Here is a 72089-nt window from a genome sequence, read left to right on the forward strand (position 1 = left end):
TCCTTCACTAGGATTTTTTCCCAATGGGTTTTCTCTAGTAAGGTTTTAACGAGGCATATCCTCGATATATGGACATCCAAGGGGGAGTGTTATGAATAATTTGGTGGATGTCCATTAGGCATTGACCCATTCCACTGGCCCATTATATTGTCCTATAAATAGGACTTGTATTGTCATGTAAAGAAACACCTTGATGAGAATAATACAATCTCTATTCTTTCTCTCTTCTCTTCTTCTCTCCTCTATACTTATATATTATTACTCTTGCTTATATTTCAAAACAAAAACAACAAGGTAGAAAAATTATGCCCAAAAGTAGTAGAGAATAAGTAAAAGTAGTACAGATTCAAAAAAGGAAGGTAAGGAGGAAAAAAAAACTTTAATTAATTAATGATATCAAGTGAGTCCATAATAGCGGCAATATCAAAATAAAATCAACGAATATTAATGAGTGTAACTATTTTAAAGTTATATTGGTATAATTTGATCCCTCCATATCTATGTTGCATGGGTACTCCATTTTAGACAGAGTACCGGTACCGGGTACCGGTACGCGTATGGTACTCCCCCGGTACGCACCGGCGCCGTACCTAGTTTTTTGTTTTTATTTTTTGCAATGGGTACGAGCATGGTACATCTGTGGTACACTCCAAAAAAACACAGTTTTTTTTTCTCCTTTTTCTTTTATTAGTTTTTTTTATACGAAGATTTAGGTTTTTTATATCTCATTTTAGCTTCTTCAAAAAAAAAAAATAGAAACTACTGCTAAAAACAATAACAAAGTAGCCGTTGAAATTATTCACTCATTCATTGAAAAGGAATAGACTCAATTAAAAGAGATATGAAGATCTAGTTTTTATTCATACCAATTTTCGTCTTCTCTCAAAAAAGAGAAATAGTAATACTTATAATGAAAGTGCAACAAAAATGTGGGATATTCGTAGAGATGAATGAGATTTATTTAATATATAGTTGATATTCTTGAAATTGCTAGTCTTTCTCGCAGCGAACCTAAATAGATGTCACTCTTTTTAACGATGATGAAGAGGGAAACAATTGACTAATTGCTTTTTAATTTCATATTTTGATGTTTCGAACAATTTAAATTACTTTTAAAGTGTGACGGGATATTGTTTATGTTTAATTATTTGTTTTAATAATATAATTCTATTATTTGATATATATAATTATATTTAAAAAAATTATAGGGACGTACCCGTACCTTAATTTTTCTAAAAATGACGTACCCCGTATCGGCACCGGTACCCGTATCGGATACCGGTACCGTACCCGCACCCGGGCAACATAGCTCCATATATATATATATATATATATATATATATATATATATATATATATATATATATATATATATATATATATATATATATATATATATATACTACCTCCGTTCCAAAATAATGGTCTTTTATGCATACCAATCTATAATTTGAATCATTAATATTTTTTGTTTTCTTTCATGAAAAATTATAAAAATTTAATATTGTTAAAATATTCATTGAGCCAAATCAAACAAGATCTTATTTGCTAATATTTGTCTTTATACATTAGTAAAAAAATACGGTCAAAAATAAATTTCAGCAGTCAACAAGGATAATTGTTTTGGGACGAATGGAGTATATATATAATTTACAACCAACTAAAAATATTAAGATGTAAATTAACAATGCACATCTTTTCACTTTGGACAAAAAACCCTTGACAATTACTTCCTCCGTTTTCTTAAAAGTGTCCAGTTCTATTATCATATTTAACGTTTCTAATGAACTGTCCGGTTTGTGTTTTAAGGATACAATTTGTCAATTATACCATTTGTCGATTATTGTTATCTTTTTCAATATATTTTTTTTATATATATATTTGAAAAACTAAGTTTTTTTTTTAAAAAAAATAAAGTTTGTTCTTTTCTTTTTTACGATAGGAAAGTTTGTTGCTTCCTTGTTATATTCAGATTTAAACATAATTTGTTACCTATAATAATGGTTCATTGAAGATTTAAATAAGATGAGTACTAGGTGCAAAAAAATAGGAATTTATTGGCGAATTAAGATGAGGGTATAATAGAAAGATAGGGTGCAAAAATCCACTTTCTTAATTTGATGTTATCATTCTAACTGGACACTTTTAAGAAAACAGAGGGAGTAGTGATTTTACACTAGAAAATTGAGGGTTAGTTAGGTAACTTTTATTAAATGTTGTACACTCATTTGCTAATTTACACCCACATAATTATAAATATGTGCAACCTAAATAAACAACATGTTTAAACAATTTTTTCCAATTTGCATAGTTTCTCTGTCAAGAAACTTGTTTCATCATTTTTTTTTATTTTTTAAATAAACTGGAGCATGAAAAATTCATCGTTTTTTGTTGTAAGGTGAGTAGAGGCAAGAAGCATGTATAAAAAAAATAAATTGGAGCATGAAAAATAAAATAAAGTGTAGTTCACGTGAATCCAAATAGGATAAGCTTACATAATTATTTTTTTACGCATGCAAGACTTACATAAAATTAGAAAATAGTTTTTTTGTTAAAAAAAATAAAATTGGATTGTATATATTTTCTCAAGTCGTCTTTTTTAGATTTCATAGGTTGTCTTATGTTTATTATGGTTGTATGTATTTATAATTGTTTGGGTGCAAATTAGCAAATGGATGCATATCATTTAATAAATTTTACCTAACTAACCCAAATTTCCTAGTGTTAAATAAGTAAATATCAAGATTTTTTTTGTCCTATTAGAAAATGTGCGCATTTCTAATTTACACCTTAATGTTTTTAGTTGGTTCATGCATACTACTCAAATCCCTCACTACTAGACCAAACACAATTTTTTTTTTTGTCTTAGATGAAGTGATAATCCTCTAAAATTAAACTCACATATAATTGTGAGATCCCGGGTTCGAACCTGGGCCACGACGTCCAGCCTAACAATTTCAGCATTTTTGCCAGTTGAGCTAGGACTTATGGGACAATATTAAACACAATTAGTTAGTCCTTTTTTGTTTTCATCATTAAAGAATAGACATTTTTAGTTTTATTAATTAAGAACTAAAAGAAGAAATAAATATCATTATGGTATAACAATTAATTAACATATAACAAATTCCTTAAATAAGTAATTAGAATTTAATTTAGAATCGTATATAATATCCGACCAATGATAACACAAGTGCACGCATCAAAATATTATAATCCATTTGGTCTATTTTGATTCCCACATTAACCAAAATATTTTTTTTTTTTTTGATAAGCAAATATTGAATTATAAGGAGTACAAGGGGTACCCAACCCTTACAATTCTTAAATCAACCATTACATGCTAATAATGCAATTTAAAGGATCCTTACACCAATCTGAAAAAACACAAGAAGACTTACTAGCTATTTTACCTATAAACCAAAACCATGAAATATAAATAATCTTGTCTTCTAAGGCTTTCCAATTAATAGCTTCTCCTCTAAAAACCACATTGTTACGCGCACGCCATATACACCAAGTGGTGGCCAACCAAATAACGTGACGAGCTTTTTCATATTTCTTATTTTTCAATAAAGCTCCAAAAGAGGAAAAATGATTCCACCCGTCATCAAAAGAGATGAAATCCACATTCATCCATTTAAAAATCCGCTTCCACAACTTTTGAGAAAAAGAGCAATTAAAAAGCACATGAGATAATTCCTCTTGTTCTTCAAAACAAAAAATGCAACATAGCTCATGCGGATTAACAAGGATAGATTTTCTTGCCAAGGCCATTCGAGTTGGAAGTCTTGATAATAATAACCTCCATCCAAAAATGCTTACTTTGGATGGAACATCATTTAACCATAATTGTTGTAAAGCTTTCACTACATTTTCATCAATAGCCACAACAACTTCGCGAGAGTGAAGGAACTCATAAGTCGAATTCACCGAAAAAATACCTGATTGAGTAAGCTCCCATCGTCTGTTATCTGCGTCATTGCTCACATTAGTCCTGAACCATGCATCATTCTCAATACCCCCAATCTTCATAATATCACGCCACCACAAAGATTGACCTTTGACATTGCTAAGATTAGAGTGCAAAAAATTATCAGCCAAGCTCCCATATCTATGCTCTAAAAGTTTGGTCCATAAGGTATTATGATCACACAAACCTCTCCACTTCCATTTACAAAGTAAAGCTTGGTTGAAATAATTTAGATTCTTTATACCCAAACCACCTTTATCTTTTGGAAGGCAAATTGTGTCCCAACTAACCCAACAAATCTTCTTAATATCAGAACATCCTCCCCAAAGAAATCTCCTTTGGATAGTAATCAATTCTTGTAACACACACACCGGTACCTTGAAAAAAGAGAAAAAATATAATGGGAGACTAGAGAGTACCGAATTAATGAGTGTAACTCTTCCGCCAAAAGATAAATTTCGACCACTCCAAGTATTAAGTCTTTTCTTCATAGCTTCCACTATAGGATTCCAAGTGACCTTTCTCCTTGGGTTAGCTCCAACTGGAATTCCTAGAAAACGAAAAGGGATCGATTCTACTTCACAGTGTAAAAAGGAGGACGCCGCGGACAAAAAATTATCATCAAGATTAATGCCATAGAGTTTACTTTTGTAAAAATTAACCTTCAGTCCCGATACTAATTCGAAACTTCTCAACACAGTTTTAAGCGACCACAAATTCTCCCACTTCCCTTCACCTACTAGAACGGTGTCATCTGCAAATTGAAGAGTGTGAAACTGTAAGTCATCATGAACTTGAAAACCATGATAATTGCCATTGTCAACAGCCTTCTGCATTAAGCGAGTGAGACCTTCTGCAACTATCAAGAAAAGAAAGGGAGATAACGGATCCCCTTGTCTCAGCCCTTTACCAACAACAAAATCCACCGTAGGACTACCATTTACAAGCACAGACATTGAACTAGTAAAAATACAGGCTCTCATCCACTTCAGCCACCTCTGCGCAAATCCCATTCTCCGCATCATATACTCCAAAAAATTCCAATTAACCGTATCGTACGCCCTCTCAAAATCTACCTTCAATAATAAACAGTTGTCTTTTCTTCTCTTGGCAAGATCAATCAGTTCATTCACTACCAAAACTCCATCCAGAATTTGACGAAAATATATATTTTAATAAGTGTGTGTTTGATCAGCTAAAAAATAAGGGACAAGACAGAATAACTTTAGTTGTACCATGTTTAATTTTAAAAAGGGTAAATAGGGTTTTACCCCCCTGCAAAATAGGAGAATTTTGCATTACCCCCTGTAAAATAAAAAGTTGTGATTCCCCCCTCGTAATATTAAGATTCTTTGTTTTACCCCCCTGAATTGACAACTTGGATTTGGAATCTTAATTTTGCTGACATGGCAACCATGCGTGGCTTTTTTTTTTTACACATGACTTTTTTTACTGTTTTTATTTATTTAATTTTTATTTTGTCACATATTGAGCTATGTCATTTAAAAAAATAAAAAATAAAAAACAAAAAAGGGGAAAAACAAACAGCAAGAAACAACAACAATCTTCACCAGCAAGAAACATCAACAATCTTCACCACTCTCATGGGAAGAACAAACAACAACAACCCATTCTTTCATTCAATAAAAAAAAAAAATCAAAACAACAACAACAAACTTCATCTTCAATCTTAAATTTCATCTCATCAATTCAATCTCAAACCCATAAATCCAAAACCATAAGGATGTGTTTGTTTCATGGATGCAAAAATGTTTCTCATGATTAGTTTTCCTAGGAACATAGGGTCCGTTTGGTAAAAATAAGCTATAAGCTAGCTGATAGCTGATAAGCTAGCTGATAGCTGAAAAGCTAGCTTATAGCTGATAGCTGAAAAGCTAGCTTATTGAAATTAAAGTGTTTGGTAAAATTAGCTTTTAAAGTGGTTATTAAATATAAAATTACATAATTGATAGTGGGTAGTTTATTTTTTAGAGTGGGTAGTTATTAAATTAAAGGGTAAAAATGGAATAAAGTGTAAAAAGCTATAAGCTATAAGCTCAAATGCTACTTGAAATAGCATCTGAAAAAAAGCTATAAGCTAGTACAAAAAGCTTGTTACCAAACACCTCTAATTTTTTGAAACAAGCTTATAAGCTCATATAATAAGCTATAAGCTAGCTTATTTGTGTTACCAAACAGATAACCGGAACTTTATTCCAAGGAATTTTAATAAAAAAGGTTTGGTTAACGATTAAAACTCCTGGAAATATTTTTTATTTAATTTTTAAATTTATAAAACCCACCCACAACGTGGGTTATGATTATGCTCAATTGCATTACATTATAACCCCTGGAAACAAAACATTCCAATCCTTTTTCCTTAGGAATAGCATGCATGTGAATGTGGGTATTTTAATTTCCCAGGAAAAATTCATTGCTGGGAATATTTTGTGAATTTCATCTACCAAACACAGGAATTAATGTTTCCAATATTATATTCCTGGGAATTCATTTTGTAACCGAAAAAATTCATAAATTTCTCAAAACATAAAATCTCACAGTTCGTACTCCACCACCAGCCACCACCACCGTCGTCGTCCATCTTTTTTTCCCACCAATTGCATCTCTCTTCCTTGCAGCATCACTCTCACTAATTTTCGCCGATTTTCAGATCTGAATTTTGTTGTTTGTTGATTTTCCAAAAAATTAAAATTAAATCAGAATTAATGATGTTTGGAGAACATGTGTTGTTGTTATTTTTCTTGAACTTGTAATTGTTAATCCAACTCATATCCTTCACCAAGATCAAAGGAATGAACACGTGAGAGGTAGAGACCAGAAAGGAGAGGGATGAAGGAGTTGATTATGTTAGGGTTGTTGTTGGTGGTGGTGGTTATGGAGGAAGAGTTTAAATTGGAGGAATTGTGGATTTGATGATTTTTTATTTTTTTTTCTGATTTAGGGATTTGAGATGAAAGTTGCTTCCTGAGATTTGATATGAAGGTTGTTTTTTGGAAAAAAAAATTTGTGGGATTTGAGATGAAGAGTTTTTTATTATTTTTTTATTTTAAATAACAATGATTTGGAATAATTATAATAATAAAAATAAATAAAATTCTAAGAAAATCCACATATGCATGCCACATCATAAAAAAAAAGATTCCATGTCTAGTTGGCGAATTAGGGGGGTAATTGAATGAATCTTTATATTACAGGGGGTAATCACAAAAAAAAAATTTGCAGGGGGGTAATGCAAAATTCGCCCATTTTGCAGGGGGGTAAAACCCTATTTACCCTTTTAAAAATGTTTATGGTACAAGACAAACCAAGGGTCAAGGAAGAAGACAAAAACTGAAATTATTGTCCTCCAATGAATCACATGACAACTTTTTGTCCTCTAGATAGATTATTTAAAATACAAAAATAACATTTTGTCCTTCACACATTGTACAACACAAAATTTGTGTAATATCTTAAACGTTTGTCAAGTACTGTTTTGTACTTAAATTTTGCGGACCCCATGTTTTCAAATACAAACAAGTTATAATTCTTTTTTGTTTCAATGAATACAATGGTGCATATTTAAAATGTGCGAGTTGTTCCCGTGAGTTTTGCTCGAATGGTAGGAACATAGCATTTTTTATGTATGGGTTGGGGTTCGAACCCTGAAGACTTCACTTATTCACTTTAGAGATGAAATTGCATCTTAGTATCATATATGTTCTCACAAGTTTTTACCATTTGAATTGTATTTATCAAACATTTTATTCAAACTCTATCTCCAAATTAATCATATTTTATGCGTCATTCTCATATTCATTATACTCTTTTTCCTTTTTTAGTCAAGTAACATAGTTGTTAGAAATTTCACTCTTAAAGTAGATAAATAAGATATTTGGGGTTCGAACTCTGACCCTACATATAAAATGCAACGTCCCTACCAAATGATATACATTTATGAAAATGGCTGACAACCAATTGTGAGTATGTAAAATAAAACAATAATTAATGAATATAACTTTTTAAAATTGGTACTTTTTAAGAAAATTATTATATTATTCCATTTATTAGCAGAATTTCCTAATTTATGAAATAATTTACAATGACACTAAATTAACCATGGGAATAATACTAAAATTGAGTCAATTCCAAAACAATAATAATATGAATAAAAAAAAATGAAAAATTAAGAAGTAAGAAGTAAGAAAAGACAATGTTCCTACGACTCTCTCTCTCTCTCTCTCTCTCTCTCTCTCTCTCTCTATGAATTTGGCGCTCAATCCCTTCTACTAAAGACTGTCTCTCTCTCTCAGTTTAACTTAGAAAAAGTTAGTTGTTTATTCTTCATAAGACCTTCCTCTCCTACAGATAATCTTAGGAGAGGTCATAGCAATAAGATAAGGGACACACACATATATATAAATACAACAAAGAACTACTTGAAACTATATAGTGTTTTGTTCTTATTTCATAGAGTTCTTTGTTCTCTCTCTCTCTTTTTTATTTTTTTATTTTTTTAATTTCATTTCAGTGAACTTTTGTTTTTGTTTTTTGTGTTATTGAAATGGCACCACCAAGTTTTGATTTTGCAAGTCTGTTTTGTCAAGAAGATAGTAGCATTTTTGATGAAAATGATTTTGGAGGTCCAAATTCATTTGAGATGTTTGATGAATCTTGGAAAGATGAATGTGATCCATACCTCAATCAAATTACACAATTTGATGACTCAACTCAGCAATTCAATGAACCAATTTTTGCGTTGGTTCCACCACCATTGCTGAGTGATGAGAGTTTGAAGGACTTGGTTGCAAATGAATGCCATCATTTGCCTGCTAGTGATTATGTCAATAGGCTGAAATATGGGGATTTGGATTTGCAGGACAGAATGGAGGCCGTTGATTGGATTGAAAAGGTGGGGTCAAGATTTTTTTTCCTACTTGCTAGTTGTTAATTGCTAGTGTCAAATGTTATGTGAATTGATTTTCTTTAATCTTGACATGGGAACTTTTTATAATCATAATGTTTGCTTTTAAACTTGAAAGGTATTTTTGTTTTACAACTGATTTGTCCTATATTTATTAGGTTATTTATTTAATTCTTAAATTTCATGCATATTTGTAGTTTATTGTATGTTGTAATAACATGTTCTAAGCCATTTCATTTTTGTAGGATTGAAACTAATATATCGATCGGTTTTATAGGTTGGAGTGCATTTTGGCTTTGGACCTCTCTGTTTGTACCTAGCTGTAAGCTTCATGGATCGCTTCCTTTCTGTAGTTGAAATTCTGGTAAGTCAATCGATTAAGTGAAGAAAAAAAAAGGTGCTTTTGTTGTTTGCAACTACTTTTTTGATCTGAATCTTTGTTATCTCAGAAGGAAAGAACTTGGTCAATTCAACTCTTGGCTGTGGGTTGCTTGTATCTGGCAGCTAAAATCGACGAAACTGTAGTTCCTCCAACGGTTGATATGCAGGTATATTATTTTTATTTTATGCTTGTGATAGCTTGAAAATGTTTTAAATCGCAATCTATGTAACACTGACATTTCATTTAGAAGGTATTTCTAGTATTTGATTCGGAATACTGACACATGTAGTGTTGATGTGTCAATGTTGTATCTAGTGTCTAACACTGCACAAGTATCGTGTGGAATCGACTTGTGTCTTATTAATGCTTCATAGGTTGTAGTTGTGTTGCTCTAACATACACATAAAAGACTTTGATGTAATCATAGTCACTCTTTAAAAAACATGGTTTGAATATACTAAGTTTTTTTTTTTGTTTACAATGAACTAGGGATCGAACCCATGACCAATATCGTACTACCCAAATTCCTCATCACTAGACCAAAACCTAATGGCTTTGAATATATTAAGCTTTTACACGTATGGTTTAGATGTTCGACGTGTTGGTTTTTGGTGCTCACATAACACCGACATATATGATTAAATTCAATATATTATGGTGTTGTGTGTCGGTATCAATGTCATGTCTAATATCTATTATCTATGTCTGTGATTCATTGATACTAAGTCAATTTTGTTTTCAATTTTACATGTGAGGTGGTGATAACTTATTTCCTTGCAGATGGAAGAAAAGAAGTATTTATTTGATAACAAAACAATGCTGAAGATGGAGCTTATGGTGCTAAGCACGTTGAAGTGGAGAATGCAAGGAATTACACCTTTCTCTTACATTGACTATTTCCTTAACAAGGTTAATGGTGATCAAGGTCCAATAGGAGATTCAGTGTTGCAATCTTTCCAACTCATACAGAGTACTGCAAGAGGTATACTTGTTTGTATTTTTCTTCCTAACTTTTTTTTTTTTTGTCAGATAGTCTAGTGGCTAGAAATTCCACCATTAAGGTGGATATGTAGGGTGTCCGGGGTTTGAACCTCGGCCCCTAAATATAAAATGCGAACTCTAATAATAACTATGATAGGAAAGAATGAGATATGCTAATATGAAGGGTTTTGGAATCCAATGCAGGAATTGACTTCATTCAATTCAGACCATCTGAAATTGCAGCGGCTGTTGCAGTGACATTATCTGTGAAGGGTGAAAACCAAACTGAGAGAGCAGTTTCTCTTCTGATTGAATACGTAGAAAAGGTACTAATGAATCAATGATGTTTTTTTTGTTTACAATGTTGCAATGAAGATCGACTCTAGGACTTCAAATCTTCAATGATGGTTCAATAATAAATAAATGATGGTTTTTCTTATTAGCATGATATTTTTTATAAAGAAAAAATTGGTTAACCCCTCCTAATTATTCTGAGTTCAGTCACAAAGTAAATTTGAACAACGGTTGTTGCAGTCATAATTCAAATTCAGGTTCTTATGGACTGATCGACTTTGGCTATTTTATAATTTACTTACTTGTATTTGTTCAAATGCAATGAATTTAGTGAATCACCTATTTAGTTTTTGAAATTATATGGGTTGGGTACATTATTAGCTTTTAAATTTACAAAATTTCAAAAGGGTCTATGAACTTTAATCACATTATTCAATGTCGGACAATCAAACATAGAGACCAAATTGATCAATAGATAATATGATCTATAATCATTTTATATCAACTATTTTAGAATATTATATTTTCAAACTTTAACTTGACCATACTCTACAATTCACGAAATTGTAAGGAACTCTATCAATTTAAAATTTGAAATGATTAATATTCTAAAATAGTCATTCAAAATCTTAAAATTTAGATAAAATCATATTAGTCTCCAAATTTGTCCTTCAACAACTAATGTCATTAAAAAAAAAATCATTTTTAAATATCATTTTGAAAGCGCCCTACAAATTTAGATCAATTTTGGCGATTTACTTGAGATTAATTTACCACATGGTTTAATGCACATCTATTTACATGTTTGAAATTGAAACTTCTCGATCACATTAGTCTCAATTTCAGAGAATAAATTGGTAATCCTAAAAGATCTAATGTGATAGGGAAATTTTCTTTTCTTTAACTATTTCGAAATCTCAATCATTTCAGATATTAAATCGACAGTGCCCTTTACAAGTTCGGGAGGATTTTCGCAATATGCTTAAAATTAATTTGTGTCATGGTTTAATTGATTTCTATCTACATTTGGCAGGAGAAAGTAATGAAGTGTATTGAAATGATTCAACAGCTATCATCTAGTAGTACTGATTCTGCAAAAGATACAACAAATGTTGCAAATGCTTCTTCTGAATATTTCTCTCATGTGTCTCAAAATCCAATAGATGTGTTGGAAGATATGTGCCTCAACTACAAAAGTGATGATGACAACAACAAAAATGCTACTACTTCAACACAAGCAAATTCTGCACACAATAGTCCTCAAGCTAAACGCCAGAAACCTAACATATAAATTTTTTTTTTGGACTATACCAATCAAGGAAGCGAGAAAATAGACTGGGGGAAAAAAATTAGAATAAAAGATGAGGGATTTTATAGAACAAAATCAACATATTTTGGCTATTAAATTTTTTATAGATCTCTTAGCAAAGAGGGAAAATAAGAAATAGGATTGTTGTAGTAACTTATGTTCTATTATTAAGTGGGGGTTAAAATAGAAATTAAAAGAAATACAAAAATAATAAGGGGCACGGTCAAAGGTACATTCATAAGTTTTGGATTTACTATATGAATGTCATTGTCTTTATTTCATTTCCATTAGTTTTTTAAACATTTTTCACAGTTTTTGATAAAAGTTCACAAATAAATACACTATTATTGTTCTGTCAATATAGTAAGGATCTTGATTTTTCTACACATTATGATTGTCAGCAATTCAATGAACACTTTGACCGAGTAACTGTCTAGATTTTAGACTAAATTAAGAGCATTAATCATGAAAATAGTAAACATCTGGACATCTCTAAACATTCTCATCCTATACTTATAGCTCAATATATATATATATATATATGGCTTTGTCTAACATGCACCACTTGATTAAGTGGTGCATGGTGCACAAGTTTTCGATATTTTTATAACGAATACGAATTTTACAAAATTCATCGTTGGATGGAAAGTTTATATCGTTTAGATCATCCATAAATTTTTAAATTTTTTTTGAAAATCATTTGATATGTTATTGAGACCCATCAAGATTAATGGTATTAAATAAAAATCCATAAACCGTTAATTTTGACGGGTCTCAATAACATATCAAATGATTTTCAATTTTTTTAAAAAAATTTATGGATGATCTATACGATATAAATTTTCTATCCAACGGTGGATTTTGTAAAATTTATATTCGTTATAGTGTGTTTTGGTGACTTGTGCATGGTGCACAACTTAAGACATTTGTGCACCATAGACTTTGCCTATATATATATATATGGGAGAGATCAAACTACACCGGTGTAACATTTGAGTAATGTTACACCGCTCAATAACACTTTAACGAATACAAATTTTGCAAAATCCACCGTTGGATTGAAAGTTTATATCATATAGATCATCTATGTTAAATTTTAGAAAAATCTAAAATCGTTTGATATACTTTTGAGACCAATCAAGATTAACGGTTTATGTGTTTTTATTGAATACCGTTAAGATTGATCTATCTCAATAACATATCAAACGATATTAGATTTTTATAAAACTTAACATAGATGATCTATATGATACAAACTTTCAATCCAACGGTGAATTTTGTAAAATTTGTATTCGTTAAAGCATTATTGAGCGGTGTAACATTACTCAAATGTTACACCGGTGTAATTTGATCTCTCTCCATGTATAAGAAGAAATAAACAATGTACAAGTGGAGGGCTATGTTGTCCGGGTGCGGGTACGGTACCGGTATCTGATACGGGTACCGGTACGGGGTACGTCATTTTTAGAAAAACTATGGTACGGGTACGTCCCTATTTTTTTTAATATAATTATGTATATTAAATAATAGAATTATATTGTTAAAACAAATAATTAAACATAAAAAATATCACACCACATTTAAAAGTAATTTAAATTGTTCGAAACATCAAAATATAAAATTAAAAAACAATTAGCTCAAAAAGAGTCGTTTCCCTCTCCATCATCACTAAAAAGAGCGACCTCTAGTTAGGTTCACCGAGAGAAAGACTAACAATTTCAAGAATATCAACTATATATTAAATAAATCTCATTCATCTATACGAATATCCCACATTTTTGTTGCACTTTCATTATAAGTATTACTATTTTTCTTCCTCGAGAGAAGACGAAGATTAGTATGAATAAAAACTACTTTCATTATAAGTATACTATTTCTCTTCCTCGAGAGAAGACGAAGATTGGTATGAATAAAAACTAGATCTTCATCTCTCTTTGAATTGAGCCTATTCCTTTTAAATGAATGAGTGAATAATTTCAGCGGCTACTTTGTTATTGTTTTTTAGCCGTAGTTGCTACTTTTATATTATAAACAAATAAAAAAACCTAAATCTTCCTATAAAAAAAACTAATAAAAGAAAAAGAAAAAGGAGGAAAAAAAAGTCATGTTTTTTTTGGATTGGTGTACCACGCGCGTACCACATGTGTACCACGCGTGTACCCAATGCAAAAAAGAAAAAAGAAAAATAGGTACGGCGTCGGTGCGTACCGGGAGAGTATCATACGCGTACCGGTACTCGGTACCGGTACTTTGTCTAAAATGGAGTACCCATGCAACATAGGTGGAGGGTTATACAAGAGAGTTTAAGTATCTAATCAAAACGATAACAAAAGAGACATAACATATCAATAATACAAGAAGAAATGCTATCCCGCCACAAAAATCATCAATAGATTGACCATGGTTTGCAAATCTATCTGCACAATAATTGCCTTTCTTCTAGTAAATATTAGAAAAGCGCAAGTTCACCTCTAACAATAAACAATTACTCCATTTGTTCCTATAATAAAAAGAAGCTAAAATTTAAATTTAAGACAATTCTTTCTCTCCAATTACATAGATTTTCAAACGTTGATTCTCATTCTCCAATTCCTATCGATTACATAGATTTTCAAACGTGATTCTCGAACCACCATCACTAACCCTAATATATAAGTAACTAAGCAATGTTTCATTACTATTTAACTAAACAATATATCCATCTATAATGTCAAAAAAAAAAAAAAACTAAATTATTTAACCAAGGTTGTTAAAATATCGTTTTCAAACGCAAACTCTGTCGATTCTACGTTTTTATGTATGACTTGCTTGTTAAATCAAAGCTAAATTAGTTTGGAGTGAAATCACAAATCAAAGCGATTTTACATGATTTTACTCTTTGTAAAATCGGTAAAATCATCTAAACTCGTACGTTTTCACTTACAATAAAATCATTTAAATTCACATGTTTCTATCTACTTGGATGATTCAAAATCTCAAAAGACTCTAGCTATTTGTTTTTAACAATAGTACACGTTAATAATTAGAGGAGTAGCAATTTTTGACACTTACTTTTTATAACAGTATACTTCATTCGTTTCTTTCTTATTAGGTTCAATGAATAACCATTAATGTATATGGTATATATTATATGGAAAATGCTAAACAGTGCCCCCGGGGCACTAGTTAAGCATGTTAAAATAGAAATTTTATCTCGAAATGTGTGCATTCAATGTCTCAAAAGTATAAAAAGTTGTCTTTTCAATATAAATTTTATTTTTTATTTCCTTTTTAGGTATGCTTAACAAGTGCCCCGGGGGCACTGTTTAGCATGACCCATATTATATATCAACACATCGATTATTCTAAAAGTGAATTTTCACTTATAGTAGAAAATGGAGGGAAAATAAGAAATAAGAGAAAATCAATTGAATGAATTATCTAATATTTAAAATAGATTTTTTAGTTGAATATTTTCTTTAATTAATATTCACCACACTAAAATTTCTAGACTAAAAAATAAAATTCTTAATATCACATATATATATGACATAAACTCTATCAATTTACGAGTCGAGTTTACGTTTCGATTCTACCTAGACTAAATGAGTTGACGTAAAAACTCGATTATGACAACCTTGTAATTAACTATTGATCTCTCATGCAATTTCGCAATCTTGATAAGATTCATAGCAGATAAAACTTTTTTAATAGTTGCAGTTGTCACAAATAGTATCAAAGATAACTCTATAAGTAAATATAATAGATACACAACATGTTAAACACATCTTAGTTTTTTAAAAGATCTATAAGCTAGTCCAATAATTTTTTTTTTACGCAAACTAGCTCAATAAACTATAAGCTAGTTTATTTATATTATCAAACGTTGAAACATAGCTTAATTGAATTTTTGAAAGAGTCATATTGACTTATATCTCCAAAACACTAACTAAGGAAGCAAAAAAAAAAGAAAGTAAATTTTACATTAGAAAAATTACTTTTTAGCGAGCTCCTAATATGCACCCTTTTTTTAGGTGCACCGGTGCGGATCTGGATTCCCTGCTGTTGAGAATCACACAGTTTCACGCTGTTTTGCATCTCAACCATCCATTATCAGATCGGACGGATCAGAACAATTCATTTACAAAATTACTCAAAACAATCACAACCACACGATTATGATCGGACAGTCCCTAGCTATTACAGCGTCCTGCTGTAATAGCAGGAAATCCATTTCCCACCGGTCACCCTTCTACTTTACCTGCTATAGCAATACCATGTTGCACCATTTTTTGGACAGTGGGGCCCGCAAGAGAGAAAAATCTAAATTTTTAAATGAAAATTGATTGATTACATTTTTGTCCTAGTTGATTCTCGATATCTCTTTCCTTCGTTCATTCATTTGAAAAGTCATCTTTCTGTTCTTTTCCAAGAACAACGACAAATTCAGACCCAAATTCAAACCCAGATTTTTCATCACCCAATTTATAAAATATCAGACCCAGTTTGAAAAGTTCTACAATTGATTCCTGTAAATTGACTAAAAGATGAAGAATAACCAAATCCACCATGATGATCTTGTGCTTTAAATCTACTATAGTATTGGTTCCTATGTTGAGCTACAACAACAAGTGTCTCCATTTTATACTAATCTTAATTATAGATAAAGTTCTAACACAGATCTAAGACTGATCAAATATATACAGTGGAGGAAGTGACCTCCAGTGAACAGTGAACATATAGTAAAAGAAGGGGTCAATTCCCGATATTAATTTGAGTGAAATTTATGAATAAAAATTGATTTGTTGTTGTTGTTGTTGTTGTTGGATATATGAAGGGGAGGTCTTTGGGTGGATTGAGATGCACTTTTGAGCAAGATGCAGTGGGTAGTGAGTGGGTCGGATATAAGTTTAAAATATTGTAGTAATAAAATATGGTAATCAAATAATTCTGAAATTAAGCCGTCGCTATATTTTAAAATTAATATCGATAGTAATCAAATTAGTAACTGGTGGCTTAATTTGGTTTTATTGACGCCTTAATCGTTATCTCAGAATTTGATTACTAAGAGATACACGTTGTAACTGGTGGCTTAATCGTTTTTAAGTACCAAATAAAAAAAAAGTGAATATTACTACCAAAAAAAAAAAAGTGAATATATTAATCAAATAATTCTATCTTCTTATTCATATGAGCTACAATAAACATGGTGTTTTCAATAAGAAATATATACTTTTAGTATGTTTATCACATCACAAAGCTGTATGTCAATTTCGAAGCTCGTGAGCAATTTCACATGGTGGTCACTTATTTTTTTGTTTATTGGATTTTTTTTTTTTAAGAAGTTAAATTAGTCCACCCAAATTGGCGCCAGAGAAAATCAAACCTCAAACCTCAAGAGGAGCACACTCTCAGGTTTCAAGCCAATATCAATGCACCAACCTAAGAGGGTTTTGTTTATTGAAAATTTTGCCGGGTACTTTTGAAGCGGACAAATAAAGCATGAACATATATGGTGCCCTGCATTTATTATCTGAGTATTATCATGGTGGATTTGGTTCTTCTTCTAGTCAATTTAGAGGAATCAATTGTAAAACTTTTCAAATTGGGTATGATATTTTATAAATTAGATGATGAAAATTTGGGTCTGGATTTGTTGTTGCTCTTCTTGAAAAAAATGAGAAAGATGACTTTTTTGCAAATGAATGAAGGGAGATTGGTAATCAACAAAGGACAAAAACGTAATCAACTAATTTCTATTTAAAAAATTAAAATTTTCTCTCTTGCGGGCCCCACTATCCAAAAACTGGTTATAGCAGGTAAAATACATGGGGTGCATATTAGGGCTCCCTAATTTTTAATATCTTTTAGGCTTAAATGCAGTTTTACCCCCTGTTTTGAAAAATACGGAATTTTACCCCTCCTATTTTAAAATGCGGAATTTTACCCCCCTATTTTATAATTTGTTGGATTTTGCCCCCCCATCAAAATTTTGCACAAAATCTGCTTCTGAGCCTCAAGTTCAAAGCTTCACACAAAACTTAATTTGGATCAATAATTCATCAAACTGGTACCGAAACGACCGAATTTGAGTTAGTTTTCCACATAATCAAACTCCGCTAAATTTGGAGTTACAGAGAGATATTAACTACCGTTTTAGTGAAGGTCTGTTCAAATTAATTATCGTATGAAACTACTACTGGTATTTTCGTCATGCCTCTCACTTTGTAGCTCATTTTTTAATACTATTTACATGAATGAAAAGATAACGAAATTACCCTTGTTGGCATTTCAATTTCGTCGAATTTGGAGTTATGATGCGTTCGGTAGACGATGTTGAATTTGAAGATGTCAAGTAGATTTCTGCAGAATTAGTAATTGGACAGACCTTCACTAAAATGGTAATTAATCTCTCTCTGTAACTCCAAATTTAGTGGGGTTTGATTCTGTGGAAAGCTAACTCGATTACGGTCATTTCGGTATCCGTTTTGTGAATTATTGATTCAAATTGAGTTATGTGCGAAGCTTTGAACTTGAGGCTCAGAAACAGATTTTGTGCAGAATTTTGGTGGGGGGCAAAATCCAACAAATTATAAAATAGGGGGGTAAAATTCCGTATTTTAAAATAGGAGGGGTAAAATTTCGCATTTTTCAAAACATGGGGGGTAAAACTGCATTTAAGCCTAACTTTTAAAAGTAAAATAAACAATTTTCTCTTAACAATTTTACACGGACTAAAATTTTCTCTTAAAAAATGTATAATATGTGTGTTGTGTACTTGTGTGTAATGAATGGATGAAGAGGAGTACAAATTTTAAACTCACATAACAAGTTTATGTTGGAATATACTGTAAATGAATGTGATCAAGAAAGTAAAAGTGCAACACACGCTTATAAAAAAAATCAAATATTTATGCAAGCCAGTGCCCCCAATGTCTTTAGTCCCTTACTCTTCGAAGTATACAGACTTTCTATTTCTCCTTCTCTCAACTTTAACTGCTTTGCTTTATATACTCTATCTCTTTCAATTCTCATTGACCATTCTCAGTTTCACCTATGTTTCTAAACTTGAATGTATCTTTTTTAACCCTGAAACATAAAAAGCTTCTTACGGCTTATCAAAAAAAAAAATTAAAATAAAATAAAATAAAAAGCTTCTTACGATTTTTAGGCAATTAGGTTGTAATTGCATCTAACTTTTTGTTTTTTCAATTTCTTAGCCATTCATACAAGTTTTTGTTATTGGTTTATCTCATCCTTTTCCTTACATTGATTGTTTCTATTGTGCAGGAGAATGAGGATAGATATATTATCCATTAGAGGCCATGAGAGTGGAGCTTCTTTCATTCTCTGTTTCTTACTCTTTTTCTATTTGGTTTCTACTTCTTCTATTGTATATTGCTGGTGAAATGTGTTCTTCTATTTGCTTATAAAATAAAAATAAAAATGTGTTCTTCTATTTGGCTTATTCGGTTTTAATACACATGAAACTAAAGTTGGAAAAAGCTATAGAGTAATTGGGGGGAAATTCATGATTGTAAGGAAAATATCATTCTTAATTCATATATCTAGATGTTCTCATGTCTATTTCTTAATTTAATTCATATATTCTGAAATGTGTTTCTAAATTCACACATTCATGGTTATTTGGCGATCCAATACTTGAAAGCAATTCGAAGGAGGGAGGGAGGGAGAGGGAGAGAGCTATGAATTATGATGTTGATGGATCTTGGTGAAGAATTTTTTTTTTTATCAATTTTGAATTTTTTTAATTTATAAAGAGTAATAATTATTGCTACGAACGGTTGAATAACGAAAAGCACGATCATGTTACCAACCATTCATGATTTCAATCAAACAACAGAATATATAATTTTTTTATTAAAAAAAAAGAAGAAACTCATCCAAATAGGCACATTCTTGGTTCTCGTTAAAAAATCCTTCGTGATGTATAGCAGTCCTCGTTTATAAATAAAACAAATAACAAGATTAATTATGATAAAAATGACATGGAAAATATATTTTCAATTTATTTATGCCACCTAAGTGCCACATCATAAATGAGAATACCACATGATCAAAATGGGAGGGGGACTACAAATTTTTGTTGACTTTTGAACCAAAAAGCTGGTTTTAGAAATAGGGGGACCATTTGTCAAAAAAAAAAAATAGGGGGACAAAAGTTCAAAAATATGAAAATAGATGGACCAAAAATACATTTAAGCCTAAAAACTATTTGGGTTATATTTGAAACCCAACATCTCAAAGATGCAAATGTAGGAGTGTCAACTAAAGCCATACGAACAACATGAGCTAGGTTGCTCACCTTTACGGAAATTTCCCATCCCCAATCTGAGTTCGGACGTACACTCCGGTAAGAGGAAAAAAAAAAAAATACAAATTTTGTGTTGTCTAAACAATTTATACGGTGCAGAAGTACATTTTAAAAAACATGAGGTTTTTTAGAATCATGGGATGAAAAGCAGTGCCCTTTCAAACAAGGAGTACACTGATATTCCACTATCAAATAACCATCAGGTTATAAAATCAATAATAGTTATGATTAAAATATATATCTTTTATTGATTTATTTTAAATAGTAAATCAACAATCCATAAAAGAAATTATTGCATCATGGATTACCAAAGACATGAAAACTAACTACAAAGGAGATACAAACAGTACCTTGTTTTACCCGTCTTCTGAGATCATCTTTCTCATCATCAGCATTTGTTAATTGTCCTCAGGTTGCAAATTGCAATCTCAGCATTTCAGGCAACATAAGAATAGTGAACCAAATTTTCATTAACAGATAAACAGAAAGGCGATAGATATATAAACACATATTATGAAAGCAAGCAGAGAGTGTGACATAACATTTGACGTTTACAAGACCTAGAAATCCCATTTTCTCTATGTTTCTTTTATACATAAATCATGAAGCTGGATCTCTAGGACAATTTAAGCATCAATTTTCATTACTGAGCATGGCATGCAGTGCCAGGTACTTCAAAAAACTGTCCTAGAGACACTGAATGGATTTCCATGATTCTGATTTGCTTTACCATATCGAATGCTTTAAGCCAAGGCCATTGCAAGTTAATATAAGGCCCTTGTAACGGTTAAGATAATCCTGCGACAAACAAAAATGAAAAAGTCAAACAGAATGAATCATTCATGTAAAAATAAAACATTCTATTGGAACACATTTCTTGTTAGATGGAGTCAAATGCTCCTTACAATGATATTGTAATCATATATGTAACGCATCCCGTTTATGTCGTACTCCCTCCTTTTGTCTGGATCACTCAAAACTGCCAAATAAAGCCAAAGACATGTCGGTTAGATTATACTAACCTGACAGGGGCAAATAATAAAGAATAGAAAATCAGCATGACAATCAAATAACACTAAATTAAAATTTCAAACAACACAAATCAGGAGGATTCTAGACTATAACTGCAATATCATATTTATTGAACCACTAATCTAAACCCTTCCAGCTGCCATCTCGACCACAACCCCTCTTCTCAAAGCTTGGAAAGGAAAGTCTTCACTGTCAGTCACATGCTTAATAGACTATAAACATTTACTAGGTAAGAGGGAATATGGCTGGTTGTAAAAACATGGATTTAGAAGGGTAAATCTCCCATCTCCCCTTAACTTTAAAATTGAATAAAAGAAATCCCCCAGCTATGTTATCTAGTCTTAATTCTAATTTCTTATTATTACATCTTACATTCATCCTTGATAACAAACATCATTTTACAAATCAGCACATAGTGCGGTTACTATATCAAAATTAACCAGGTCATATTTGGATATGGCAAAGGCTAGAAATCATATCAAAGACTATCAACCAAACTCTAATAAGGATGGTTGTTAACCAATGCATGCAAAACGAAAGGGCGAAAAAACAAGCTGTAACAATAATGTACTCGTAACTCAATCATGGATTAAGGTATTTGCAAGTCAAGTTGGAGCTTCAGGTGCTCAATTGAAATCCACGTGCTTGAAACCTTGTTTACTTAACCACAATTTTTTCATCTCAATTACCACCCAACAATTAGTACCGCAATACTATTTTTTGGCATCAATAGTTTTATGGCAGTTTGAATTTTCAACACAACATAATACAATTATTATCCATATTCTCTGCATTTTGGAAATCGTAAATTTCCTGGATCTGTGGACCTCGGCCAGTCCAGCCCGTCCCAAATCTCACATGGGCAACTCAGGTACAAAATAGTGAGCATCGAACGACCCAAAAGAACACAACTACAGAGAATGCAAGATTTTTCAAATAGAGATGGTTATATATGAAGCACAAATACTCCTCATATTAGGCATGTCCCGGTTAGGGGTGGGCATGGTTCGGTTTTTAAGAAAAACCGAACCGAACTGAACCAAATTGTTTTCAAAATTCATAATAGCCGAATTGAACTGAACCGTTTGTCTTTTAACCGAACCGAACCAAACTGTTAAAATGGTTTGGTTTTATGGTTCTGAACCAAACTATAACTAACTTTTGACTAAAAAGAACTGAACCATTAAGATAACCGAACCGAACTAATAATCATGAACCGAACCAAACTGTTTCATTTTAGTTTTAAAACTGTTAGTTATGGTTCAGTTTTTTTTTGTTTGGTTCGGTTTAGTTCTACAGTTCGGTTCAGTTTTTGGTTTTTTTTGCCCACCCCTAGTCCCGGTGTCACGTGATGATGTCTGCACATGCACAGCACCACATCTTCTCAAATTATTATTGGTGTCTGTATCCGTGCTTCATAAATAGTTCTACTTCTACTTGTGAGGATTATGGAAAAAATAACCTACAATAGTATTCCATCCAAGCAATACTTCCAAAAAACATAATCTATATCATCATAACATCAAAGGAACTCTAAATATAACTGCAAACAACACAATTTTGAAACTTTTAAAGACATGCAACATGGATATCAAAACTGAAATTTTAATAAGTAATGATAAATAAATATCATGAAATCAATTGAAATAAACAAAATAATAGCATGAAACACAATAAACTATATGGAAAAGTGGAGGCAATTTTGCTGTAGAAATTAAGAGCATAATAAATGATAAATAAACAAATAAATACCCTGATAAGCCTCGTTTATATCTTGAAATCGTGACGTGGCAGAATCGTGGTCTTTCTGTTTATCCGGGTGCCATTTCTGTGTTCAAATTCATTGATTGATTGATTGATACATAGAAAAAAGAGATTATGAAGCATCACAAAAAGACGTTAGAAGAAAAAGAAAGAACACACAAAACGCAACGCAACACACCAAAGCAAGACGAATGTAATTAGAGCGAATAGTATCATCGGTTGCATCATAATCCACTTCCAATATCTTGTAATAATCCTGCAAAACCTAAATTAATTAACAAATTATTCATTCATAAAAAAAGAAAACAATAATTAAGATGATGGAGGGTTTGGGAACCTTGGGTTTGGAGAGAGCGGAGAAGAAATCGAAATTGAGATAGAAATTTGGGTCGGGGATTTGGTCGGGTTTCTGGGAAGTGTTGTTGTCGTGAAATTGTTGTTGTTGTTGTTGTTGTTGTTCATCTCCCCATTCCCACATCATGGTTGTTATGTTATGTTGTGTTGTGTTGTGTTGTGTGCTAAAGGAGAGTGAGAGGGGTCGGTCAATGAAGAAGAGGTTTAGTTTAGGATTTGATTTGATTATTTTGATTCAAGTTGTGGGTGAGTGGTTCTTTCTAGCGTTTCTCGGTGTCACGCGTGTGTTCGACATTTGTGTGTCATATCTCGGATTATTTTGTAAGTCAACATAAACTTACAAAATTCAGAGGTAAAAAATTATTTATCTTTATTTAAATGTTTATTTTAAAATACTATTAGAATTTTTTTAAAAAAAATTTATGATGAAAATTTAAGAATGTTACATACTCCCTCCGTCCCAAAATATAAGAGAAAATTGGTCAAAAAAAGTTGATGTATTTGGTTAAAAATTTGGACTAAATACATTAATTTTGGTTGACCAATTTTCCCTTATATTTTGGGACGGAGGGAGTACAGTAGAACGTGACGGAGACTATTGATTATCTTCTCATTCCATATTACCAGGGGCAAACCCGTTTGCACGGGTTTGATTAAATATATAATTAAAATATATTTATAAATAAAAAATAATAATTGTTATAAATATAATAATATCATATAGTTAAATGATAGATATTAAAATAGCTTATTTAACTTCTCTTCAATGTATTATTGGTCAAAAAAGAATAAGAAAATATGAGACATAAGAACAATTTAAAGTTCGCTTATAGAGATGTCGTAAAATAAATTATAACCTTTAACTTCTAAACTTTTGCATGGGTCATATACATTCAAATTATTTCTAATGTAGTTTAGACATACATTTTTTTTTTTACAAAACATACCAGATCCATGGTTTAAATAGAAGGAAAACTTCCGATCAAATTGACGTGCTCCACAATCATCACACTGCAATGATCACATTTATTCCATAAAGCAATCTTTAAACTTCAGTCCTTAAAAAGGTGAAAAATGGATATTGAAAATAGAATAACATTCATATATATATATATATATATATATATATATATATATATACTTAAAAAGATAAAGATATATAGTGGCTGACTTACTTGTTGAGAATATATATAGACATAATTTGCTAAAATATCTATACATAGAAAACATACAAAATAATTTAAATACAAAAAATGAGAGAGGATGACTAAACAAAAAGTATGTGATACAGATGAATAGATATTAGTTATATAAAGACTATGGTTACATTGAGAAGCATTCCTACAGTCATAAGATTTAATTGTAATGAGTGTTTAGTTATCATTACATTATATTTTTACAAATTAACTATGCAAAGGTTAATTTATAGCATAAGAAATTAGAACTCTTTATGCAAAAACCACAATAACACATGGGGTTTTATTCTTTTAATTTTAGTGTGTTGTTTCTTTTGGAGATAATTAAAAGTCACACTATTAATTGGTGTTTCCAATTATTTGCAATTAAGCATAAAATAAATCTCATAACCGATTTCAATTATTTTTTCTTCTATGGACTAATAATAGACATGTTATTGTTCTCGTATTTATCAATTCTCTTTTCTAAAAAGTCTGGTATCAAATATAAAATTATATTCATAGTTATACAATAACTTTAGTAAAATTACATATTATTAAAAAAAAAATTCTAAGGAAGTTTTTTTTTTGTTTATCAGAGATTTTTTTAGTAAAGTTGGACGCAAAAATGTCAATATGACGCAATTCAGTTTTATCTCAATTACATTATATACTATCATTTATCATTATAAGTTCAAATTTAGTAGAAAGCTGAGACAAATAATATAAGAATACATAATTGTTTGTTGATATATCTTCTTGTGAGAATTTCATGTTAGAATTCCAACGATCATGATAATTTGATGGTTATAGTATCATTTATGTCTCTCTCTAAACCATTACCAAGATATAAATTTGCAGGTCTTATAATATTAGTTGGTCACTTTTAATTAAATTTTTCATTTTTCATTATTGATATATTCCTTTGTAAGAAATTCTCTTAGAGGTGTCACATCATCACAAAGAAGGCCTAAGAGCAATTCAACCTTCCTTTTAATAGTAAAAGATGTTATATCAATTTTCAAGATATAATTTGGCTGATCAATATAATAGATATTCAACCATAAAAATTATGGATTAACATATATGAAGAATATGAAATACAAAATGGATAAATAATAAAAGGGTGAAACTGAATATACAATAGATGATAAGATATTCTTATATGAGTGACCATTTGTTTTACAAATTTCTCGTAAGGATGCATGAAAATCAATAGATACTTTAGTCAATAGTCTGTCATAGAAATCAATAAATTGGTGAAGACATACATGAAAAGTAAGAAAATAACATAAGACATAAAAATAATAAAAGGGTGAAACTGAATATACAATAGATGATAAGATATCTTATATGAGTGACCATTTGTATTACAAATTTCTCGTAAGGATGCATGAAAATCAATAGATACTTTAGTCAATATTCTGTCATAGAAATCAATAAATTAGTGAAGGCATACATGAAAAGTAAGAAAAGAACATAAGACATTATTAAAAGTTGAAGAATACGTACCCAAAAGTTATTTTGGAGAAAGTAAATGATGACTCAAATACATTTTTCTTCCTCTGGTTCTATCACATGGATCTGGAGTAAGTAGAGTAAAATAATATAACGGTTTTATGTTCTCGATAACAAATGAACAACCAATATCAATAAATAAATGAGAAAAATAAGATTGTTTACTTACAATCATTGTTATGATAAAAAAATATTTTAAAGATAACTTTTAAATGAACAATATAATTCGATAAGAGTAATTGAGAATACCAGTGTTTACGTGGAAATTTGGTAAACAATCGCTAGTTTTATGCCCAACAACCGGCCTTTTAATCCATTAACATTCTATTTGTAGAGAAAAATTATTTTTTTCAACCTACAAATGAAGTACAAAAACTAAACCTTAGTATAAATGAATATTGTTGGATATCAATACATAGCACCATGGTACAAATACGCTCAAAGATTGAGTGAAAATGTCAAATATTAAGATTTAGAAATGAGTAGAAAAAGAATGTGGGGTGGTGGTTATAAAGAGTGAGAGTGAACCTATTAGTCACTAAACTTTCTCATTTTATAAGGAATATTATTACTCCTTTTGGTAACCTATTAGTGACCTTCTGGTTTATAACCTTCTAGCTTGAGCATCCGTCGGTTTCGGGTCAAGAATTACTAAATCGATAAAAATCGTAACTATTTAATTTGGACCCAATTTCGATTGTTTATATTTTCGGTTTGTTCGGGTGTTGGGCCGTACAGGTGGCGGTTATTACGCGTTAGATTGAAACTTTGTTTACATCTAAAACTTCATTATCCAAAATATTTCGCAATTGTCCATATGAAATTAATCGTCCATGCCCGATATTTCGCAATTGTTGACCCGAGAGTCGAGATCCAACCCACACCCGACCAAATACTTCAATGTATTGTCAGTTATATCGGTTTTGAGTCGAGTCGCGGTTTCGTGCTCAGTCCTATGTCCAACATAACAGGCAATAGTTAATATGCATAAGCCTTTTCTTATATATGGTGCATAAGTCATTCACAGCCATCAGATGATTTTACACGTGTAATAATCATAACTGAAGAACAGTGACGCGCCTCCACGCCCACTCTCACTGGCGGCGCGTGGGGGTGCGTTCGGTGCCAAGGAGACTCCAATTTTTTTTTATTTTTTTTACAGAAAAATAGTAAATAATTTTCTGGGAATTTTGGGACAAGTTAGGTATTTTTCTGAGACCTTGAACTATTTTTAGTTAATTAAATGAGGTAAATATGTTTTTATAAATATCAGATATTAATTAAATGGGGATACCTCACTCTCTCCGGTTTTATATCGTCTTAAAAATTTAAATTTATTTCACAATTTTTATTAAGGGTTAAATATGTTTTTGGAGAACAACTCTTTGAAACCATTCCACAGCAAAAATGGTTTCATACCGTTATACACTAAAACCATTAGTCTAGTTAAATGGTTTCATGGCGTTATACACCGAAACCATTATTATAGTTAAATGGTTTTATATGAGCATTAGTGTCAAGATGTTATACACTGAAACCATTAGTCTTGTTAATTGGTTTCAAGATGTTATACACTGAAACCATTTGTCTAGTTAAATGGTTTGATATACTGTTATACACTGAAACCATTATTATAGTTAAATGGTTTTATATGAGCATTAGTGCCAAGATGTTATACACTGAAACCATTAGTCCTTTTAATTGGTTTCAAGATGTTATACACTGAAACCATTTGTCTAGTTAAATGGTTTCATACTGTTATACACTGAAACCATTATTCTAGTTAAATGGTTTCATAGCGTTATACATTGAAACCATCAGTCTTGTTATTTGGTTTCAAGATGTTATACACTGAAACCATTAGTCTAATTAAATGGTTTCATAGCGTTATACACTGAAACCATTATTTTAGTTAAATGGTTTCATATGGGCATTAGTGCCAAGATGTTATACACTGAAACCATTGTTATTAAGTAAAACATCACATAACCATTTTACAAAACCATACTACATAAAGCAAAAAATCATATAAAGCAATTAGGGTTAGTTTAGTTGAATTTTTTTTGGATAGTATGCATGAGATATTGGATTAGATTATTTTTTATTGTAAAGAAAAATCGATATATATATATATATGTATATGTAATTAATGTATGAGATTTTATTTATATTGTGATTATGATTGATAAAACTTAAAATTAAATTGTATGTTTGACAAGTATGCTTTATATATACATGAACCATTCGTTATTATGTTGGGCTTCGAGGGGGTGTATGACGAAAATTAATTAAAAATGGATTTTTATAATATATACTTCAAAGGAACAAAAGTTATTATTTAATTGGAAACGGGGACGCGCTAGCGCACCCAACATAACAATATCAACATTGATAGTTAAATTAGGTCTTATGAAAATGCATTTTAATTGTAAAAGAAAAATAAGTCATAGTTATTTATTTTATTATTTATGTTTGGTTCCATTAGAAGAGTCAAAATTGATTTTAAAAATGTGTAGAATTAATTTTGACATGTTTGATTTATCTAGAGTATAATTTATTTTACTTACCAACAATAAATAGTAAGAGTTTTGATCCCCTTAAGCATGTGGTCAGAGATTCACTAATGGCGGTTGAAACTTCGTATCAATAACATGACAAAAAAAATATTTTAATCACCTATGTTTAATTTCTAATTCTAAAATTAAGTTTTACACTAAAATTTATTGTTTAGCTCACATTTATATCAACGTGTTCGAATACTAATTATTTTGATCCCCTTAAACATGTAGTTAGAGATTCACCAATGACGGTTGAAACTTCATACCAATAATATGACAAAACAAATATATTTTAATCACCTTTATTTAATTTCTAATTCTAAAATTAATTTTTACACTAAAATTTTAAGGGAGGAATGTAAAAGGATGCATACAATTATGATGATTTTTTTGGTTACTCATACAATTATGATGATGCTAATTTATTTATTTTTAGATTTAATTTAATAAATTAAAAGAAATAAGTAAAAGATTTTAATAGAGATTAAAAACATTTTCTTAGAGTGACACATCATCAAAATGCTTGCATATGAGCAACTCAATCTTCCTTTTACTAGTAAAAGATAAGGAAATTTTTTCACTCATCTTCAAACTTGAGACTATCTAAGAACACTTTAAATATAAAATAGACAAAATTATACTAGAGATCATTTATCTTATTTGTTTGTAACACTTTAGTTCTTTATTTTTTTCTCATTTAAATCTTTTATCTTATAAAATTTGTAACACTTTAATCATTTTTTTTTTCATTTTGGTCCTTTATCTTTTGTAATATGCATATATAAACCGTTTTTTCTTATCTTTTATTAAAAAATGTTGAACTTTATATTTTAAAATACTTTTATTAAAGTTCAACATATTTAAGCCACTAGATTTTGTATAGTGATGAGCGATTTTGGTAGTATGCATGAGATCCTAAGTTCGATCTTTATTGCCAACATTATAAAACAAAAAAAAAAATCAACAAACCTAGTTTTAATGAACATTATTCATCAATTTCTTCATATCTTCATCTTCTTCCTTAAAAAAATATAATAATAATAATAATAATAATAATAATAATAATAATAATAATAATCTATTTTATACTATTATAAAGAGGATAGATGAATTTTGTGTGACTTTTCATAATAACAATATCCTTTAACAAACTCAGTATAACATAAAACATGTATTTTTTTTCCGGACATAAGTTAAACACATGCATAAAGCATGTATTTTTTTTTCGGACATAAGTTAGACACAGGCAAACGCGAAATGCGTCTGCCTGACCCGCTAGTAATCTATAACATTAATAAAGGGAATATAGAAACTCTTTTGGTGTAGCCTTTTTTTGAAAATCCCAAAATACCCTTATTGAAACTCTAACTTCCAAAACCAACTCCCTTCTAATAAAACTAACTCTCTACTAACTTCCAAAATTAACCAACTACTCTTCATTTCTTCTTCATATTCATTCATGTTTTCTATTAAGTAAAATAGATATTAGAGAGACATCGAAAAGAGAAAAGAGATATTGTCACACTAATAATAACACTATTTCGATCAGTTTGAATATTTACCAAAGTATTATGAATAATCAATAAGCCATCAACATCTCAACTTAAATATAAATGTTAATTTGGTATCTGCAACATTCTACTTCTTTACCAAGCTTGAAATCACAAAGTTGGTATCTGCGATATTTTACTTTGGGTACATGCTTATAGCTTCTTATGCATTTTTTGTGGTAACCGGTACTATTGGATTCTATGCATGCTTTTGGTTCACAAGACTCATCTACTCCTCTGTCAAAATTGATTAGTTATATAGCAAGTAATGGTTTGGGTTAATTTACTATAGTTATTAGAGGATGAAGGAAGTTTGTGTAAGGATTTTGAAATTCAGGTACTGTCATGTTTACGTGTAACTTATTCTATACAATTTTGAATTATGATGACAGTGGTTCTTTTGTTTCAAAAAAAAATATAAATGTTAATTTTCAACTTTTTGTGCCACAAAATCAAGCAAAATTTTTAACTTAAAAGATACATGAGATCAAAATTTTAAAGTAGAATGTATCAATCAATTTGAAAGACAAAGTTAGAGTCAAAATAATAAAATAATAAAGATTCAAATGAAAAACACTATAATTAAATATTATAGTAATTACCTGTAAGAATAAAGTACCACTTTTATTGCAACACAACATACTCATTATCCCAGTCTCTCACTTTGTTTTGAAAATATAATTTAATGTTTATTTTCATTGAAATTAATAAAGTAATTTTTACTTTCATTCTTACAGATATAATATAAAAAATGGAGACCAACCGTAGTCAAGAATCAAGAGATCGTCAAAGACAAAGACGTACACAGAATGCAAGAGACAGAAGACAAAGAATGACTACAGAGCAAAAACAACAACATCTTGAAAAAAGGAGAACAAATTATAGACAAGCAAAAGATAAAGGCAAACAAGTTCAAACAACAACCGCTGCTAATGTAGATCCTGTGATGCCATTTCATGACTTATCAAATACCAATTTTACTTCAACACGTTATTATGGAAATCATGATCATGAAGCTGGACCAAGTACTATACATACCAACCACATGACATTTGGTTAGTGACTCAAAAACATATTTTGTTAACTGATTTTTTTGAAATTAACTCAACAAATAATTATTTGCTCCATACTTAAACTACTTACTATTTATTTCCATTTTCAGATCAAAATTTCCATTTCCCTGGAGATGAACATAATTTGATGTCATTTGACGAGGTTGAGGGTGATACACATAATCTATACCAGCAGGAATACTTAAACACAATTGCTATTGGAAGTTTACCACCGCACATATTAAAAATTAAAAAGGGAGCTCCATTGATGTTGTTGCGAAACATAGACCCCAAATATGGACTTTGCGATGGGACAAGATTGCTATGTCGTGGTTTATATATGAATTTGTTGGATGTCGAAATACTTACAGGGCACAATGCTGGAAAAAGAGCTTTTTTGCCCAGAATTAAGCTTCAAACCACAGAAGGTGCAGGACTTCCTTTTGTGCTAACTAGAAAGCAGTTTCCCGTCAAACTAAGTTTTGCAATCACTATAAATAAATCACAAGGACAAACAATTCCAAATGTTGGAATCTATCTTCCAAGACATGTTTTTAGTCATGGTCAATTGTATGTCGCATTATCAAGAGGTGTCTCTCGAGCTGCGACAAGAGTGTTGATTAAAGAAGGAAAGCTAGAAGGTGAAGATGGGGAATTTACCAAAAATGTGGTTTTTCGGGATATATTGTTGTCACAATCATAGGTATTTGACTTTTGCAATCAATGAGTTACTCCCACATTTATTACCATTACAATTAAAAATTACTGGTGTGATTACAACATATTTAATTATCAAATAACTAAGTTTTTATGGTTTCCTTTTTTCTTATACAGTCAAACTACCATACAATGAGATATTCCAGTTATGTGAAGAGATGAAAAGGAAACGCTTTGACATGTACTTTGACACTCAAGTAAGATATACTTAAACTTTTTTATTTCATTTATTAGTATAGATAGAAGATATAGATATTGTTATCAATAACATGTTTCAAAAAAAATAGGAGGGAGAATTCGAAAAAAAAATGGAACATATGGAAGGATGAGCAATCCATTTCTTCGATAAAAAAAATTGACAACAAGGTAATTATAAAGTCAAAAATATGAACTAAATATCACAATATTATTATCATCATTTTCCTACTAACCCATTTTTTTAATAACAGGTTCATCGTCTAAAATTGTACTCTCTTGGATGGAGATCGACAATAATAACAGATAAAACACAACTTTGGAATATCAGAAGAAAAGTACTAATAGCTCAAAAGACAAGCAGGTATTTCATTCAATCAATGTCATCTACGAATAACATTGTTTTCCAATTAATTAAATTTGATATATGCTCATTTGGCTGTATTACAGAAATCTCCATTCTCCGATAAATCCGGATAGCCGCCATGGTGCTACAACTAAATTAAAAAAAGAAATATCTATTTATCAGGTTTTTTAAATCAGCTTTTAATATTGTTCTTTTCACGCATATACTGCCTCACGTTTAATTATAACATTCTGCAATATAAAATGTAGTTTTTCAAAAGTCAAAAATTCATTGATAAAGGGATATATGAAGAATTGACAAGAATTTTTATAAGGTATTCAATTATATTCACCCCATATTAACATGCCAATATGATGTGCTAATTATAGCTCATTCTTCTTAAATTAACTTTGTCTTATTCATAACGACTAATAAAAATATATATATGCAGGGAAATGAAAAACAAAAATGGTTCAAATTTCATGTTTGACCTTCCTGTTAAGCAGCATCGTTGATGATCACATTGCTTTCTATGGATGTACATCTCTACCAGTTATAATCTTATCATGATTGAAGTGTTGGTAGTTTTGGTGTAGAATTTTCATTTTCTATTTAAGAGTTTTTATTCGTTGACAGTTCATCATCATGTATTCTTTAATTATCTTCCTCTACTACATATCTATTTGAGATTTTTTTAAGTGTATTTTTCTAATCAAATTACACATGTTAACTTATTAAATAATTGGTAACAATATGTTGATTTACCTCCTGTCCAACACATGTAAATTACAATTTTTATTTTGAAGGAAACTAAAAATACACAAATTAGTTTAAATGAAAATCAAATTTATAATTAACCACTGATTACTATTTATATACGTTAGCAAAATAGAAATTGTGGATCACACAAACGGGCACGGAACGTGCCCGTTTGGCCACTAGTAATAATAAACTTAATACAACTTCATTTAGTATAGGCCTATGTGTTACCTTCTTCTAAACTAAAAAATACTCAAATTATTATTAGTGTGCAATGGACAAGCACAGATAGTGCAAAATCCATTTACACAACAATCGATTAAAACTTATTATTTTGCCACATCATATTATGACCCCGTTTATTTCAGATTTTTTAGCAAAAAAAATTACTTTTTTTTTATTTTATTTGTGTTTGTTTCAAAAATTTTAAAAGAGTAATACTTATTGCTACGAACGGTTGAATAACGAAAAGCACGATCATGTTACCAACCATTCATGATTTCAGTCAAACAACAGAATATATAATTTTTTTATTAAAAAAAAAAAAAAGAAGAAACTCATCCAAATAGGCACATTCTTGGTTCTCGTTAAAAAATCCTTAGTGATGTATAGCAGTCATCTTTTTAAAAAATCATTTTAGTAAAAAAAACATTTTTTTTTCTTCAAAATGAAAAGTCATTTTCAATATAGCTTTCTTCAAAATCTATTTTTTAAAAAATCATTTAAAAAAAAATAATAATCGTAAACAAACGGAAAATAATTTTAGATTTTCTTCAAAATCTCTACAAAAAAGTCTCTAAATTTTTTTCAGAAAAAATCATTTTTTTTAAAACTTAAATAAATAGGCCCTATATTAAAAAAATAAATATTTTGCAACTGGTTTTCCCATTTTCTAGTAGTGAATTATAATTATCTCGGGATGCAACTCATTTCTTCTTCCTCAGATGGCAAACTCCATCACATGATTCTGCTATTGTTATTTGATTTTGATGCATTGCCTTTTTTTTCCGCCTTGATGGTGATGGTGGAAGTTTATCGTAACAACAAAAGATACTCCTATTTGAAAATTACTTAAGAAATCAGGGGAAATGGTGGAAGCAGGATGTGAAATGGAAATCACGGTGGGTGTATTTGTTGGCCGAACTCCATAGAAATCAGGTGGAGGGGATTATGAAAGTTGTGAGAGGATAAGAGTTTGGAATTTCGTGATGTTTTGGACTTTATATTTGGGGAGACTGTGGTAACAACTCAATGCCAATGGACACCGGCTTTAGGAGTGCCACTTGAATTTGATGGCAAAAATACTATTGATGATGTGTCACTGGAGAATCTTGAATCTGATGACGACGACGTTGTCCTTGTAGAAAATACTCAATCAAAAAGAAAAGAAAGGTTTCACCGGATATATGTGATAAAGGGACAAGGGGTAAGACCAAGGTTGGGACTGCGACAACTATGAAAAACACATTCGAACGATTAGTTCAAGCAGCAGAAAGTCACAATGAAGTTGAGAAGGCTGAAATTGCGGCAAGTTCTCATGTTCATGGACAATACTCAATTCCTGATTGCGTTAAAATATTGAAAAGTGTAAAGGAGGATGGACTCTTGGATGGTCAACAATTTAGTTATGCTTTGGGGATGCTTAAAGATGAAAGTAATAGAATCCTACTGATGTCCTTAAAAGATTCTACGAATGCTTTGGTAGACCGGCTTCTATACATGTATAAGTGAGACAAGTATGATTGACAAAAACTATCTAGTATTAATTAGGTTAAAGTTCAACTATAACAAACTTTTCTATTTATATTTACTTTTATGTTTTGGGTGATATTTTTCTTAATGTTATTTTATCTGGTATTCTCTCTTGTTTGTCTTTGAATGTTAAGTTCATAATTTTGTATTGATATTTATGTTGATGGTGTGATTCGCGATACTTAAAATAAAATAATGTTTAATTTTTACCGTAAAAAAAATAAATCAATAATGTTTGTACCAAAAAATATAATGTATATACTAAGTCAAACATAAAATATAATTCTTATAGAATTGCCAAACAACTTTAACTTTTTTTTAAAGCTCTTACTTTTAACCTTGTTTAAGAAGTAGCTTTTAGACCATAAAAAAGCCGGGCCAAATGGAGCCTAATACAAGTTTTGGTCCAGATTTTTTTTTTTAGGTATCAAGTTTTGGTCCAGGTTATACAGAGCCCATTTTATATGTGTAGGCTTAACTCTACATTAAATATTATTTGTGGACCAAACAAAATCATTCACTTAAGCCGTGTACCAATACATATCCACATAATATATGTATCGGAGTGTTCACCATATTTTGTCAAACAAAGATTTAATATTTTTAAGCATTTTAATTAAAATAATGCTAATTTTGGATTAAAACTAATCACAAATAAAAAAAGTATATGTGGGGCCAAAATTTATAAAAACTACTCAAATCAACCATTAAATTTTGGTTTATGTTTGTGATATAAACCGCATCAACTGAACTAATTCAAGTCGGTTGAAATAACTTTTTAAAATCAAATGAACCAAACCGAACTATATATATTTTTATCTTACGGTTAAAATAATTTTTATACTTAAAATCGAACCAAATGGCACCACGATCATCCCTAATTGAAACTACATTTTTAAAAAAAGTACATTTTTAAAAAAAGTGCACTTTACCGTTTTTTTTTTTTTTTCATAAGCGAGGTTGAATTGAAACATGAGGAATTTTCGAGGGCAAAGCAGGCAACCCCACTTTAGTAAAACTCAACACAACAGACACAATTGCACCAACCAATCAGAAACCAATATATACTTCTTTAATATCATCGCCCTGAACCAACAATAAAACTAAGTCACACACAGTCACAGCGCAAACCCACTCTTATTCTATTCTCCTCCACCCATCAACCTAACACAACAATAATAAATAAATAAACTATAAACAAAACAATACATTCAACATTTCAACTCAAAACTTCAATATAAAATGGTCAAATCCTAAACCCATTCCTTTCATTCACTTTCACAATCTCAATTTTCCAATCTCATGGCTTCAATTTCAACCATTTATTCATCTTCACCAACACTCAACTATCAAAATATTCAAACAAATCAAAACGCATTCGCTAATTCAATACGACGTCGTTCCCATCTCCCTATATACCAAACCCGACCTAAACTCTCCCCAACCCGCTCCGTCGCGCGCGAGGTTCCAACCGATCTCTCCGCCGTTTCAGCAACAAACAACCGCCGTCTCGAGAAAGAGCCACGTGCTTTATGGCGTCGTTACGTTGACTGGCTATACCAACACAAAGAAATCGGGTTATATCTGGATGTGAGTCGGGTCGGGTTTACCGATGAGTTTGTTAAAGAGATGGAACCGCGATTTGAGGCGGCGTTTAAAGCTATGGAGGAGCTTGAAAAAGGTGCGATTGCGAATCCTGATGAAGGTCGTATGGTTGGACATTATTGGCTTAGGGATTCCAATCGTGCTCCTAATTCGTTTCTTAAGAATCAGATTGATAATACTCTTGATGCGATTTGTGGATTCGCTAATGATATCGTCTCTGGTAAGGTTAGTCAATGGATCGTGTTTTTGTTCAATGAAAAAATAAGCAAAATTGTTAGTCAGAGTCAAATATATCTTCAAATTGTATAATGTAGACTAGTATGTATGATGGGGCACGTTAAATGTCACATTATAATTTAACCCCCCGTGGACGATGGGATTGGTCTCTCAGATTAGTCGGTAGTTGGGCCGGATGTTTTTTTTTTTATAAAAAATAGTAATGTTCCATCACATAATACCAGTAGTCTTTAATTACAAAAGTTAGGTACTCAATCAATCATAATCGTCATACGATCATATATGCAGTTTGGCTTTTACAGTTTACTATATGTCAAACTCACTTTTGAAGTTATACATATGGATGATTGTGATTGGTTGGCAGCTTAATGTTTTTTATGATGACAATGTGTGAAAATTAAACTCTTTTGAAGTTACATGTATGTGTTTGCCGATTCACCAAAATACGAGGGAATATTTTGCAATGTTTACAATTTTGAGGACCAATTTACCTATTAACTTGTTTTGTTTTGTTTATGTGGGTGTGTGGATTTGTTGATGCGGTTGTGGTTTGGTTTTTGGTAGATTAAGCCTCCTTCATCGCCTGAGGGAAGGTTTACTCAGATACTTTCTGTTGGGATTGGAGGTTCTGCACTTGGACCACAGTTTGTTGCAGAGGCACTTGCTCCTGATAATCCTCCACTCAAGGTGATGAGTGCTATTCAATTGTGTTGTTTTTGTGAATGCAAATGTTGAATTGTTTGTTGGTAATGTCTGAAATTCGATCCAATTTACCGATATTAATTTGAAAAAAAATGAAAATACAGTTATTGAATTTAATCACATTTTTGTTTTATTTTTCAAAATTTGGAAAAAAAATTAAAAATAAAATATTTTTCATGAATAGATATTTGGGTTGTCATTTTGCCTTTTTTGGGTAAAGTGCTTGTGATAATATGGGGTAACCTTGTTTCGACTGATGAAAGTTGGTGTCCAAATTGTGTCATATATCTCGCTTGCAATTCTAGTATTTGGTTCTTTACAAAATCAATGAGCAAGAGTAACCGGTGTTGTTGTATATTGAGTCTCTGTTTGGTAAAATCAAGCTATAAGCTAGCTGATAGCTGAAAAGCTAGCCGATGGCTGAAAAGCTAGCTTATAGTTGATAATTGATAGCTGATGACTTATAGCTGAAATGTTACCTAATTGAAGTTAAAGTGTTAGGTAAATTTAAGAAAATATAAAAAGCCATGAGCTATAAGCCGAAACGCTATTTGAAATAACATATGAAAAAAAGCTATAAGCTAGTGAGAAATGCTTGTTACCGAACACTTCTAATTTTATGGAACAAGCTTATAAGCTAATATAATAAGTTATAAGCTAGCTTATTTGTATTACCAAACAAACATTGAGTATGGAAATAAGTTGTTCTTGGGCCTCACAATTCTCTGGACTTTTGGCAGATAAGATTTATTGACAACACAGATCCTGCTGGCATTGATCATCAGATTGCACAACTCGGCCCTGAACTAGCTTCGACACTTGTAATCGTGATTTCTAAGGTCTGGATTTAGATTATACTTTTTTTTCATTACTTTTGTCATTTCCTTTTGTCGATTCATTTGAAAGGGGAAAATAGTTGTTCCTATTTATCTAACCTTTTTAGAAGGTCAATATAACATTAATTACAATTTTTCTATCATACCCTTTTGTTCACATAACAATTCTATAGTAATTCACTATTTGACCATTCAAAAGTCCAAAAATGAAAGGGTGTTATAGGATGTTTAAATATGATTTTAAGAAAAACTAGAACATAAATTGCATTTCTTAATCCACATGCCACTAATCTTAATGGACATATTGAGGTATGATATTAGACATGTTATTGAATTGAAAGTTTTGATTTATCTTCAGAGTGGAGGTACTCCCGAAACTAGAAATGGCTTGTTAGAAGTACAGAAGGCCTTTCGTGAAGCAGGATTGGATTTCCCAAAACAGGTTTAATCTCAGGTTTTAATTTTCTTGAGAATTTCCTTTTAACTATTATTGAATGATAATATGTTCAAATCTTAGGATAGTATTTTGCAAAACTAAAATAAAATAAACTTGGTTCTGAATATTTGTCATGATTTTTCAGTTATTCTTATTAGCCCAACATAATTTTTTGTATGTGGCCCCTATATATCACATCTGTACTCACTGGTCAGTTTATGAACTCATGATAATCTGTTTTTGAACAAGCTCATGATAATCTGTTAATTTGTGGTATAATGCAGGGTGTTGCTATAACACAAGAAAATTCTTTGTTGGATAATACTGCTAGAATTGAGGGATGGTTAGCAAGATTTCCCATGTTTGACTGGGTGGGAGGTAGAACGTCAGAGATGTCTGCAGTCGGCCTGCTTCCAGCAGCTCTGCAGGTAATTGGTCTTAAATGTTAATTAAGTTATTTCCTACTTCGATTTTTTGCGGTCAATTGTAATGTTTCTTGATCCAGACCATTGACATTAGAGAAATGCTTCTTGGTGCATCACTGATGGATGAGGCAAATAGGAGTACTGTGGTATGCATCTTTTTCCTAATATTTTAGCCAATGTTTTAATGTTGAAGATCCATGACTGCTGTTCCTATTTGCTGAATGTTTTTGTATGTTTGGCAAATGTAAGGAGGATGTAAAGAGTTCTACTAAAAGGAACATTTTTTACTTAATAATTTTCTATGTCCATGTTTAAGTGTTGTTTGATAGGAGAGGAATGGTTGGTTGATGGTTTAAGGTGGATAGGTTACTGATAGGAATTTTGAAGCAATAATGTGGCTTTAGGGTTCAATTGGTGGCTATTTGGTGCTGCACATTAACTCTGTGATAGGTGTCTGGCATTTCATGGGATGAATTATTAATGAGTCTGCCAAGGAAATGTAATAAATAAATAGTACTCCTAGGGGTAGAAAATAAGGTAGACAGTAAAAACAAGAAAAGAAACCTATGCATTACACCTAGGTTTTCAATCATCACAATCAAGAAGGTTTGATGAATTTTATACTAAATCTGATTGACCATTAAAAAAAAAGCTCTACAACTGTTTAAATAGGCCTCTTTAATAAAATATCTTAGAATTTGGGCTTAGGGCCTACCACATCCTTATAAAATTGGCTTGTAAGGTGAAGACTGCCCAAACCCTATAAGCACTACCTAGGCCATATATCTAGTCAATGCGGGACTAAACATACCCTCTCACATCCAACACCATAAAGGTGCTGAAGGCTACGCTGAAGAATGTCCAAATTTGCCACAATTAAGGCAGCTAGGGGTGGATCACAATTAAGGCAACTTGCTAACACATTCACGCCCAGGCTATGGGCCTGGAGCTTGGACAGTGTGTGTGGGCCAACAATGGATCTAGCATAGACTCTAATATCATGTTAGACTTCTGGCTTAGGACCTAACACAACTCGTTGAAATCAATTTCTATGAGGACTCTCCAAGCCTTATAACCACCACTGTAGGCTACAACGAAGGCAGCCCAGTGGCTAAGGGTGGACCGCAATGAAGGTGGCTTTCCAACAAAATCTAAATCGAATATTAAAACAAAGCCCAATAACACGATAACAACTTTATTGCATACTGATGTGATCCTAAAATTCTATCCCTTAACAAGAAGAATTATTTCGGTCATGGAATAAAAAGATCCAAAGTTGAAGATTATCATCCAAGCATGCGATAGTGGAAAATGAAGAGATCCTCCACTAAGCATATGAAAGTGGTGCACCAAGCAATAAAAGAGCACCACTATCTCTTCTTTTATTTTGCATTTTCCTTGTAATAATTCAGCCCCACTATCATGATAGTTAGTAGCTGAAATCCTTTTGTTTTCTTAGGAGTTACTTTTTGCTTATTACATCATTATAAGCCATTCCTATATATAGGAGGCATGTAACTCTTGCTAAAAAAGATTTGGATTGAGTAAAAATATGAGATTTATTCTCTTTGGTTCTCTGAACCTCATTTTTAGCTTATCGGCTTGCCGTGACGCTAATCTTTGACTTATCAACCGGAGCCTCCATAGCCGGTTGTGGCGTCCTCACGACTTATCAATCGGTTTTTCCATCCCGATTGTGGCGTCTTTCCACCACCTCTATCATCACAACTCTTGTTTTGTTCCAACCGCTCCGCGATTCTCATCATTTGGTAATCAGAGCTCAGGTTCAAATCAGGTGTTATCTATCCTTTTCAATTTTGTTGTTGGTTTTATTTTCGTTTTTCATAGTTTGAAAAAAAAAAGTGAAAAAAAACCGGAAAAAAAAAGATGGATGAAGAAATGCTGCAAGTCTTCACCAATGATTTAGAGAAGTTATTTCATAGTGAGTTTAAAAAAATTCATGAAAAGTTAGACCGCATAGAGAGGAAATATAGAAGAAATTATGATAAAAGAGATAGAGAAAAGGAAAGAGAAGATAGAAGAAAGAAAAGTGAGGAACAAATAAAAAGTCATATGGCAAGTTTTGAAGTATTGTGGGAGGATCTCCTCAAAAATCTAGAGAAGAAGGATAAAGAAAATGAAGAAAAAAAAAGGTGTAAGGAGATACTTGAAAGTGAGGTGAAAGAAAAAGAGATAATTGTGAAAGAGGTGAACAATAAAGAAATTCATGAAGAAGAAGAAGAAGAAGAGCAGATGGAAAATAAAGAAAAAATAGAGATCAATGAGAGGGAGAAAGAGAAAAGTGTTGAGAAGTTATGGCATGCAACTACACTAGTCCCTTCTTCTAAGTTGGTTTGTATGATTAAGTGTTGGGACTCTTCTAATCATATTGATTTGTCTAACATTTCTCGTTTATGTCATGAAGGGAACAAAGTAAATGAAGAAGAATTTCCTCAACTAGTGGAAACAAATTACAAGTCTTGGAAAGATCATTTTGTCTGTGAATCACAGTGTATAAAAGGGCAAACATATCTTTTAAATCAAAATGAAAACTTATCAAAGGTGAAAGTTATATGTGATGGATTCTTTAGATTTATTTTTGACCCAGGAGGTATTCAAGCTACAAATTCGAGGTCGAATTCTCTTGAAGAGGGAGGGAATGATGTGATCCTAAAATTCTATCCCTTAACAAGAAGAATTATTTCGGTCATGGAATAAAAAGATCCAAAGTTGAAGATTATCATCCAAGCATGCGATAGTGGAAAATGAAGTGATCCTCCACTAAGCATATGAAAGTGGTGCACCAAGCATTAAAAGAGCACCACTATCTCTTCTTTTATTTTGCATTTTCCTTGTAATAATTCAGCCCCACTATCATGATGGTTAGTAGCTGAAATCCTTTTGTTTTCTTAGGAGTTACTTTTTGCTTATTACATCATTATAAGCTATTCCTATATATAGGAGGCATGTAACTCTTGCTAAAAAAGATTTGGATTGAGTAAAAATATGAGATTTATTCTCTTTGGTTCTCTGAACCTCATTTTTAGCTTATCGGCTTGCCGTGGCGCTAATTTTTGACTTATCAACCGGAGCCTCCATAGCCGGTTGTGGCGTCCTCACGACTTATCGATCGGTTTTTCCATCCCGATTGTGGCGTCTTTCCACCACCTGTATCATCACAACTCTTGTTTTGTTCCAACCGCTCCGCGATTCTCATCACATACCCAAACCCAGATAAAATCCACAGCCAGGAATTTCAAAATTACTAAATGCACTTAGGCTCTGATAATAATAACCAAAATAAAATATCAACTCATCAAAGTTAATATCCTAATAGTAATCATCTATCAAGATACAATCATTTGTATGGTACTATTTTTTTTTTTCTTTCCAGCTTTCGGTTTTACTTCACAATTCTATCTGCTTAATTTTGAATCTTCTTGATCACAAAGAAAAAACCCCTAAGGATCTTCTGTTAATATACACTTTATGCAGATAAAGAACAATCCTGCTGCTTTGCTGGCTTTATGTTGGTATTGGGCTACAGATGGTGTAGGATCCAAGGTATGAATTATATAGTTTATGGACGATTAACAACTGCTTCTGTTTCATGTCATTGTCTCCTGTTTTGTAACTATTGCTCATTGTGTTCTTTTCTTTCTTTCTATTCCTAAGGATATGGTTATCCTTCCGTACAAGGACAGCCTGTTATTATTTAGTAGATACTTGCAGCAACTGGTCATGGAATCTCTGGGCAAGGAATATGACTTGGATGGTAATCGGGTATGTGTGGCACATGCAGCAAATCATACTTTGTCCCGCATTTTGGATGAATTGCTAGATTTTCTTTTAATTGTTTAATCAGTTTACAGCTGCCTTATATCAAGAAACAGCTGAATGGAGCTTTATAGCTTATAGTTTTCTAATTGATTGTTACTGTCTTAATGTTGGACACATTGCATTGGAATATCATTAACTTTTGAGTAACATGTTGATAATAGGTCTAGTTTGTATCAACATCATAGGATGGTGGATGTTTCATGCTACATGTTATCTCTCAACTAGTACTTTTTAATTTTAAACAGGTTAATCAACTGTCATCAATTAATGTTATCCAAATCTGACTTTTTTATTACAGGTTAATCAAGGAATTAGTGTCTATGGAAATAAAGGAAGCACGGATCAACATGCGTGAGTTGTTATTCCATTTTTAAGTTTGGTTGATATAATTTTTGATTTGAATAAATTTGTTAAATTTTTGATTGTGTACAGCTATATTCAGCAACTGAGGGAAGGTGTACACAATTTCTTTGCAACATTCATTGAGGTGCTGCGTGATAGACCACCTGGTCATGATTGGGAGCTTGAACCAGGTGTTACCAGTGGTGACTACCTGTTTGGTATGCTACAGGTCTGACATAGTAATCAAACGGTTTTTCTCATCGAGTTTGATTATTGTATAGAAATTTTAAAGATTGGTTGGGGTTAGTTGTTATGTTTAGTGCTAAAAATTGAAGTTTCCACAGGGAACAAGGTCAGCTTTGTACGCTAATGACCGCGAATCTATCACAGTCACTGTGCAAGAAGTGACTCCCAGAGCTGTTGGAGCCCTTGTTGCACTGTATGAACGAGCAGTTGGGATATATGCCTCACTTGTCAACATAAATGCTTATCACCAGCCTGGTAAACATCTTTCCTCTTTAGCCTATTTTTTATTCTCTGGATCATAGAGAAAGCTTGAGTGATGCAAATTGAATTATATAACCACCTACTCTATTAGTTCCATTGCTATCATGTAAGTGATGTAACTACTTATCTGATAACTAGGTGTGGAAGCGGGTAAAAAAGCAGCAGGAGAAGTATTAGCACTTCAGAAGCGGGTGTTGGCAGTGTTAAATGAGGCAAGGTATGGTGTAACATGTTTGAAAATATCAGGCTTTTCTGTCTTAGCTAGAAATATATTTGAAATTCATAAGTGTGTTATAGATTCATGGATTTGGTTAGTTGTAAAAAGGGTCTTGATAAGTGATAAGGGGAGGGACTAACTTGTCAGTAACAAATGGGAGGGGGAAAGTTAGTTAGAGGAGAGAGAACAGATTTGTTATATGCAGAGGAAGTGAAAGTGGTCATGTGTGTTCCTATTTTAGTTTTGGCTTATAGTTTGGGCCGCAGGAGCTTACCTTTGCTAGAGCATTTGCTTGTACTTTTGTATTTTCCTTTACTTATCAATAATAAAAAGTCCCTTTGTTAGATATGAAATTTCTATCTGTTGGGGCTTTCATTGAGAGGTAACGAGGGGGAGAATTCATATGCAAACCTAGCTGGCGTCACAGCGAGTTAATGCTCTAGTTGCTTGCAGTCATTGTTGAGACTTATCCAATAGATCAAGAGGTCTTACAACCAGTGTATGTGGCCCTCTTCAAGGACAATCTAGGTACTGGGATGAGGATACCTAATCCTACTCCTCATTGATAGTTGAGAGCTGCAGCTAGTCATAACTTCAATACTGCCAAACTAGTGGCCTCTTAAGGATTACCCATCACTAAAATCAAGGAGTTTGAAGTTGGTTTAGGAAATGGCATTGTCTTTTTCAAGAAAAATGTAATATTTTGGTGATCCAATTGGGCCGAACAAATCTGTTTGTGGATGCTTGTGTTCTGGAATTAGAGGAGTTCAACCTTATCTTGGAAATGGGGAAACCTTGAGGGAAACCAAGACAGATTGGACCAAAAAAACAATGAGCTTTTGGTCATGAGATGGCTGTATTTTTACTCTCAATTGATTTGCATGGGTAATATGATCACATATGCTACAATCCTGCTGTGCTAAAGTGTTACAATGAGTATTTAAGAGGGACTACAGTCAACAAATAAATCTATTACTGATTGGGCCATCATGTCGAAGTCCAAGTATGCCAAGGAAGCAACAAAGGAATATGAAGGCAACTGTTTTAAAACTTTCTCTTTTCTGCCTTGAGGAGACAAGCAGATTTTCAGGTGGATGGTAGATTTTTGGATCTGGTTAAGTGGAGGGACCTACATGTAAATAACAAATTGGAGGGAAACTTAGTTTGGGGGAAGAGAGACTTTTTTTGCTATATGGGGTAGTTCAGTGTGAGGGAAGTTAGTTCGTGTTTCTTTTTTGGATTATAGCTTGATGAGCCGCAGGAGTCTGCCGCTGGGAGCATTTGCTCTTTCCGAAATTTCTTCTACTATAGTCTCCCTCTTTAGAAAGTAGTTGTTCCAATCAGTGTGTATGGACCCTCATGAACACCTGAGTTAGGAAAGTTTGAGGTTGGTGTATGCAGGGTAGACACCATTTTATTTTCTCTATCAATTAACGATATCACTATAGGAGGGTCAATATCCATCTTCTATTCATCATATTCACCTTTTGTGTTTAGCATATTTATGATTCTTTACAAATATATTGTCCGATTAAGTCCAAATTACATTTTATTTATTTTTATATTCAGCTGCAAGGAGCCTATTGAACCATTGACGATTGAAGAAGTAGCTGAACGTTGCCATGCTCCAGAAGATGTAAAACATTACCTCACTGCTTCTCTATATTAATTTTTTCAATGAAGTTTATTAATCACATTATTAAGAATTGTTAACATTTATATTTTTTCTGCAGATTGAAGTAATTTACAAGATTATTGCTCATATGGCTGCCAATGACAGAGCACTAATTGCTGAAGGTAACTGTGGTTCTCCAAGGAGCGTCAAAGTTTTTCTGGGAGAGTGTAATGTTGATGAACTGTATGCATGAGTTAGACCAATGAAATCCACATTTCATAATGTTATAGATATGTTCAAATGCCCATCAAAGGAAAGGAAGTAGCTTGGAATAAATTATTTTGGTTATTTGATGGATCACTTCATCTTCAATGAAAAAGATTTATTTTTTTTGTAGACAAACTTTTTTAAAGAGTGGTTGAGTTTGGTTATCTGAAAAGGAATCATATTAATAAATTTGAGAGGCACATAATGGAATAAGCTGGCTAGCTTTTGTGGAATGTTTGGACATTCTGAAAAGCAAATTTGGATTATGTAAAATTGGAATCTGTATAAATGTATTTGATTGTTATTTGGCCAAATTAAGTTGTTAGGAATAATGATAACGATGCACTCTTTAAAATGTTTATTCACATTGTTGGTTAAAATTTATGGGTCACAGTCACACCACTTTGAGTTTTTAGGATTTTCATTCCTTTGGTGTGATTGGTAATAATTAAAATATGAAATAATTGAAATAATTTGAATATTTTTTCATATAGACTAATTTTTAGACTTACATGAAAAGAAGAATCAACTTGTATCCGATTACTGAAGTAAAAAGATATTTTAGAAAATGCTAATGAGTTTTGACGTAATTGGTTAAGGAAATATATTTAACTTTTTGAAGTTTAAATTTTGTTATTTTTAATATAAAGTTTCTTATCTTTGACTTCTTTGACTTTTAGGCTTAACTGTACTTTTGGTCCCTTATCTTTATTTTAGGTTTTAAATTGGACTCTTATCTTTTAAAAATTTCAAGTTGGTTTTTTATCTTTTCTACAGGTTTCACGTTGGTTTCTCTTGTCAAATTTTTTTCTAGTACCGTTAAATTTGGACATGTAACCAACGGAAATCAAACTTGGAAAGATGACATGTGTCCAAATTTAACAGTAATAGTGAAAAATTTGACGGGAGAGACCAACTTGAAACTTGCAGTAAAGATAAGAGATCAACTTGAAACCTAAAATAAAAACAAGGGACTAAAGCGTAATTAAGTTTTTTTTTATATAAAAATTGGTTAAATATATATTTTTTGTCCCTACATTTTATCCTAAAGTCAAGAATAATCCCTACATTTTTTTATCGTTAAAAAAAGTCCTATATTTATTTTCGTTATAGAAATTAGTTCATTCCGTCAGTTTCTTGCTTAGTCACTAAACGAAACGCTGACGTGGCGAAGTGTGACAAATGATATGGTGACACCTGTCAACAAATTGACATATTATTAAAACAAATAAAAAAAGTTAAATTTATTTTTGGAATTAATAGTAATTGATGCCATATCTATTTAATTGTTTTTTATTCATTTTTATTTGTTTTATAATATATATGTAAATGTATTAACACGTGTCACCATATCTTTTGTCACACTTTGCCACGTCCGTGTTTTCTTTAGTGACTAGGTAGAAAACTAATGAAATGGACTAATTTTGATAACAAAAAATTATAGGACTTTTTTTAACTATAAAAAAAATGTAGGGACTATTCTTAACTATAAGATAAAATGTAAGTACTAAAAACATATTTAAACCTATAAAAAAAAGTCAAACATGTTTTTGAAAGATTGTTTATAAAAAGTACTATCTCTTCAATTTTTGTAAAGACTCACTTAATTTATTTTAAACGAATTATTAATGTTATAGAATGGTCTGGGTTGCCAATTAGACAATGGTCTGGGTTGGGTCGGATCGGACTCAAAACCCTCACCCAGCCCAAACCACGGGTGAAGATATACTTAAAACGAGTCAAATAACTCGCATTCGCATTCAAATTCAAATCACTCACTCCCTTCTATTGAGAAACTTAGGGGTGCTCAAATCCAAACCAATCCAAATAAAAACCGATAACCGATCCAAAAAAATGAAAAACCGCAAAAAACGGAAGTTTTTTGGATGTGTTTGGATGTTTTTTTATGAAAACCGCTGGATCGGATCAGATTTCGGATTGATTTCTTAAAACCGATCCAATCCGAATCAAACCGCATACATATATTTTAATATTTATTTATCTTTTTATTAGTATAAATATATATATTGCATTAACCTTTTTTATTCATTTTAAATTTTGTTAATATTATGTTAGTTTAATTTAATCTATTTTTTTTACTTTTTATATGTTTCGAATATAATTGGTAATTGTCGTTCCAAAATATTAATTTTCAATATATTATATGTTATATTTTACATCAAACTTAATATTTATTTTATCAAAAATGTCAAACTATTATTTTGTAGCGTTTTTTATAATATTTATTAAAAAAAATTACAATTTATAATTTGGATATCAAAAAACCGATCCAAATTAAACCGCATAATATTGGATCGGATTGGATCGGATTTTGTTTATTTGTCATCCAAAACCGAACCAAACCGCAAGTGAATTTATTTTTGGATCGGATGAGTTTTTGCCTCAAAACCGATCCAAACCGAACCGCGAGCAGCCTCCACCGCCCCTTTTTAGTATTACCTAATTACCTAATTCCGCCGTTCCACCGCCCCTTTTTAGTATTACCTAATTCCGCCGTTCCACCGCAATGTCGAACTACGAGTACCCGAGGCTACCGAGGAAGGAAATAGTTCAAGTCTTATCCCAATTTGGAATAGCATCTGTCACCGAGAATGAAATCTCTAACCCTAAATCCCTTGTTGTTTTGGATCTCTACACTCGTATCCTGAACCATCTCGATTTTCTCCCTGAGTATAAAATCTCTCTTCAATCCTTCACATCACACTTTTCTCATTCATTCACTACTTTTCTTGTTAACACTGTTTCTTTCTTTTATTTCTCACAGGGAAGACAATGACCAACTTCAGTTCGATTCGTTAGAGCGTCTCGAGAATCCTGATCTTCACCTTGGATCAGTTCGCGTTATCAAGATTTACCACAAGATCAAACAAATGCTTACCGGTCTTGAATGTCCGAACAAGTTCACATTTAACATGGCCGATCTTGTCAAGCCTGATCCTCATCGAACCGAGTTCTTCCTTGGCGCTCTTCTCAATTTCTGTCTCTACAGGTTGGTTATGGTTACTCTCACTTTTTCAACCATTTCAATAATTCAACAAAAAATAGAAAACTATAAAATATGACCTAATTGTCAATTTTTTTTTTATGTCAGGGATTCGAGAATGAATTCCATATCACCAATTGTCGACGAATTCAACGATTTAGAACAGAAAATACTGGACATTGAAAATACCAAGATAGTCCAGGTTATAAATTATAATAGTTTTTTTTTGTGTGTGTGTGTTGGGATAGGTTATTTCATTGATTGAGTTTGATTCCGTTATTATAGTTGAAATTGGCGATTGCTGAAATCAAAGAAGCCAGGGAAAGAGATATGCCTTCTGTTCAGGAAGTGGATGCAAAAGTGAAAGAGCTGCGTCAAACAATCGCAAACCTGAACAACGAACAGATGTCTCTGAGGACTACTTTAAAGAAGTTGAAGGAGAAAAATGTGGAAATGGATGATAAGGTGAGGTTTTCATTTGATAGATCACAATCATAATATGCTTTGAACAATAATTGAAGCTTAGTTAACATAATGAGTTACATAATCTTCTTGATTTATCGGTTTTTTGAACAGTATATAGAAGAAAAATAATTGATGTATAGGTTTTTGTGAACAATTGATGTTAGGATTAGGACATTGAACCTCTGGTTGTTTTTGTAACTTGAACATGTATAGCAGGATGCAGTTTTGGAAGGTTCCTTTTGTTCATTTTTTGTTTATAACCATCGGTAATTAAAGCTTAATCTGATTAGTTCCTAGTAAATGTTATTTCCTTTGCAGCTTTGCGGGTATTTGATGATAGATTATGATATTTGATGATAATTCTAATTTCTATTTCCTTTTCTCGCCCCAGATTTCTGGTGCTGAATTTAGACTGGTACAAAATGTTCAGGGGAATGGAAATCTACAATCAAAGATTGTCCAATCACCTAATAAAGTACAGGTATCCTTTTCAGTTCATTATCTCCATTCGTCATAAATCAGTTGCCAATGAAAAATTTAATGTTGTAGTTTAGTCTATTCTATTGTTCGCAAAATCAAACTTAATACGTTCTCAGCTAACACAGTAGTAGTTTTAAACAATTGCTCTTTTCCTATAAATCAAAAGGTGCTCACTTGATGATCTTTTTTACTCAATGTCCAACAAGGGCTAAACTAATCATATTACAATGAAAAGTGGTGGTGGACACTATTTTGAAGATGTTTTTAAGTGTGAGAGTTGAATTGAAAAGAAATTGTAGGAATTAAATTAAAAGTACGTGGAAACTAAAATTTAATTTAACCACAGAATTGTTATTGCAGTTCAGATGAACTAAAACCACAGTTATTTTAGAATGTACATTCCGTGTAGACTGTAGATTGATCTAGAATGTTTTTCCTACTTCTACCCATTTAACTTTGCTTTTTTTTTTTTTTTTTTTATTTTTAATCTTGCATGAAGAGGGCTTTAGAGGAAAAGAAGTTAGCTCGAGAGGTGGCAAGAAATGCTGAAAGATTAGCCATGCACACTTTCCATGAGAAGACTTCCCATGTTGAAGTTTTATCCAAGGTATGTTGCCAAAGGCTAGTTTAATTTTGCTCTTCATCAGCATTTTGGGTCTGGGTTAAGTAATAATTTTGTTGGACTGTAGTGACTTTCTTTCTTAATTACTTAACATTTCTTTAGGATGCAATTGCAACCCTATCCTAAACTTGCAATATGATTCAACTTTTGTGAAACCTCAACTTTTCAAAACTTATTATCAGTCAAGTAGTCCATTTGGCGGTGCTGCCGTTGATGAAATTATGTTGTACATATGTAAAATTATTTTCCCCTTGTAATGGGGGCTTAAAGAATAAACATCAACATAAAGGGGGTAATCAGATTACTTAATCTGCTTTTAAGAATTTGCATCATAAATGTTATCATTCACTTTTCAACATGATTTATATTGGTTAACAGTTATGTTTGTTTGTAGCCATTTATTCATTTCAGAAAGCAAACTACAAAAACCTAACAGTATCTCATTCTCATGGGTCATGGGTTTGTGACTAATATTCATAATGTAATGTTTTTCCTCGATAATATATAGATCAATTTTTATCAATTCCTTTTCAGGTTCACAAAAAAATGTCAAAACACTACAGGCAGATGCAGGCTATACAAGAACAGGTATTCCCCATCCTCTGGTTATTTGACCTCTGCTCTGTCATTTAACATGAGGTTTGAAATTTTTTTATGAATTTTCCGCTGTATATTGAAGAACGAAAAACTTTCTCTTTTTGTATTTGAATGGAGCTCATGATGGGAAAACTATCATAGAGATATGAGATGTTATACGATGATCTGTGGGATTTTTTCTTCCTTCAAAGATAGTTATTGTGCAAAACCTATTGTTTGATTTTTTTAGAACTTCCTATAGGTGAGTTCTTCTAAATCTGTTGAAAAGGATCTCAAAGCAATAAAAGCTAAACTTGGCGATGAAGAAGTACTGGAGAAGTCACTTGATGTCAAATTGGTTGAAATGCAAAGTAAAGGTATGTTCTTTTGCAAGCAAGCAAGCAAGCAAGCAATGATGGTGTACATTATATATGCCACTATGCCATGCTATGTTGTATTGATTTCTACGAGAAAACTTCAATGCTATATAGCATTGCTCTTTAAACATGTATATTATATGTGTTTGTGTTGTGTTTTCCCTTCATCTTTTTATGCTTGTTTTTTCCTCCTCAGTTGAGCATCTGGAAGGGTCGAAGAAGCAGTTGGAGAAAGAATGCAGTTCTGTGACCGAGGAAGGAACTAAATATCTAAGCAGTAAAAAATCAGAGGTGGAATCAAAGAGACTTGTCATTGAAACTAGACAGAGAAATGTTGAGGCTATGTTATCAAAGGTATCTTTTATTAAGTGGAATAGAAAACTGTTTGGAACGTATAAACACTAAATACATCCATAACTAAAGAAAACATTGCTTCTTATCTGAATACTTATTATTTTTGAAAATGAAATCATAACTAGTATTCTTTAGGCACCTGTTAGCATTTTCTTTCCTATTAAATCATGCAAGTTTGATTAAAGAATTAATTGTTATTTTTTCTTTACAATTGATAGGTGGATGCTGTAAATAGTACAATTACCTCGGTTAAAAAATCTGCAACAGTTAAAGTGGACCAGTTAGATGGTAAACGCAGAGAGATAGTCGAAGAGGTATGTGGCCATTTATCTTCTTTTGGAAGCCGGTGTCGCCTTTTACCCTGCTTGGCTTCAAAACATTAAATTCCAGCCATACCTAATAAGACCCATTTAGCTGAGTCACTACCACATGAGCAGTTGGTACACTATGATACAGCTGGACATAAAATATGGAAAGTGTATTCAAGAAGGAAGAAGAGCAATAAAGGAATTGGCGACTAAATTGGTTACTTATGATTTGTCTTTAATTTGGAGTGAAAGCTGTGTGCAATTGTCTTCCATAATAAAAGGAGTATGAGGGAGAGTGTCAGCACTCATCTTGAAATTTATCTTTGTACTATAATGGTTAGGAAGTACTAACTTCCTAAAAGGAGCTCTGCTCTGCGTCAGAAAAGTCCAGGAATTGTTTGATTCCTTTTTCTGTAATTGTTTCTATTGTTTGTTATCAATAAAGCTTTCACCCCCTTTGTTGATTTTCATTTACTGTTTCATTGTTTTTATATTGGTTCGTATCAAACTGGTCCGACCTACCGGATCTTCGACGGAGAACCAGTGAATGCCACCCACCAAGAAGGTTACTCTCCCAGCGTTTAGACAGATGGAAGCTAAGGTAGAAGCACTTGAAAGTGAAATTTCAGAGGTACGAACAACGCTTGCTAGCGTACAGGATGCAGTCAAAGAGAATCATGTCAACCTGATTGCGATGTTAGAGAAATGCTTTGGGAAATCTGTGCATGTAGATGGGGATGCGAGCTTGTCTGTCAAAGGCTCGCCGGAGAAGCAGAATTCGCCGGAGAAGACGATGTCAAAAGGGAACAGCTCTAACACTGTTCGTAGCGATACAATGACGGAGTTTCGTCATGCTGTGAGGAAGGTTGAGTTACCAACTTTCAACGGTGAGGATCCAGCTGGGTGGATCTCACGAGCAGAGATCTATTTTCGCGTTCAAGATACAACGCCGGAGGTTAAGGTGAAACTTGCTCAGATTTGTATGGAAGGAGCGACAATCCATTTCTTCAACTCTCTAATTGGAGAAGATGAAGATCTGACGTGGGAATAATTGAAAGAAGCTTTGCTGGGTAGGTATGGAGGACATGGGGAAGGAGATGTGTATGAACAGTTGACGGAGCTGAAACAGAGTGGGTCTGTTGATGATTATATTACTGAATTTGAGTATCTAACAGCTCAAATACCCAAACTCCCAGAGAAACAATTTCTGGGTTATTTCTTGCATGGGTTGAAAGTGGAGATTAGAGGAAAGGTGCGCAGTTTAGCAGCTATGGGGGAGATGAACCGCACGAAGTTACTGCAAGTGACAAGAGCGGTGGAGAAGGAGATTAGAGGAAGTGGGTCGAATTTTTACCGCGGGTCCAGACAAGGAAATGGGTCATTTAGGCCCAATTCACATGGATCAGGTAAAAGTGGAACGGATTGGGTTATGGTGAAGGGACGTGAGACAGATTCAGGAGGGGGTACAAAAAATAATGGTAATGGGCCCAGAAGTGAGAGCGCAGCCCAATCAGAAAGAAGAAGAAATGGAGCACGTGATAGAGGTTTTACCCATCTCTCTTACCAAGAGTTGATGAATAGGAGACAAAAGGGGCTTTGCTTCAAATGTGGAGGCCCATTTCATCCAATGCATCAGTGCCCAGACAGACAACTTCGCGTATTGGTCTTAGACGAGGATGCAGAAGGTGAAACGGAAGAGAATGTCATAGCGGTGGAGGTGGACGGATCTGATGAAGAGAAGCAGGGAGAGATGTGCATTCTGAACTTAAATCATATTTCTCATGGAAACAACAAGACTGTTAAATTCCAAGGTGAAATGTGTGGAGTTCCTGTGTTGGTGTTGGTGGATAGTGGAGCCACACACAATTTCATTTCTCAGAAATTGGTGCATAAATTGGAATTACCAGTAGAGGAGACCCCAATTACGAGTATTAAATTGGGAGATGGTTTCAAAACAAGTACCCAGGGCGTCTGCAAAAGCGTGGAATTATGTATTGGTGATTTTAAGTTAATTCCATCAATGCATTTGTTTGAGTTGGGTGGAATAGATGTGGTGTTGGGTATTGAGTGGCTTAAAACATTGGGTGATATGATTGTGAACTGGCATCAACAAACAATGAGTTTTTGGAGTGAGAAGAAATGGGTGACTTTACAAGGCATAGATGGAGGTGGTAAAGGGGTGGTAGCGTTACAGAGTATATTGAGTAAGCCTAAACTCAATAACCAAGATGGGTTGTGGGGGGTGAAGGGAGGAGAGATGGGGCAGATGCAAGAACTAACTAGCGGTCAACAGAAGGAGTTGCATAATCTGTTGGATAAATATGAAGGAGTATTCCAAGAGCCTTCAGGTTTACCCCCTAAAAGAAACAAAGAGCATGCTATCAACCTGATAAACAACCATGGGGCAGTTAATGTGAGGCCCTATAGGTACCCTCACCACCACAAAAATGAAATTGAGAAACAAGTGCAAGAGATGCTAGCTGCGGGCATCATCAGACATAGTACAAGCTCTTTCTCCAGTCCTGTCATTTTGGTGAAGAAGAAGGATAATACATGGAGGATGTGTATAGACTATCGTGCTCTTAATAAGGTAACTATCCCAGACAAATTCCTTATTCCTGTCATAGAAGAATTATTAGATGAGTTGCATGGGGCAAATTTTTATTCAAAGCTTGATTTAAAGTCTGGTTATCATCAAGTGAGGGTTAGGGAATCAGATGTTGGCAAAACTGCATTTAGAACGCATGAAGGACACTATGAATTTTTAGTGATGCCATTTGGGCTTATGAATGCCCCATCAACTTTTCAGAGTTTGATGAATGATGTGTTTAGACACTTATTGAGGAAGGGAGTGTTAGTATTTTTTGATGATATCCTCATTTATAGTAGAAGTTGGGATGAACATAAGAGACACTTGGAAGAAGTGTTACAATTACTAGCTTATCATCAGTTGGTAGCCAACAGAAAAAAATGTAGTTTTGGCCAGAAAACTGTGGAATATTTGGGTCATTTGATCAATGCAGAAGGTGTGGCTGTGGATCCTAATAAAGTGAAGAGTGTGATACAGTGGCCAGTCCCCAAAAATGTGAAGGGAGTAAGGGGTTTTTTGGGGCTGACTGGGTATTACAGAAAATTTATTAGGGATTATGGAAAGATAGCCAAGGCACTGACAGAGCTCACAAAGAAAGACAGTTTCAAGTGGGGTACTGAAGCACAGTGTGCTTTTGATGAGTTGAAGAGAAGGTTGACCACAGCTCCTGTATTGTCATTACCAGATTTCACAAAAGAATTTGTGATTGAATGTGATGCTTCAGGGAGTGGATTAGGTGCTATTTTAATGCAGGACAAGAAACCCATTGCTTACTTTAGCAAGGCTTTGGGGGTGAGGAATTTGACAAAATCTGCTTATGAAAAGGAGTTGATGGCAGTGGTCTTAGCCATACAACATTGGAGACCATATTTGCTGGGGAGGAGGTTCACCGTGTCCACTGACCAAAAGAGTTTGAAACAACTAATGCAACAACGGATAGTGACTATGGAGCAACAAAACTGGGCTGCTAAATTATTGGGGTATGACTTTGAGATTGTATATAAGCAAGGGAAGTTGAACAAGGGAGCTGATGCCTTGTCCAGAATGTATGAAGGGACAGAATTGAACAGCATTTTGTCCTATGTTCAATGGGATCAGGAGCAAATAGTACAACGGGAAGTGAGTCAAGATGAGAAGCTTCAGACAGTAATCAAAGAATTGCAGAAAGATCCTAATGCTAGACCTGGTTATGAATACAAGCAAGGAGTTTTGTACTATGAAGGCAGGTTAGTGATATCCAGCAAATCATCTTTAATTCCTACATTTTTGAAGGAATTTCATGCTACTCCACAAGCCGGGCACTCTGGTTTTTACAAAACATATAGAAGAATTGCTGCAAATTTATATTGGACAGGAATGAAGGGAACAATCCAAGATTTTGTGAAAAGTTGTGATATTTGTCAGAGACAAAAATATCTAGCTACCTCTCCTGGAGGGTTATTGCAGCCACTTCCTATTCCAGAACAGATATGGGAAGATATCTCCATGGATTTCATCACTGGTCTACCCAAATCTAAGGGGTATGAGGCAATTTTAGTAGTTGTGGACCGTTTGTCCAAATATTCACACTTTATTCCTCTTAAACATCCTTATACAGCCAGAAGCATAGCAGAAGTGTTTTGTAAAGAAGTGGTGAGATTACATGGTGTGCCATTAACTATAGTAAGTGACAGGGACCCAATATTTATGAGTAGTTTTTGGAAGGAACTGTTTAGAATGCAAGGAACACAGTTGAAAATGAGCACAGCTTATCATCCAGAATCTGATGGGCAAACTGAGGTGGTGAATAGGTGTTTAGAAACCTATTTAAGATGTTTTATTACTGACCAGCCCAAGACATGGATGTTATGGGTACACTGGGCTGAGTACTGGTTCAACACTAATTATCATGCCTCTACAGGGAAGACTCCATTTGAAGTAGTGTATGGGAGATCACAACCAGCTTTGACAAGATGGTTGCAGGGTGAGACCAAAGTAGAAGCAGTACAAAGGGATTTGGTGGATAGGGATGAAGCCCTCAGACAATTGAAGACTCAGCTTGTGAAGGCACAAGAGAAAATGAAGAGTCAAGCTGATAAGAAGAGGTTAGATAGGAGCTTTATGGTGGGAGAGTGGGTCTTTGTCAAGCTCAGGGCACATAGGCAGAAGTCAGTAGTGACCAGAATCAATGCCAAACTAGCAGCCAGGTATTATGGTCCCTACCCTATACTTGAAAGAATTGGTGCTGTAGCTTATAAGTTAAAATTGCCAGAAGGGTCTAGAGTACATCCGGTGTTCCATGTCTCTTTGTTGAAAAAAGCTGTGGGAAACTATGATGAGAATGAAGAACTACCAGAATTAATGGATGAAGGAGAGAATTATGAACCAGAAGCTGTGTTGGCCACTAGAAAGATAAACCAGCAAGGAGAAGAAATTAAACAAGTGTTGGTTCATTGGAAGGGGCAGACTGCAGAAGAAGCTACTTGGGAGGAAGTAATTATGATGAGAAGTCAATTCCCAAAGTTCAACCTTGAGGACAAGGTTCTAGTTGAAGGGGAGGGTACTGATAAGACCCATTTAGCTGAGTCACTACCACATGAGCAGTTGGTACACTATGATACAGCTGGACATAAAATATGGAAAGTGTATTCAAGAAGGAAGAAGAGCAATAAAGGAATTGGCGACTAAATTGGTTACTTATGATTTGTCTTTAATTTGGAGTGAAAGTTGTGTGCAATTGTCTTCCATAATAAAAGGAGTATGAGGGAGAGTGTCAGAACTCATCTTGAAATTTATCTTTGTACTATAATGGTTAGGAAGTACTAACTTCCTAAAAGGAGCTCTGCTCTGCGTCAGAAAAGTCCAGGAATTGTTTGATTCCTTTTTCTGTAATTGTTTCTATTGTTTGTTATCAATAAAGCTTTCACCCCCTTTGTTGATTTTCATTTACTGTTTCATTGTTTTTATATTGGTTCGTATCAATACCTCACAAGAGGAAAATGAAAATTTTAATTGGAATTCAAAAGTCACTATGTTAGTTGCAAGTTTTACATAGATTTTACCTTTTCTGTTTTTGGTAAATATATTCCTTGCTCTACCACTGCCATGTAACTGTTGATTACCAATTTTGAGTGGCAATTCTCGCGTTGCTTAGTGTGATCGTAAATGAGAAATAACTGAATTATTATTGTGTGGATTGATGCAGTTTCACAAGTATTCCAATTCGATTGCACATGTGGTTGAATCTGGGCTAAAGGATGCAACCATTAAAGGAGCTGGGTGTGACAATTAGGGTTCCCGTTTAATTGTGGACTAGACTTGCGCTTCAATGTTGAGCACATTAGCAACAAAACACTGGTTGAAATCAGTTTTATTTATTTTCGTTTGTTAACATATATGTCTAAATTTGTATATATAACTGTTATGCTTGATAGATGTTCAAATTATTGTAGGTGTCCTTTCAATCACTGTTGTGTTTTTTCTTCAAAATTCTTGGTTGAGACCAAAATTTAAACAATGTGTGAAAATAGAGGACAACAAATTACAGATTTTGAAATGAAATGGCTAAAATCTTATATAAAATTAAGAGGATAAAATGCATTTGCATTTTTCTTATAAAGATATAACGTTTGTTTGGTTTGACATTTAGAGGCTCAAATGCACGTTGTGATAAAGAGTTGAATCTTCATCCGTTGTGATTATTTGCTAAGGGGATAATAAAGAGTTGAATCTTTATCCGTTGTGATTCTTTATGTGCTCGTTATGGCGAATAATTCCTATAGACATTTCAAAGAAGGCATAAGCATATATTTTCGAGTAAACTGTTAGCTTTAATAACGATTAAACTTTATAAATTAACGTGAAATACATATCTTTGTCAATCGGAGTTGAAGATTGTCTTCATTCTTAGTTTGATATTGGTATTTTAATTCCTGAAAAATGTTGAAGGTAAGAAGAATGTACAGCGAGGATTTGGTATTGGTATTTTTGTTCATAAGTCCGCGACTAAATATTTTCAAGAATGATATGTTATTCCTTTGTGGTTTTTACCTCTCGTCGTGGAGGGTAGTGAACAGGAATGAACTTCATCTGCTATGCTATGGAGTTTCGGATCTCCAGCTTTGATAGTTTTTTTTTTCTTTAATAGTTGCATTTGAGCTATGAACTTTACGGGATCTTGAGTAGGAGGTATTTCCGTCCTGCTTTGGTCATCTTTTTTTTATTATTATGTGAGTTTAGTTTTTTTTTTTTTTTTTTTTTTTTGGTCTGTATATATATAGTGTAGTTGAATTTAATTTATTTTTCTTATTTCTTTTGTTTTTTTGTTATTAGTAAGTTTAGTTCTATTTTTTTTTTTTTTTTGGTTTGTACTAAAATATATGTTCTTTTTTTTACTAAAAAATAAGTAAAAATCACATTTTTAGTTTCATTGTTAACGAATGTATTTGGTCCATATTATAGACCAAATACATTCTTTATGCGATGAACTTAGAAAAATATTTTTTGCTTATATAGTGTTACAGGGAATATATGTTTTGTTTCTTCATTTTGATACAATTTAAATTTATTGTTTTCTTATAAAAAAATAATTTATTGTTTACGGTTCAAAATTTGTTGTTTATTATATTGTTTTTATATGTGCTAATATTGTTACGTTTAATTTTTTTTATGGCTTTCGCCATCAGTTCTAACATCAAGTAGTTTCAGCTTTCTCCCGATCGTAGTTGCAGGGATCGAACAGTGATCCTCCTTACTCAAGTTCAGCGTCAATCACTACTGAACCAACTAATGATTGGTTTAATTTTTTCTAGTTAGTCGTTCACTATATTTTATTATTACATTGAATACATGTTTAACTTTGAGATTAAAGGAAATGTACAGACAGAGTAATATATGATTACACATATATTCAATAATATCATTTTATTTTGTCATGTCATTATTTTGAATTAAAATATTAAAAAACAAATTATTCCCACTTGTCAACTACTTCCCCACTTTGTTCTATACTAGTGTGGGTTCCCCGTGCGATGCACGGTTCTCTGAGTAAATTTTTTATTTTTATTTTTTTTGGTACATAATTTTTTATTTTTTTAGTTATCATAGTATCAGTACAAATTGATGATGATTAATCTCGACAGAGAGAACACAAACGGACCACAACAATTAAGTTCATTAAATAATTTCACAAATATTATATGAGTTGACAGTGTAGTATTATTTTACACGCTTATCTAATAACAACTACATTTCCCGCTTAAGATCATCTCCAACTATAGTACCAATTAGGTACTTATTATGTACAACCATTAGAGCAATACACATTTGAGTACCTATTATGTAATGAGTCTAATTAAAATAAGCATCATCTCTATCCTTTGGGATCCACCTTACTTTTCATTGATGAGATCAATTTAGAACTTTTTAAGAGATGCCGAACTCGAGGAATTATTTATTTATTAGGTACTATTATTAAAAATTAATAAATAAATAATGTGTACACGTGAGACATAGTTAAGTACTCAAACTTGAGGAACTTCATTGTGGATGCTATAACAGTCTTAAAAATATGATAAATGATTCATATTAAACATCAATGTATACTCACACCATGATATAATATACTACTCCGGTTTTGAATATAAGAAGAAAAAAAAAACTTTTTGGTTTTATTGAATAAAATATGCATCTAGGCTAAAATAATCCAAATACATGTTTTATTTAAAATATTTTTTTTTAGTTATCATGATATTGATATGAAGTTTTTACCACTGTTGGTGATGACTAATTTCGGTCGAAGAGCACAAAAGATGGATTCCTCCTCCCAATAAAATTTTCTTCATATACACGAGTCAGGAATCAAACCCCTAAATGGGATTCTTAAAAAATGCATTCTTATGTTATTTGATTTAAATTTCTATAAAAAATATTTGATAAATAAATTTTTAGATATAGTATTTATAGAAAATAAGTTTATAGGAATAGACAAAGGAAGCACAATTTTCAAAAGGAAATTACTCGTGCGAATAAGTTATAATCTCAATGTGGATATAATTAAGTTAAACAATTTATAATTTAGATTATGCTATTAACATATAGTCTTATTTAAATTTGTAGTATTATGCAATTTGCCGTTTTATGCTATTAACATGGATACTGTGAGTTTTGGTGTAAAGTAAGTATCCTCTGTGCACAACTGCACAGACTAATCTCTTGAGCCTTGTGGGACCCAATGGATACTGTGAGTTTATTCGTAGATTTATCCTTTTTGTTTTTAGCAACTTTGAATATGTATTGCATCGATTTACTCTATTAATTTGAATGAATGAATATCTTTTATTTTACATAATTTTTTTTTTATAATTTAGAATAAATTTATAAATGGAAAAAACAAAAAAGTAATAAAAAAATAAGTTAGAGAATTAATTTTTAGGATGAATAAGTTATAACTTCAACCCCCCATATATCTGTATTGCAATTCGTTAGAACTAAGATAAGTTCATGAAAGAATTAATTTTTGACTTTCACACATAGGTATATACTCACTCCGTCCCAAAATATAAGAGAAAATTGGTAAAAGAAAGTTGATATATTTAGTTAAGAATTTGGACTAAATACATCAATTTTTGTTGACCAATTTTCCCTTATATTCTGGGACGGAGGGAGTATAATTTTAGAATTTCTATAACATCGACAATAAATAATTTAAAACTTTCACACAAATAGAGATGTAATTCGTCTTGTTCATTTAGGTAAATAAAGTCAACAATTTAGGCCAATAATAATTGAGAAAAACTTTATAAGCTTAAGAAGATCAGCATACTTAGCACTTAACCAATTGATTCATTCATGGGTTCATTCATTATATAACATTTATAAGTATAAACCTTATAGAGATAGAATTTATATAGAATAAGTTTATAGGATTAACACAGAGGAATAAATAAATAAACATTACACTATGAAACCTAAAGGATTAGCACAACATTCCATTTCTTAATAATAATAATAATAATAATAATAATAATAATAAGTACTAACTAATAGGTCTAAATAATCTTGGAACGTTTGGAGGAAGATGTTGCATAAAGATGACCAACAGATTAAAGAATGGAGTGAGTCTTTCTCTTGGTTTTAACATGGGGGACGAAACTCACTTGCAAAATATGGCGGGAAAGATAGAGATTACAGAATCGGTAATCAAACGAAACTCACTTGGTTTCAACATGGGGGACAAATGTTGCCCTTGCTCTATCCGCTTTCCACCAAGAGAAAAATGTTCAGATGAATTCCTAGAAGATGATCCTTGGCCATGATTGATTGCCTACATAGACATAAGGTCCTGCAATTTAAAATTTCCCATTCGCATTTCTTGACCCTTAACAGATGTGGGGCCTGACATTTCCATTTTAGGTTACTGCATTGCCAAAGCAGACTTTTGTTGAGAACTCTGGAGAGTATATTGATAGTAAGCTTGTTGGACAGGATTTAGCATTTGTTTCTCAATGCCTTGACCCTGGTTGGGTCGGTGCTGAGCTAAATCACTAAATTTCCGAGACTGCTGAGGCAATTCCACAGCAGTAGGAGATGAGTAATTGTTATTCCCAAATAGTCCTTGAAGGCCTGCTTGATATGGCATTAGCAGCACTGCTTCACTCCCTTCAGGTTTTCTAAGCAGTTGCTGTTGAAATGACTATATACAATTGAGAAAACGTCATCATTCCACAGCACAAATTATGACTCATGGTTAAAAAAAACATGAATTATTATAACTTAGATTGCAATGTGGATTGTGTCAAAAAAAAAAAGAAAAAGATTGCAATGTGGATTTTGTAGATCTCAAGACAACACGAGTAGACAATTACTTGTCAAGTATAATAGAGGTTAATTTAGTTCCCAAAAGCTACAACCCTGCTTTTGACTTCATAATTCATATCATAAAAGGCATTATCAAAATTTGAAGACTAACGCAGGGTTTATGAAAGTAATATACATAGGAAAAAACGAAATTGTGTCCTCTGCTTAAGTTCTATAGCTGTGAAATCGGATTTCTTAGGTTTGACAACCACATAACATGAAGAAAGCATTCATATATTAATGATAATTTTCCCATTAAGACTACATTTGATAGAAAACTGTAAGTCAAACAAGAAACAGACTATCTCAATTATTGGCATTAAACATTTTTACTAATAATAACATAAGATGACAAAATTCAGACAAATTGACAATTCACAGAAGATGACGGAGCAACACTCTTTTAGCAAGCTGCAAGTATATCATGTTTGGTTACAATCGACAACCAATCAATGTTTTCAAACCTATCTAGTTAAGAGAAAAAGAAAGGGCGGGGGGGGGGATCCAAAAGCCAAAATTAATCGGTACATTATAATTTCAACAATAGCACCTCCAGAGAGAAAGAAAGATAAAAAAACGGAGTTCATTAAGCAAAAACACAAACCCAAGTTTTATTACCCTAATGTTACATGAAATCTAAAAGGAAATTCCCTCAAAAAAACTGCAGAAAATAATAAAGTAAGCAGAATAGAGTTATAATTGCTATAATTGAGCATCAGATATGAAGAGAAATTAAAGCCAAAGACAAATTAATTACTAAAATTTCAAAGTCAACAAAAGAGTGCAAGCTATTGAGTGTGTTCAAAAGGAAGCTAGAGTTGAACTGAAAACACTAGCAGTACAAAATTCCAACCAATTAGCTGAAAACATTCCTTTGATTGAATTCCATCACCAAGAGTATTAAATGCAAAACATTCTCAATTCCAAAGCCAATCATTTGTTTCAAAAATCTGACACAACTGAATTACCAGAACAATCAACCATGCAACAGTAGAGTAACACACATTCTACCAAATTATCACAGAAATTCAGCTAAAACAATTCAAAATTCACACCTGTCTAGAAGAACCTATCATCTGCTGCTGCTGCAATGAGTCCAATCCCATGTGAGAGGCCGCCGAAGACGAAGAAAACGGCGATGCAGCGGCTGACAACGTCGGCGCTGCCTGCCCTGCCAGATTCCGGCCATGCCCACCGCTGTCGGCTCCGCCAGATTGCATTCAGTCACACAAAATTAACCACCAGATTACATTCGGTCACCCAAAAAAATTCAAAGACTTAAACTAACAAAATCGCTACTCAGTTGTAAAGATAGAGATTACAGAATTGGTAATCAAACGAATCACCATCAAAGACTGACAAAAAATATAAATTAGGTACTCCCTCCGTCCCAAAAAGAATGACCCATTTTGAATATATGCACTATTCATATATATTGTTTTGACCATATTTTTCTACTAATAAATAAAAATAAATATTAACATATAAGATGTTGTTAGATTCGTCTCGATGAGTATTTTCAAAATATCAATTTTTTATAATTTTTACTATTATACAATTAAAGATATTAGTCGCCAAAGTTATGCATTGACATGCGTGTTTCGGTCAACTGGGTCATTCTTTTTGGGACGGAGGGAGTATATGTTAGTCATAAAATCCCTATCAGAAGATAAACCCAATCTTCAGGATAGTGGTAAATCATAAAAATCATATAATTGTTGACATGTGGTGGTATGTGGGATTGCTATTTTTATCCAAAGCATGCCACAATCTGTGAAACAATCGAAATAGTCAAATCACACCTCAAAATTCCTCGATTCAAACCAAACGAAAAACACACCAAAACTAAGGTAGAGTTGAAAGAACCAATAATTAGGAATATATATATATATATATATATATATATATATATATCACTGGGAGAAAAAAAACCACAAACATAAAAAAAAAAAACCAAACCCCTGCTAGCATACAGGAAATCAATAATCAAACGAATCACCAACAAAGACCGACAAAAAATATAAATTAGGTATATGTTAGTCATAAAATCTCTATCAGAAGATAAACTCAGTCTTCAGGATAGTGGTAAATCATACAAATCATATAACTGGTAGAACAATTCAACTCTTAGCATTAAACTATAACAGTAGTTTGCAATTTTATGACCTTACAATTTTATTGGCATACTCACATATTCAATATGTGAAACAATCGAAACGGCCAAATCACACCTCGGAATTCCTCGATTCAAACCAAACGAAAAACACACCAAAACTAAGGTAGAGTTGAAAGAACCAATAATCAGGAAAATATATATATATATATATATATATATATATATATATATATATATATATATATATATATATATATATATATATATATATATATATATATATATATCATTGGGAGAAAAAAAACCACAAACATAAAAAAAAAAAAAAAACAAACCCCTGGAAATCAATACCAATTGACAACGGATTCCCAACATTATTACCCTAAAGAATTCTCAGATTATTGACAATTTCATAACCTAACAACAAACAAAACTCAAACATAATCTCCACCACAGCAAAAGAAATCGAAACATAAATGGAGAATATGGCATCAAATTATTTAAAAGAAGTACCTCTTTGGTTTATACTAAGTGACGATAGAAGAAATCCAGACGACGCAAAGCAAAATCGAATGTTTTAAAAGGTCACTGAGACTTTTAAAAGGTATTAGTCCCAATAATAGGAATCAAACCACCAGCCAAGAGCCCATCAACAGCAAGACTAATTAACAAAAAATGATTAATTACACAGCATGGAATAATTTATTCAAATTAGAAGATATCAATATGAACACTAAGCTTTCCTTGAAAGAAACAACCTCTGGTGTTGAAGGATTAAAATAAATCCCATGGCATTCAAAACATTTTGAATAGATACTTTCCCTGTAAATTGAACTAATTAAAGAATAAACTTTTTTCACCCAAAAATAATTTATAACAAAAAGAAAAACAACTATTACCTCTGAAAATCTTAATTTTGGCAAATTTAACAAAGCACACTCACACTTTCCACTGATAAAAATCAAACTCAAGTCAAACAAAAATTAAAAAACAATAATATCTACATCCATAAAAAAATATAATATTTTATAATAAAAAACACATTAGGAACCTACTCTCAGTCAACTCAACCACAATCATCCTAGTAACCTTACCATCCCGAATATACTCCCTCTCAGCAGAAATACCAATAATAAGACCAACAACATCTAAACATAAAACACAAACAAACATCAAGAAACAAACAAATTAACAAACAACTAAATTCAACAAAATCAAATAGAGAACTAACCAACTAAGAAATTATGAGCAAGACCATAAGCAGAAATCTGTGCGATGGTGGAAAGTGACAATCCAAAATGATCAATGGTATTACCTTCACAGGCCTGAAATTTTGTTTTCATCTCAAAATCAAGTTTAAATTGGTGTGGAGTAGTTCGGTAAATTCCAGATTCTGGACAAACAGTGAAAAACGACATCTTATAAACATCACCTTCAACAATCTTCAAATTAAACAAATAAAGCAATTGACGACGAACAGAAGCATGGATCTTAACACCCTGCAAAACATTAAAGCAATGAATAACCTCCAATTATAACTACCAATAATATTAAAGGATTTATTAACGGATTTAATTCAACAAAAAACATAAATTGAGATACCTTATCATCAATCAAAACCATTTCAAGTGAGATAACCTGCTCTGGTTTCATAAAACTGCACACACTCCATAAACGAAGAACCCTTACTTTGATCCGCCATGATTCTTTACCGGAACAAACAGAAGCAAGTGTATCAAACGCTCTATCCATATCAGAAAACTCAATCGAAATGCTTAAACACTCAAACACTACAAAAACCAAAACTGATCTAGTCAACTGAATTGTTAGATATATTTATACCAAAAAATAAAATCAGAACGATAACAAAGAGTTAAAAAACATTGATGACTTTTGTTTCTACCACATTAATATCACAGATGTCAAACTCAACAAAGTAAAAAAAAAAAGAATCAATCGGCGCAAATCGGCGCAAAAGAATACAAAGGAGGAAGACATCACGTAAAAAAAATTACAGGCAAACATATAAAACAAAAACCAAAAAGTCTCCTGAAAATCAAATCAATCACCTCAAGTACAACCCATCAAATCCGAAAACAAATTTCCAGTAAAAACAAAAACCCCAAAAAACAAAAACACAAAATCTCCACAATTGAAAACAAAAAATAAACGAAAATCTTTATAAAAAAAAATTATTATATCATAACCATGAATGTGTTAAACTAACGATTCAGGAAAAAATCAAAACAGATCTTAATTGGAAAAAAAAATAAAAATCATAGCTTTAACAAAAACCCCGCAAAAAAAAAGGAAACATATCCTAATTGAAAAAAAAACGAATAAATATATAAGAGAGGTTTCAAAGAATACATAACCTTCCATCTGATTGAAACCACAGCGTTGAACGATCCTACGATATACAGAGAAAAGGGTTTGGAATTTTTGTTTACTATTAGGTGGAAGATAAGATGAAACGAATGTAAAACAAATAAAAAAAAAAACAAATTTAAAATAGAACCTACCTACATGTTGGGCCACTCAAAAGTGGGACACTCCCTATCAAAAATATTACTCAAAGATTTCAACCAAAACTGAACATGTGGCATGGCTTGGATGAAAATAGCAAACACACATAAAACTGAAGTAGCAAAGTTTTTCACAAGAAAGAGGGGTTTGAATTGTTAACCTTTAAAAATTGTCCTTTTTAAAAATTAGATATCAAAACATACGTTAGAATGATCTCAGAATAAATAATATAAGTTACGAGAATGATCTTAGAACGATCTCTGAGCTGCAAACAAAAACAATAAGTGATTTGTGTGTGTTAGTGTTTGCATAAAATTAATATGAGTTTAAGGGAGAGAAGAGACACAATAATTTTATCCTGGTTCACCCCTTAATAGTATGGGCTACTCCAGTCCCCACGCTCCTGTGAGATTGTCCACTAAGAGATTCTACCGATCTCAAGATACACTTCTTCTTTGATCTAATCCAAGATCACAATCTTCCAAGCTTCACTTGCTTGATCTACCTAAGTCTTCCTAGACTTTATGAGGTGTCACTCAATCAATAGTTACGTATTGAATTGAGCCAATCTTTACAATTTTGATAATGGTTTGGATCTAAAGCTTTCTCACTCAAACTAAGTTGAAAAGCTAGTTACAATAAAATCTCTCTTTGTTTACTCAAAATGGATACTGATCCTAGTATGATAATTACAAAATATGGAGTGAAAGAGATCTTTAAAGAAGAGCTTGAAAACTTGTATCACAAAGACCAGTAGATTGATTGTTGTAGATTAAACTCTTGCTCTTCAATGTTGCCAAAGCCTTCCTTTTATAGTTGAACCTTGAGTCTTCAGTTCCTTGGTCCCAAAGGAAGTTCTCCAACGGCTAGTTGATTCAAAATAGACAGCTCATGCTGAATTGTTGAGTGGATAAGCTCAGTCTGTTCTTTCTCAGAACGTTCTCCCTGCTGTTCTTCATATTTTCAAATAAAAGGGCCATAATGACAGCTTGCAATGGGCTGTAGATAGTTGTTCATTACTTCCTCACCAAGTATATCCGTTATAGACCATTTAGGCACGTTTTGGCCAGCTGTAGATGAGCTTGCAACTTCAAAAGTAAAGGACAGTCATTCTCAGCATCATTCTGAGAGTGTTCTCCAATCTGGGCGAATTTTACACTTGATCTTCAAATGGAGAATGATGCAGAACTGTGACCAGCTGTAATGTGAAGGGAATGCAGCTGTGATGTCCTTGCATAACTATTCACTTGTCCTTTCCATGTACTTCCTTTTCTTGATTAAAAATTAATCTCTTGGAGAATGTTCATTAAATAATGACATTGAAGGTACATGACAACTATGAGTTGAATGTGTGTTGTCTCATCCTTATTGGTCTATGTAATTCTTGTCCAAATACTCTTGATACACCTGATTAGATGATGCCTTGAGAAATTACCATGTTGCACATGCTTGATCATTAACTTTGTCCAAAGAGGAAAGTCACTTTTCTTCCAATTATTCCTTGCCTTAATTGTTCATGAACTGTTGTGATCTTGTGAGTTAAAACCAAGATAAAGTGCTTCTTTGTCTTGTATATGGTTGACTTAATGAAATAAGTGCTTTTGCATTTATTCTTGTTCATGAGGAGAATGTTGCAATTAAACCAGAGATCATTCTCAGACTGATCCTGAAGCTTCTCTTTTTGCCAAAACATAATGAATATCATTGATATTAGAAGCTTAATTGTTCCTGACTAATTAAAACACTCAAGAGCACTTGTTAGATAACAATGAGATCAGAGTTACATTTAAAATATAATTAAGATGTTTGTTATCTTTAAAACATCAAATTGGGATTTTACATTTTGCCTCAACAAAAATCACGTGTCAACAAATTCTATGAACAGTGCTTTTAAGGCACTAAGTAGTTATTCTCTATTATAAGGGTTTTTGATTTAACTTTATCCATTTTTCTCTACTCTCCTTCTCCAACTTTATTTCTCTTTAATAGCTATCTTCTTCAAGTAAGGTTCAATTTTAGTTTAAATTTCTTCAACTTCCTCTTCTTTCTTTATTTTCAAAATATTCATCTCTTAATCTCTCCGTCCCAATAAAGTGACATCTTCATCTACAATTTTTCTCTATATTTTCTGTCATGAATCTCTCACACCCACTAATTTCATATACTTCTACCCCCGTGATTTCTATTGGCAACCCATCAAATACCTCACCCCCCCCCCCCCCGATTTCTATCAATCCCTAAAATTCAATCCAGAGAAATTGTTTTCTCGTTAATAGAGATGAGTTGTTGATTCTAGAGAAACAATGGAGATAGTGGGAGAAAAAACAGTTATAAATTTGTATTTAACTAATTATTAAAATAACAATAATATGACATGGCAAAAAGATCAATTATTATTGGTCGACTGTGTAAAAACTGCATTGCACTGTCTGTGCACTATTTCTTAAAAATGTTTTGTTAGGTTTACTTGTTTAATTGATATGCACTGCGGTGTAAAATAGTTTTACACGATTGTCCAATAAATAATCATCATTTTGCCATGTCATGTCAAGAAAGTGAGGTGAGGTGATGTGACGGAAAACATGGTTGATATTGGTTGACAGTGTAAAATTATTTTACACCGTCGGTACATATTAATTAAATCCTTTACCTTTTGAATTTAATTTATATACACCGTCAGTGTAAAGTTATTTTACACATGCGTCCAATAATATATCGACACATCATGTATGGTAATTAGAAACACATGATGTGTCATATTCATTAAATGATGTGACAACGCGTCATTGGATATATGTGTAAAAAATCTTTACGCTGACGGTGCACAACAGTTAAACTCTTAATTTTTATTGTTTAATTAGTTTTTGGGTTACTTATGTTCAATTTTTTATAAAATGTAAAAAATGAAATGGAAATAATTTTAGTAAATATTTTTAAATAAAAACTTTATTATAATTTTTTTTTACAAAACTTTATTATTAATTATGAATGCTCCATTTATTCTTAGGGTGTGTTTGGTAAGTCCAATAAGCTAGCTTATAGCTTATAAGCTTGTTTGAAAAAAATAAAAGTGTTTGGTAAAAAGCTTTTCTTACGAGCTTATAGATTTTTTTGAGATGCTATTTCAAGTAGCGTTTGAGCTTATAGCTTATAGCTTTTTACAGTTTTTTCCATTTTTAACCTTTAATTTAATTTTATTATTTTTTATAAAATAAAAACTACCCACTAAAACAAAAATTACCCACTACATATAAATATCATTTTATGTCTTTTTATATTTATCAATCATTTAAAAAACTAATTTTACCAAACACTTTAATTTCAATCAGCTAGCTTTTCAGCTATCAGCTAGCTTATAGCTTAATTTTACCAAACAGAGTCTTAATTGAACTGTTAATTTTACCAAACAGTTTAAGGGTGTGTTTGGTAACACAAATAAGCTAGCTTATAGCTTATTATATGAGCTTATAAGCTTGTTTCAAAAAATTAGAGGTGTTTGGTAACAAGCTTTTTGTACTAGCTTATAGCTTTTTTTCAGATGGTATTTCAAATAGCATTTGAGCTTATAGCTTATAGCTTTTTACACTTTATTCCATTTTTACCCTTTAATTTGATAACCACCCACTCTAAAAAATAAACTACCCACTATGTAATTTTATATTTAATAACCACTTTAAAAACTAATTTTACCAAACACTTTAATTTCAATAAGCTAGCTTTTCAGCTATCAACTAACTTATAGCTTATTTTTACCAAACAGACCCTAATTAGCTCATCAACTATCCGTCACTAGCCATAAACTATCAAACATCAGTAATCGGTCATAAACTAACTTATTATTATCGTTAGACCGTAGTGAGAATTGTTATTCATTTGTCAAATCGATGGTACCATGATTAAATAAATATTCGAAAGTTTATCGTTATTATACTGTCATTCATTCAAATTTATTCAAATTAAAGTCATTTCACTTCACAGATTATAATAGCCGTCAACATGAAGCATTAATATATTCATTTCGTTGTGGTTGTGACACCAAATTTCTTCAAAGCTGCCATATAGCTAGATTCTTCCTTACCTTTCAATGTATCATTCATCCACCGTCCTAATTCACTAGTACTAGCCAAGAACATTTATACATCTATATCTATACATATAATAAAGATGATACTTTTTTTGGTGTGAATTTTTTTTTTTATTTTCAACTTTACCCTCTCATACAATATATATATATATAATAAATATAATAAAGAAGATACGTTTTTTTGGTGTGGATTTTTTTTATTTCCAACTTTACCCTCTTATACATGAGTTGTTGATTTAAGAATTGGTAACCGCATGCATAACCATTTTTTAGTGTGGATTTATATTTGCCAATTTTGCCCTTCATCTATTCTATTCTATACATAATGTAATAATAATTTTTGGTGTGGACTTTTCATAATACCAACAATATCCTTATTTTTTTAGCAATAAATTTTTTTATTAACAAATTCACCATAACATAAGTCACAAATTTTTTTTAGTAGCGAAAATCTTTTATTAACAAACTCACCATAACATAAGACATGTCGCTTTTTTTTTACATAAGTTAGACACATGCAGGCGCGGAACGCACCTGTCTAGCCCGCTAGTAATATAATAATCAGCAATGTTATTTGAATAATTTTTAACGATTTTCTTTTCTCTTTCATATTCGTATTGTATTTTTATTTTTTTCTATTGTTTTTGTCCAATAAAAACAAGAAAAAAAAATCCCAAATTTATCTAAAATAATTATTCAAATAACATTTCTTTATAATAATAAAACTTCAATTTACATACAATGTTGATACAAAATAATTTATACGATTAACG

The 72089-nt window shown here is 32.1% G+C and overlaps 6 protein-coding genes across 9 annotated transcripts; 3 read left to right on the forward strand and 3 right to left on the reverse strand.

The window, feature by feature from the left end:
• Positions 1–8537: 8537 nt before the first annotated feature.
• On the forward strand, positions 8538–11845 carry LOC123922384 (cyclin-D4-2-like). Its single transcript, XM_045975105.1, has 6 exons — positions 8538–8885; positions 9175–9261; positions 9347–9445; positions 10060–10261; positions 10465–10586; positions 11588–11845. The coding sequence occupies exons 1-6, from the start codon at positions 8538–8540 to the stop codon at positions 11843–11845; spliced, it is 1116 nt and encodes a 371-aa protein (XP_045831061.1).
• Positions 11846–20453: 8608 nt separating this feature from the next.
• Positions 20454–23604, reverse strand: LOC123920092 (chaperone protein DnaJ). The gene is made up of 5 exons (XM_045972225.1): positions 23311–23604; positions 23152–23229; positions 22962–23037; positions 21083–21156; positions 20454–20975 (listed from the first exon to the last, which is right to left on the reverse strand). The coding sequence occupies exons 1-5, from the start codon at positions 23452–23454 to the stop codon at positions 20904–20906; spliced, it is 444 nt and encodes a 147-aa protein (XP_045828181.1). The 5' UTR covers positions 23455–23604; the 3' UTR covers positions 20454–20903.
• A 12351-nt stretch (positions 23605–35955) lies between these two features.
• On the forward strand, positions 35956–46292 carry LOC123920093 (glucose-6-phosphate isomerase 1, chloroplastic). 2 transcript variants are annotated; one of them, XM_045972226.1, is made up of 14 exons: positions 35956–36779; positions 37356–37478; positions 38234–38332; positions 38688–38771; positions 39050–39193; positions 39271–39336; positions 42686–42754; positions 42866–42973; positions 43329–43381; positions 43463–43601; positions 43717–43873; positions 44018–44096; positions 45666–45732; positions 45830–46292. In XM_045972226.1, exons 1-14 carry the CDS (start codon positions 36252–36254, stop codon positions 45962–45964), a joined length of 1851 nt encoding a protein of 616 aa, XP_045828182.1. In that variant the 5' UTR covers positions 35956–36251; the 3' UTR covers positions 45965–46292. The 2 variants fall into 2 exon arrangements, with proteins under 2 accessions (XP_045828182.1, XP_045828183.1); XM_045972227.1 differs by having other exon boundaries at positions 36044–36774.
• A 2096-nt stretch (positions 46293–48388) lies between these two features.
• On the forward strand, positions 48389–58200 carry LOC123920094 (kinetochore protein NUF2 homolog). Its single transcript, XM_045972228.1, has 11 exons — positions 48389–48669; positions 48764–48988; positions 49091–49184; positions 49268–49447; positions 49839–49928; positions 50427–50534; positions 51084–51137; positions 51388–51502; positions 51699–51856; positions 52075–52170; positions 57939–58200. Exons 1-11 carry the CDS (start codon positions 48506–48508, stop codon positions 58023–58025), a joined length of 1371 nt encoding a protein of 456 aa, XP_045828184.1. The 5' UTR covers positions 48389–48505; the 3' UTR covers positions 58026–58200.
• A 3356-nt stretch (positions 58201–61556) lies between these two features.
• LOC123920095 lies at positions 61557–65377 on the reverse strand. 2 transcript variants are annotated; one of them, XM_045972230.1, is made up of 3 exons: positions 65220–65377; positions 63646–63787; positions 61557–62426 (listed from the first exon to the last, which is right to left on the reverse strand). In XM_045972230.1, the coding sequence occupies exons 2-3, from the start codon at positions 63694–63696 to the stop codon at positions 62148–62150; spliced, it is 330 nt and encodes a 109-aa protein (XP_045828186.1). In that variant the 5' UTR covers positions 63697–63787; positions 65220–65377; the 3' UTR covers positions 61557–62147. The 2 variants fall into 2 exon arrangements, with proteins under 2 accessions (XP_045828186.1, XP_045828185.1); XM_045972229.1 differs by lacking the exon at positions 65220–65377 and having other exon boundaries at positions 63646–63963.
• A 67-nt stretch (positions 65378–65444) lies between these two features.
• LOC123920096 lies at positions 65445–67192 on the reverse strand. Of its 2 annotated transcripts, XM_045972231.1 has the most exons (5): positions 66309–67192; positions 65938–66205; positions 65758–65854; positions 65606–65657; positions 65445–65528 (listed from the first exon to the last, which is right to left on the reverse strand). In XM_045972231.1, the coding sequence occupies exons 1-5, from the start codon at positions 66456–66458 to the stop codon at positions 65502–65504; spliced, it is 594 nt and encodes a 197-aa protein (XP_045828187.1). In that variant the 5' UTR covers positions 66459–67192; the 3' UTR covers positions 65445–65501. The 2 variants fall into 2 exon arrangements, with proteins under 2 accessions (XP_045828187.1, XP_045828188.1); XM_045972232.1 differs by lacking the exon at positions 65445–65528 and having other exon boundaries at positions 65602–65657; positions 65801–65854.
• Between the last annotated feature and the right edge of the window lie 4897 nt (positions 67193–72089).

This window comes from Trifolium pratense, linkage group LG4 (genome assembly GCF_020283565.1).
Source record: "Trifolium pratense cultivar HEN17-A07 linkage group LG4, ARS_RC_1.1, whole genome shotgun sequence".
Lineage (NCBI taxonomy): Eukaryota > Viridiplantae > Streptophyta > Magnoliopsida > Fabales > Fabaceae > Trifolium > Trifolium pratense.

Excerpts from the sequence above, each read along its gene's own strand:
- LOC123920096 (XM_045972231.1), bottom strand. The coding sequence starts at position 66,458 with ATGGATAGAGCGTTTGATACACTTGCTTCTGTTTGTTCCGGTAAAGAA. Across the intron at positions 65,855-65,937 it reads TGCTCATAATTTCTTAGTTG|ATGTTGTTGGTCTTATTATT; the intron begins GTTAGTTCTCTA and ends TTTTATGTTTAG. Across the intron at positions 65,529-65,605 it reads CAAAATTAAGATTTTCAGAG|GGAAAGTATCTATTCAAAAT; the intron begins GTAATAGTTGTT and ends TTCAATTTACAG.
- LOC123920095 (XM_045972229.1), bottom strand. The coding sequence starts at position 63,810 with ATGCAATCTGGCGGAGCCGACAGCGGTGGGCATGGCCGGAATCTGGCA. Across the intron at positions 62,427-63,645 it reads TGATAGGTTCTTCTAGACAG|TCATTTCAACAGCAACTGCT; the intron begins GTGTGAATTTTG and ends AATTGTATATAG.
- LOC123920092 (XM_045972225.1), bottom strand. The coding sequence starts at position 23,454 with ATGATGTGGGAATGGGGAGATGAACAACAACAACAACAACAACAACAA. Across the intron at positions 21,157-22,961 it reads TATAAACGAGGCTTATCAGG|TTTTGAGTGATCCAGACAAA; the intron begins GTATTTATTTGT and ends TTTATTTGGCAG. Across the intron at positions 20,976-21,082 it reads TATATGATTACAATATCATT|GATTATCTTAACCGTTACAA; the intron begins GTAAGGAGCATT and ends TGTTTGTCGCAG.
- LOC123922384 (XM_045975105.1), top strand. The coding sequence starts at position 8,538 with ATGGCACCACCAAGTTTTGATTTTGCAAGTCTGTTTTGTCAAGAAGAT. Across the intron at positions 9,446-10,059 it reads CTCCAACGGTTGATATGCAG|ATGGAAGAAAAGAAGTATTT; the intron begins GTATATTATTTT and ends ATTTCCTTGCAG. Across the intron at positions 10,262-10,464 it reads CATACAGAGTACTGCAAGAG|GAATTGACTTCATTCAATTC; the intron begins GTATACTTGTTT and ends AATCCAATGCAG.
- LOC123920094 (XM_045972228.1), top strand. The coding sequence starts at position 48,506 with ATGTCGAACTACGAGTACCCGAGGCTACCGAGGAAGGAAATAGTTCAA. Across the intron at positions 51,138-51,387 it reads TGCAGGCTATACAAGAACAG|GTGAGTTCTTCTAAATCTGT; the intron begins GTATTCCCCATC and ends AACTTCCTATAG. Across the intron at positions 51,503-51,698 it reads GGTTGAAATGCAAAGTAAAG|TTGAGCATCTGGAAGGGTCG; the intron begins GTATGTTCTTTT and ends TTTCCTCCTCAG.
- LOC123920093 (XM_045972226.1), top strand. The coding sequence starts at position 36,252 with ATGGCTTCAATTTCAACCATTTATTCATCTTCACCAACACTCAACTAT. Across the intron at positions 37,479-38,233 it reads CTGATAATCCTCCACTCAAG|ATAAGATTTATTGACAACAC; the intron begins GTGATGAGTGCT and ends GACTTTTGGCAG. Across the intron at positions 42,974-43,328 it reads ATGACTTGGATGGTAATCGG|GTTAATCAAGGAATTAGTGT; the intron begins GTATGTGTGGCA and ends TTTTTATTACAG.